This window comes from Miscanthus floridulus, chromosome 3 (assembly GCF_019320115.1).
Source record: "Miscanthus floridulus cultivar M001 chromosome 3, ASM1932011v1, whole genome shotgun sequence".
In the NCBI taxonomy this organism is placed as follows: Eukaryota; Viridiplantae; Streptophyta; class Magnoliopsida; order Poales; family Poaceae; genus Miscanthus; species Miscanthus floridulus.
The window spans coordinates 118,373,247-118,444,496 of NC_089582.1; the positions used below are offsets into that span (position 1 = coordinate 118,373,247).

A 71,250-nucleotide genomic window follows, 5' to 3' on the forward strand; every position below is an offset into this window, starting at 1 on the left:
TCTTACCTACCAGGGTTGACAGACTTACTTGGACGAACAGGATTGTATGTTCCATCTTGGGTCTGTCAGTTCTATGCTTCTCTCTGGATTGACCCACAACACAGATTCATACACTTTGCATTTAGTGGCAGAGATTATATGCCGACGAGCACCAGGGTCAGAGAGATACTCCAGCTTTAGGAGCAGCCCATCTGGCTACATGAGATTTGCTATGGACAGACAGCGCCCCTAGACGTCCTCATGGTGGGATGGTGCCCCCTACAGATCTAGTCGGCCACTGCTTCATAGAGCCATTCGACGAGGGGTCTAGCAGGAGACCTAGTGATCTCACTCCCACTGCTAGAGTGCTTGATGCCATTATGAGGACACTGCTTCTAAGGATGGGGTATCACAAGAGCTTGACTCGCATCCAGTTGTAGCTACTGAACTGTCTGATGCAGCAGACAATATTTAATATTTGAGATCTCCTTCTATTAGAGATGGAGGACATTATTGCTGAGGGGTTTAGAGGTCACCGATAGTTACCCTATGCCCACTAGATCACATTTCTTATTCATAGGGCAGTTATAGTGAGGCTGCCTGAGATGCTAGCTGAGTACAGTGGTGCTACGACAGAGTTTCCTATATATAACCTAACTCAGATGATCCGCCACAATACACCGACTGCACCTAGCTAGCCGTGTCATCGTCTAGAGGTGCCAGAGACCACAACCCAGTAGGATGATACTATCAAGGGCATAGCAGCTATAGAGGAGGAGCAGTTGGATGCTTAGCAGGAGTAGATGGTCGAGAGCGACCCTAGTGACAGCTCAGATGAGGACTACCATGAGATACCTCAGATGCCTCCTTGACGACATGATCATAAGACCGGTAGCTCTAGTTTAGCTCCATCTGCACCATAGACTAACCCCGCTCTACTTGTCATACTTGAGCGGATGAGGTAGGATTAGGCTCGCTAGGCTCAGGAGACCGCCACCATGTTTACACAGTTCTAGGCTCGACAGGATGAGTTTCAGCGGCAGCAGCAAGCCATATAGCAGTAGCAACTAGCCATGCATCAGCAGCAGCTCCTCATGCAGCAGTAGCTCCTCATGCAGTAGTAGCTCCTTAGATTTATGCAGCATGTAGTGATAGCTATTGGGGTTCCACTGCCACAGCCTTCACCCCAGCTTGGTCAGCCTGCCACCACTTCTATGACTCTAGCGTTATAGCCTAGTGGGCTTCAGAGCCAGGGATAGCCACCAGTATAGTTTGCTTCACCTACAGAGTAGGTGTCCTAGTGGTTTGCTTCGCCCGTGATAGCCCCACAGTTCACACCTCTCCAAACGGACTTTACATCGGCTTAGACTTTTTTGCTGCTAGTGTTAGAGACTACAATGTTTAGGAGCCTTGATGCATCCTTCAGTGAGTTGATAGGATAGCCTACTCCTCCATATTTGCATATCCTAGGTCCTTCTATCGTTGCACCTATTATCGGGACTATAGAGACGCTCTCTTCGTCAGTGGCATCATCAGAGCCAGCTGCTTTAGTCATACCTGCATAGTCTATAGCAGCTCCAGTTGTTGATCTGATCCAAACCCCTTCAGTGTCGCTTCTAGCTATAGAGGGTTAGACAACTCAGAGCTTGGGTTCAAATGATGATGGCACTCAGTTCCAGCTTGCTCCTCGTACCTCAACGCCTGACTCGTCCGCTACAACCCCGTCGACCGACCCTTAGGTTTTGGTGTTTGACGCCAAAGGGGGAGAGGGTTCGAGTATGCTAGACTTAGGGGGAATGACTTAGGAGGAGCTTAGTTTACTTAGACTATAGACTATCTATTATATTTGGTTTTCATGTGTGATACACTATTATGCATTCATCGTGTGTTTACTTTTATGTATTAAACTATTTATGTGATAGTGATATCTATGTGATCGTGATATATGATATGTGTGCTCTCTACTTTGAATTATTTACATGTCATATCAGTTGTGCTATGCTCATTTGCTTTGCTTCCACGTTCCACTCTGATGCAAATGAGCTTCCTTACTTGTACTCATGCTTATTTCATATTCTTTGAGTACATCATGTTGGCTTGGGTCATATAAGCTTGCCTAACACTTTTGTTCCTATTGCCAAAAGCTTACATGAACCAAGCATGTTAAAAACCTCATCTCTTTCACATACTCAAGGTGGTATTGTCATCAATCACCAAAAAGAGAGAGATTGAAAGCATCTAGGCCCCTTGTTGGGTTTTGGTGATTAATGACAATACGTGATTCCTGTGCCTAACATGTGTTTTTGTAGAGGCAATTGAGTTAGGTCATGGTAATGGGGATTGATTGAGAAATCATGGTGGTTGTGCCCCTATGATGGAAATCGTTTCAGTTTTCAAAGGATGGACGATAAGATTAAGGATAGACTAGTTCTAAGTGTCATCTAGAGTTGAAGAGACACTTAGAGTAGTTTAGGAATTTGTTTTTCCTTTGACTGTACTATTAAGGGGGGTATGGACAGGTAGCTTGACCTAGGTGAGTCTAGTGAGTTAGGTGTGGTGCATACTTGCTAAATCTAGCACTAGGTAGTTCCAAAATAGCCCTTAGATCCAATGGAGCAAACTTCATTCACGTATGATCGAGAATTGGAAGTGAATGGAGGGTCAAATACTGACCAGCCACTGGCTCAGGGTCTGGTCAGTTCATTTGATTGAGGTGTTTTCATTTGGTGCGACCGGACGCTAAGAGGTCAAGTGACCGAACGCTGAGGGCCAGCGTCCGATCGACTCTAGTAAGGTTCTAGAGAGGGAAAATCTCGACCGGATGCGTCTGGTTAGTGCTGACTGGACGCTAGCCAGCGTCTAGTCACACTGTAAACACTGGAGTTTAGGGTGAACTGATCGGCGCGTCTGGTCAACATGACCGGAGCATCTGGTCACCCCGCAGAGGTACATAACGGCTCGTTTTTTTAGCCCATGTTATAAATACTTCCTCCATTCATGTGTGGGGGTACTTTTGCTCATTCTAACAGCTAAGAAACACCATTGAGAGTGCTAAGAAGAGTAAGGTCCTAGTGAGGTGATTGAGATTTGAGAATCCCAAAGAGAGCCCTCATTAGTGAGATCAAGAGTAGCAAAGTGTGCATCCACCCTTCTCATTAGGCTTGTCGTGGTCAAGTGAGAGTTCGTGCTTGTTACTCTTGGTGATCGCCATCACCTAGATGGTTTGGTGGTGATTGGAGAGCTTGGTGATCATCCAGCAGAGATTGTGGATGACCCAACTCAAGTTGTGAGTGGTTGTGGGTGATTCACCATGATGGAGTGTCGAAGAATCAACTCGTAGAGAGCACTTGATCCTTGCATGGATCAAGGGGGAGCTACACCCTTGCGTGGGTGCTCCAATGAGGACTAGTGGGGAGTGGTAACTCTCCAATACCTTGACAAAACATCGCCGCGTTCCTCCTTCTCTCTTTACTTTGAGCATTTACTTTGAGCAATTCAATTCTTGTCATTTACATTCCTAGAATTACCATGCTAGAGTAGGATTGGAACTTAGGTTGCTAAACCTTTGTGCATTATATCAATAGAAACACTTTCTAGGCATAAGGGGTTAATTGGGCTAACCGTAGAGTTTAATTATTGCAAAGAAATTTAGAATTAGCCCAATTCACCCCCCCTCTTGGACATCTTGATCATTTCAATGAGTAACGATAGGTTACTCACGCTACCGATAGCCTAAGCATAGCAGCTACTCGACCTAAGCTAGTAGAACTCATAGGTAGGTTATCTATGCATGTGGTTTTCATAAAGTGCATGTAACATAAATACACATCGCATTCATATGTATCCAGTGATCATTTAAAATAAGGGTTATGCATCGGGGCTTGCCTTGGGTAGGCGCGGTGTTAGCTCAGTTAGTCCATGGTGGCTCTGGGACCTCCTCCTCCTACTCGACCTCAGTCACAAACTCCACCAACTCGTTCTCTATATGCATGCAATGATGATACAACACTCAATATTAAGGCAACAGTAGTTCTTAAAATAAGAATACATCTACTAAGCCACTAAGCTAGCTCTAATGTCTAAGATACTGAGCTAATCATCACTCCCATCAAACCCATAGGGTTTCACCTACAAGTGCTACTTAGCAACTAAAATATATTCTTACTCTTATTAACGATTTCCTATATACTACAACAAGGAGTACTTAGCTACCATATTTCTCAACCTATTCTAAGGCTACAAAAATGGCAGTGAGCATATAATAATATAATGAATCTACCGTAACAATTTCATGGTCAAAGCTATTACTAATTTGCCACAAAAATTCCTACAAATATTAATCTAAATAATACTAAACACTCACAAATAATTTAACAGCCGCTGGTATCAACAAATATATATATGAACTAAATACACTAATAGATAGAGCACAATTTTAGGAACCTAACAAAATTAGTTTTATAATTTTTGAATACCTACATGATTTTATATGATTTACTAAAGTTTAGCTCAGAATTAAAATAAAAAGCTATTTCTATTCTCCATGAAAAATCTAAACCGATTTCGGCCCACGCGGAGCAACGCGTGCGCTCGAGTGTGCGGTGGCCCACAGGCAAGGCGAGGCCCATGCATGGAGGCAGCCCGCGGTGAGGTCTACGCGCTGGCACATATGCAAAAACGCCACTGGACTCTGAGCAAAATAACCCACAGTCCATGTTACTATTCCTAGAGACAGCACTTATGCAAAAGAACCCTTAGACCTTTCTCCTCTTTACAACGGTGAGGCCCTCGACCATCCCCTCGACCCTTAGACCTACTCCCACCATGTGGGACCCCTGCTGACCTAGCTACAAGGCCGACGCTCACCTAGGGGTCGACATGAGATGATGGGTGGTGGTTGCGCGAGCCGAGACGCCGTAGAAGGACCTCTCCACGATGGCGGACACCCTATAGTAATGACGATGACATTTAGGTGAGCCGCAACAACAATCAAGGCAATAGGGCAGCAGGTGAGCAACGACAACTCACCGGTGACCTTACCAAGAAGCCGGCTCGGCCAGAGACGACCCAAGCGAGGTTGGCTACGTGCGCACAGTGAGGCGAATGGTGGACCGCTATGGCACAACCATGTTAGTGGTGAGGAGGCAACACAAGAGCTGTGACTAGCATGCGCATGATAAAGAGGAAGCCAAAGCAAGCTAATAATGCAAAGGAATTGGTGTGGGGTAAAGTGGTGGAGATTGGCCAAGACGCGGGCAGCGATGGGCCTTAACGACACGATGGTGGCAAGATTCCAAAATTGGAGCTTGGCGTGATGCGAGTCAAGGCAGGGTGGGGTCGAATGGAGAAGGGGCATGAAGGCGGAGGCATGAGCATGAGGAATTGATGAGAGGTGCTCGCTGTCGATGTTTAACCATCGATAGCCTACCATAGGGGTCCCCGGGGCAGTATGTTCGGACTTCAGCATATGCGGAACTCGACGGTTAATACAAAAGACAATTGATTTATCCTGGTTCGGACCCTCGATCTTTGATCGAGTAATAGCCCTACGTCCAGTCGATGTTAGCTTTTGCGTTGGATTGATCGTAAAGTGTTGTGTTGTACAATTGTTCTCTAAACTCCCGATCCAAGAAGCCCTGCCCTCCTTTATATAGTCAGGAGATCAGAGTCCTAGTTGGTTTACAATGAGAGTTCTTAGTAGGATTACAGAATAATACTACTACTAAGATTACAGGAGAAGAATCCTAGTTAGGCTAGTTCTTCTCCCTTTCTTGCGGGGTATCCCGTGGGTCCCACACCGACAAGCCCCCGAGCACTTCATGGTTGAGTTCTAGAAGCCTCGTCTTGTTCCTTTGAGTCTTGTTGAGCAGGAACAAGCGTCGTCCGAGTGCTTTCTTGAGCGAAACCGTGCAGCGCTTCGTGAGTTCTTCGCGTGGTGTGTACCTTTTTGAAGAAAAAAGTACCCCCATTTGGATATAGCCCTCGAGCCTCTTGCTGTTTGGCACAAGGAGCTTGAGGGTCTTTTCTTGAAATCTCCCTGATTCTTCGTTGAAAGGCTCCCAAGCATATACCCAGTTTCTTTGTTGAAAAGAGCTCGGATTTAGCTATGTCCAGGTTCTTTTTGTCAAAAAGAGCTCGGATATAGCTATGTCTGGGTTCTTTTTATCTTGTGGCTTTGAAGTCATCTGTCTTGAAGAAGTCTTCTAAGTGACGTGTGCTTTTTTGAAGAAAAAAGTGCACTCACTGAGTGTAGCCCCCGAGCCTCTTGCTATTTGGAACAAAAAGTTGGAGGATCTTGAATCTGAGTTGTTCAAAAGAAATGTATACCTTTCTTGTTGCAGCCCCTGAGCATATATCCGGGTTGTTTTGTTCAGGAAGAACTCGGATGTAGGGTCTTGGCGTATTCTCTGGTAGTCTACTGTTGTCAGATGTAGTTGTATGGTGGTGGTTGAGTGTAAATGCCTTTTGTTCATGGGTTGTACTATGTTGGTATATTCTCTCGAATATGCTTGTTATTGAGTACTGTTCCTTCACGTCTGAGTTCTCTTTCATTAAATTGTGTCTTTTCACTATGTCCTTTGTTAGGCTTGTTTCGTTGGTGCTCCCGGTCCATTTGCACCGCTCCTTTGGTCTATAAATACCCTCTTGGATTGTTGTTTTGATTCGTTGAGCGTTTTGTTACTTGTTCTGAAGTCTCTATAGTCATGAATATGGTAGTTTGTGAGGTAGAGCAGCCCCCGGGCGCATTTTGTAGTTCTCGTATATCTTGTCATATCTGGAGGAAGTCTTGTGATAGGGATTAGAGGTAGACTAATCCCACAGCAGCAATATACCAGGATGTACGTGGCAGTAGTTGGAGGAAGTCTTGTGATGTGGGCTTTGTTCCTTCATCTGGCAGTTCTAGGTTGATCCTCGCCGCTTGTCTTGAGACTGTCCGATGCAGATCAACACCATATCCAGCATCACATTGGACTTAGGTAGACAGATGCCTACCAGCCTTCTTTGCTCCATGTTGTCCTGCTGTTCTGCTGGCTTCCGCCTTGGGTGCACTGCGTTCGTCCTTTGAAGAAAATAGTGTAGCTGAGTGCGGTTTATTCTACCGAGTAGCGATTTGGAACACGTAGTCGTTCCAGAGCCTTGTTGTTTCTGGGTTTCTTTTTTCTACTTGCCTATCATAGTTCTGAGTTCGTTGGGTCTTATAAGATGTATAATCTTGTATCTTTCGAAGTCATTTGTAATAGAAAGAATCTTGTCTTCTGAGTTGTGATTCTTTATTCTGCTGATGTCCTGGTTGTCTATGAGATTCCCGAGTTCTTTATGTTAGAACTGGGTTGTTATGTTCCTTGTAAGGTAACCTTCCATTGCTCCATGGCAGATAAGTTCTTTTTGCAGCCATATGGTAACTCTGCCATTTTGCTGGATGGATAAGTCCAAAATCTATCCGTTGAACTATACTGTTGTGTGGATTTGTGCCTTCCATCATTTTAGCTATGTCAGTAAATGGACCATTGCGTTCTCACACCGTATTTTAATGGGCCTGGTGGGCCATGTTTTTACCAGTGTAAAATCTATTTAAAGACCTTTATCCTCCTTTTCTTTGGTACCCTACCTTTGCCTTGAAAAAAACCCTAGTCTTTGCAACTCCGTCATCGCCATTGCTGCCGCCATCTGAGTGCCGCTGTTAGAGTCTTCTCTTTTCCTAGTTCTTTTTGCTTCCATTAGTACATGTGTAGGAAGAAAGCTGCGAGCAAGTCCCAGGCAACCTTCATGGATGAGGAGTTGTCTCTTTCCGTGATCAAGAACCAGGAGTTCATGGTCATAAGGGCTGCCTAGAAAGCTTGGCTGGCTCCAACAACAACTGAAGACCAGCTTCGTGAGCTTGTCGGCGATGGTCTAATCTAGAGCAAGGGCATTGTTGAATGAAGAGTTCTAGGCGAGCATCGGGTCCCTGCTCCAGGTCCTGGTGAGATTATATTTTTGTCTTCTTTATCCGTGCTGGACTTTGCCTTCCTGCTTCCGCCTTCCTTCATCAATTTCTTGGTTATTTTGGGGTTAGTCTGAACCATCTAACTCCTAATGTCATCCTCCATCTTTTTGTTTTCGTACATCTCTGTGAAGCTTTCCTTGGAATTCCTCCTTCTCTTTCTATTTTCCGTCACTTCTTTCGTTTGAAGCCTCAACCCCGCCGTGAAGACACCAACGTTCTTGGTGGCTATGGGATTCAGTTTCACCAGGGTCTTAAAAGCAAGTTCTTTGACTATGACCTGGTTGATTCTGTGAGGGATTGGCGTGCTGATTGGTTCTATGCCACCAATTTGATTCCTTCTCTTGCCGTACATTCTGGATCTAGTCCCTCGGTTAACGACCGGTGGGAAAAAAAACTCCCTAACGCCAGATGAGCTCCAGGCGATCCAGCCATTCCTTGAGCGAATAAGCACTCTAAAGCAGCAGGGCTTGACCGGTTTTGGAATCGTCTCTAGTTTTCTTCGCCATCGTGTTCAGCCTCTGAAGGAGCGAGAGAACTTTGGCTTTGAGTACTCTAGGGTTGAGGATCCTTCACGCATGGTCCATGCCCTTGAGTTGACTGACGAAGAGGTACTCGAGCGCCTTCAGAAGATGCTGAAGGGAGCAAGCGTCGTCCCGCTTACCATCTCCGAGTACTATGCAAAGAACCCGCCTCCAGCTGTAAGTTGTTTTCTCTTTGTGTGGGTACTTTTTGTGTTTATTTTTGCTGTATCCACTTTTGCTTAATTTTCCTTGTCTTATTCTTTTTGCAGGCATTGGGGCATAACTTTGTTGACCTGATTCCCCTTCACGACCTCCCTGCCATTGTGAGGACTGGGAGTAGTCTTGCTGGGGCTTCTCTAACCAGTAAGTCGCAAACCACCGTAATGCTCCCTAGTGTTTCTTCCACATTTTCTGACATATATGAAGAGTACATTCATCGTTTAGTTCCCTGAGCTGCTCGTAGAGTCGACAAGAGAGGGCGAGTGGCTGGTTCTTCTTCTGCTGTGCCCATTGTCAAGAAAGCTCGCCAGTCAAGTACTTCTCCAGGTACTCAAGTTATAGCTAGCATGCTCTTAGGTGAGCACATTAATATGCTCTGTCCTTTCTGTTCCTTGTTTCCATCTTTAATCGAGTACTTTTGTCCTTTTTCAGCTGGTTCTATGGTGGCCTTGGTCGAGACTGAGGAAGAAGAGGATGATGATGTACCCCTTATCATGCGGTGATGAGTTGTTTTCTTATTTCCCTATACTTGAAACCTTCTTTTTGTTTTGACTTTGGTCTTGATTTTTTTGTAGTAAGCGATCGTCGGGTATGAGTTCTTCTGAGGCTCCTACACCGAGTTCTTCTATAGCTCTGGTGCTGAGTTCTTCCATAGCTCTGATACCGAGTTCTTTTGGGGCTTCGGTACCGGCTATACCACTCCTACCACCTAGTGGTGGGGACGTTTTTGCTGCCGTGGTTCCCCATGTGAGGTCTTCTTTTTGTTTTATGAAGAAGAAGATAGCTGGGTGAGTGGATTCTGGTTTCATCTCTTTGCTTCTGTTCTCCTTTTTTGTTGTTCTCATTAGCGAGTTTCTTTATCAACTTTTAGGCCTTCGTCTTCTCTCGTCCCTCCGTTGACTTCTTGCCAGCCCTCTGGTGTGCCACTGAGTACTGAGCCTCAGGACTCGCAGCGCACTATCGGTGAAGTGGTTGTGGGGGTGACAAGGCCTTCTGGTGACGATGCTGCTGCTGACTTGGTTGCCCCAGAGGTGACCGTGGCCATTGTGATGGATTCATCTAGGGAGGTAGCCGGGACTTCCCATGATGTGTCCATGATCTTGCCTTCTCTGCATTGGTCGTCTTCTCCCTCTGCTCCTCTTTCTACTGAAGATGTGGTTCATCAATTTGATGCCACTCATCGGTTGTCAGAGTTGACCGCTTCTTGGGGAGACTTCACGACCTTTGCGACTTCTTTTGGAGAAAAACTCCAAGTAAGTTTTCTGAAGTTCTTTCTTTGGATGTCCGTCTTTCTCCTATTCTTATGCCTTCTTTGTCTCTTTCTTTTTTGATCAGTCCTTCTCTCGGGACCATATCGGTTTCTTCTTCTTGTCGGAAACCAAGAAGAAGTTGTCATCTGAGTTGAGCGCCCTGAAGGCAGAGCTAGATCTCTACTAGGCCAAGATGGAGGCTGAGCATCAAACGCATTAGAAGGAGGAACAAGGTCTTCGTTCTTGGGTTGTTGAGGCTGAGAAGTAGAGGGATGCTGCTATCTAGGAGGCTTTAAAGAATTCGGAGGCCATCAAAGAACTTAGAGGCCGTGAAGAAGAAGTGCAACATTATTATGGGTTCATTTTGTTTCCTTCTGTATTCAAATTCTCCTTTCTGCTGACTTATTGTTTGGTGTCTTGTCCAGCTCTCTGAGTTGAAAAGCAGAAGCTCTCGGAGGGCATTGATGAAATGAAGACTCTTGTTCGTTCTAGTCACAATAAGGCTGAGGAGGTAATTATTCATGCTGAGGAAGAACTTGCGCTTGCTAAGTTAATTAGGCATGGAGCTGATAGAGATCTTGTGCATGCCCAAAAAACTATTGAAGACTTGTCTAGCAAGTTGGCGACGGCTACTGAAAACTGGAAAGCTTTGTGGAAATCCTTTCGTTCAGTAGCCAATGTTCTCTGAACTCCAACAGATGATGGACAATCTTGGGCTCAGTTAATTCCTCGAATTGTGACTCGTTTCCAAGAGTTCATGAAGAGGTGCCCCAACTATGTACCAAGAATGTCCTGGCCTAGGTCCGAGTTCTTGCTCCAGAGGCGCCTTTATCCAAGATAGCAGAGGAAGCCGATAGTTAAAAATACATTGATGCCATTGAGAGGATGGAGCCTAAGGTCGAAGACTTAGCCAGTAGAATTATAGATAATCTGAATATTGTTATCTCTTCTCCTGACAATGATGCTTGATGTATTTGACCTTTATGCCCGCGCCTTGTAATATGACATTATACTTCTTTTTGAATGAAGATTTTTTTGTTGATGTCTTGTTTGCCTGGATGCCTTGTTTATTCTTTGGATGAGTTGTCCAAGTGATCAGGGTTACTTGACTTGCTGAGTACTTTGTCTTGCTTTCGTCTTTGCCATGTAAACAATTCTACGCGTTATCTTGACAAACTTTCTTGATTTGTCGAGTACTTCTCTGACCTTCCTCTGTGCCATGTAAACAACTCATTATATGTAGGTCTTTGTGTTGACAACCTTTCTTGATCTATCGAGTGCTTGTCTAGCTTTTGTCTGCGCCATGTAAACAACTCGGTATAGAACATTGTCTTGACAAACTCTGGGCTCTTGTTAGTACTGAAAAGACTTAGGACCGAAGATCTCAAACATCTTCAGCTTCTCCTTTTCGGCTTTTTCGCTTAACTCTAACTATGTTTAGCATCTGTCTCTTTCCTTGAGTGTAGCCCCCGAGCCTCTTGCTTCTTGGCACAAGGAGCTGGAGGGTCTTGTCTTGAAATTGCTCTGATTTATGCTTCAGGCTTAGTTTCAGTCGCTTTGCTTTTTGGTTCTTGTGTTAGCTTGTTAGCTACCCTCATCGGCGGGCACAAGCATCTTTTCAGCTATTTTGCTCTCGACCAGGATGCTTAGGCGTATTTTTTAGCCATTTTTGCTTTTTGTTCGGGTGTTAGCTTGTTAGCTACCCTTATCGGTGGGCTCAAGCATCTTTTCAGCTATTTTGCTCTCGGCCGGGATGTTCAGGCTTATTTTTAGCCATTTTGCTTTTTGGTTCGGGTGTTAGCTTGTTAGCTACCCTCATCGGTGGGTTCAAGTGTCTTTTCAGCTATTTTGCTCTCGGCCAGGATGCTGAGGCGTACTTTCAGCCATTTTGCTTTTTGGTTCGGGTGTTAGCTTATTAGCTACCCTCATTGGCGGGCTCAAGCGTCTTTTCAGCTATTTTGCTCTTGGCCAGGATGCTCAGGTGTATTTTTAGCCATTTTGCTTTTTGGTTTGGGTGTTTAGCTTGTTAGCTACCCTCATCGGTGGGCTCAAGCGTCTTTTCAGCTATTTTGCTCTCGGTCAGGATGCTCAGGCGTATTTTCAGTCATTTTGCTTTAAAGAAACAACTCGGGAAAAGCCATAATGAGACATATGTTTGTTAAGAAAGAATCATCTTTATTGATCATGAATATTGATAGGTCACAATGGTACATATGTTTTTGGTGAGCGCTATCTTTGTTGATGATGAACGTTGATCTCTTGTGTCTTGTATACATATTTTCCCTTGAGTTGTTTTCATGCGTAGAATCTTCGTAGCTGACTGATGTGCCATGTATTGTTGACTTCTTTTTCATCTTTAGTTATAAGCTTGTATGTGCCCGGTCCGATGACTTTTGTGATGATAAAAGGACCTTCCTATGGACTGAGTAGTTTGTGGCGTCCATCGGTTTTTTTGTATTCTTCTTAGTACTAGGTCTTCGACTTGTAATGATCGTGACTGGGTATTCTTGTTGTAGTGGCGCCTTAGTCCTTGGAGGTATCTTGCTGATTGTAGGGCAGCATTTACTCTGACTTCTTCTGTACTGTCGAGTTCTAATCTTCAGGTGTGTTTTGCTTCTCCTTCATCATATTGCTCTATCCTTGGGGATGTCCAGATCAAGTCTGCGAGTAGTACGGCTTCTGATTCATACACCAGGAAGAAAGGTGAGTATCTGGTGGCTCTGCTTATTTGAGTCCGTAGACCCCATACAACCTTGGGTAATTCTTCAATCCATTTTGATCCATAGTCTACTAGTTCTTCATACAGTCTTGGTTTTAATCTAGCTAGTATGAGTCTGTTTGCCCTTTTGACCTGTCCGTTGGCCTCTGGATGTGCGACTGATGCGTAATCTATTTTGAAACTGTAGTCCTGTGCCCAACTTTGGAATTCTGTGGCCGTGAAGGGAGAACCCAAATCCGTGATGATTCGATTGGGCATGCCGAAGCGGTGCACAATGTCTTAGATGAACTCAACTGCTTTGGCTGCACTGTATTTTGTTAGTGGTTTGAATTCAATCCATTTGATGAACTTGTTAATTACCACAAAGATGTACTCGAATCCGCCTTTTGCTTTTTTGAGAGGTCCTACTTGATCCAGCCCCCAGCAGGAGAAGGGCCAAGCAGGTGGTATGCAGATGAGGTTGTGGGCTGGCACATGAGCCTGTCTTGCGAACATCTAACAACTTTTGCATCTTCTAACGAGTTCTTCTATGTCTTTCAAAGCGGTTGGCCAGTAGAAACCAGTATGAAATGCTTTACCGACTAGTGTTCTTGAAGCGGCATGATTTCCACAGCAACCTGAGTGTATTTCGTCTAGGATTTGTTTGCCTTCTTCAAATGAGATGCATTTTAGGAGTACTCCTGATGATGCGGCTCTTTTGTAGAGCTTGTCTCCTACTAGGACATAATTCTTGCTTCTGCAAACAACTCGTGTGGCTTCCTATTTTTCTACTGGCAACTTATTCTCTTTGATGTAATCAATAAAAACCTGGGTCCATGAAGTGGTGATTACCAAGATCTAGGTGCCTTTAGCTGAGATTTGAGGGGTTATCTCACCGAGTTGTTTGATAGAGGGGGCTGATAACTCCTCTATGAATACACCGGGTGAGACCTTTGCCTGTCTGATCCAAGCTTGGCAAGGACGTCTGCCACAATATTAGAATCGCGTAGGACGTGTAGAATTTCTAATCCTTGAAAATATTTTTTGAGCTTTCGTATTTCAGTACAGTAAGCGCCCATGTTTTCTTTGGTGCAGTCCCAATCTTTGTTGACTTAATTGATTACCACTGCTGAATTGCCGTAAACAAGTAACCACTTGATTCCGAGGGTAATTGCTACTCATAGTCCGTGGATGAGGGCTTCGTATTCTGCTTCATTGTTTGTAGCTTGCCATAATATCTAAAGGACGTACTTGAGTTGTTTTCCGTCTGGAGAAATTAGGAGGACGCCTGCACTGGCTCCACCTAGCTTGAGTGATCCATCAAAGTACATCTTCCAATGATCAAGGATGGTGCTTGACACGGGTTGTTGAATTTCTATCCATTCGGCAACAAAATCAGCAAGGGCTTGAGATTTAATTGCTTTCCGTGGGGTGAAATCGATGTTGAGAGCACCGAGTTCAACTGCCCACTTAGATATGTGCCCTGTTGCGTCTCTATTGTGTAAGATGTCTTCGAGTGAGAAATCTATCACCATGGTAATCTTGTGGCTTTCAAAATAGTAACAAAGCTTGCGTGAAGTGATCAGTAGTGCGTAAAGTAGTTTTTGCACATGTGGGTACCAGATTTTTGATTCTGACAGTACTTCACTGATGTAGTATACTGGGCGTTGTACTTTATACACGCGCCCTTCTTCTTCTCTTTCTACTACTATCGCCGTGCTGACTACAGTAGAAGTTGCCGCAATGTATATCATCATGTCTTCGTCTTTCTTTGGAGGTGTGAGGACTGGTGAGGAGGTGAGGTATGCCTTAAGTTTCTTGAAAGCTTCATTGGTTTCTTCTGTCCATTCGAACTTGTCTATCTTCTTTAGTAGTTTAAAGAAAGGTAACCCTTTTTTATCGAGTCTTGAAATGAAACGATTGAGTGCCGCCATGCAGCCTGTTAGTTTTTGTACATCTTTGACGCTTCAAGGAGGGCCCATCTCTATTATGGCTCGAATTTGCTTAGCGCTTGCTTCGATTCCACGATGACTGACCAAGAATTCGAGTAGTTGTCCTGAAGGAACTCCGAATACACACTTGTTTGGGTTCAATTTCCACCTCCACCTTTTCAGATTCTCGAAGGTTTGTTTTAAGTCTTCAATCAGTGCATCTGGGTTCTTTGTTTTTACAACCACATCATCCACGTATGCTTCTATGTTTTCGCTGATCTGATCACCAAGGCATGTTTGGATAGCTCTTTGGTAAGTGGCTCCAGCATTCTTGAGTCCAAATGACATGGTCTTGTAGCAGTAGGCGCCGAATGGAGTGATGAAAGATGTCTTGCTCTGGTCTTGTTCCTTTAGTGCGATCTGGTGATATCCAGAATAGCAATCAAGAAAGGATAATAGGGCAGATCCTGCTATTGAATCAACTATCTGATCAATGCGTGGTAGTCCGAATAGATCTTTTAGGCAATGTTTCTTGAGATCTGTGTAGTCAACACGCATGCGCCACTCATCCGTATTCTTTTTCTATACCAGAACTGGGTTTGCTAGCCAATCTGGATGGAGGATTTCTCTGATGAATCTGGCTGCCATTAGTTTTGTAATTTCCTTTTAATTGTTGCCTTTTTGTCAGGAGAGAATCATCGTAGTCGTTGCTTCATAGGCTTGGAGCCTTCATTGATATCAATTTTGTGCTCAGTCAACTCTCTTGGGACCCCTGGCATGTTGGTCGGCTTCCAAGTGAAGATATCCTTGTTGTCCCAAAGAAAGTTGGTGAGCGTGAGTTCCTATTTTGCTGATAGGTGGGCACTGATGGTTGCCGTTTTTGAGGGATCACCGGTGCCTAGGTCGATTTTCTTGACGTTGGCTTCTTTTGGTGGTGCTAGGATGCTTGGTCTTTTAGCCGGTATCTCGAGCTCTTCTGGGCTCATTTCTGCTGTAACAGTGGTTATTTCTTTTCTTCCACCGTTGGCCTGTGCTTTTGCTGCAATTTGGATTGCCTAAATATCACAGTCAAATGCGCGCTTCAGATCACTCTGAAGAGAGAGAACACCATTAGACCCTGGTATCTTAAGCAATAGGTATGGATAATGCGGTATTGCCATGAATTTTGCTAGTGCTGGGCGCCCGAGGATTGCGTGATATGATGAATCGAAGTCCACGACTTCAAATTTGATGAATTCTGTACGGTAGTTCGAGGGAGTCCCAAAAGTAACCGGTAGGGTGATTTGTCCAAGTGGCATTGCTGCCTTGCTGGGTACTATACCATAAAAAGGTGTGCTTGTTGGTGTGATCATCCCAACGAGTTGTAGTCCCATCTTCCTTAGAGTTTCTGAAAAAATGATGTTGAGTCCGGCTCCTCCGTCGATTAGTACTTTCATAACAGTCATACTGGCAATGGTTGGATCTAGAACCAGTGGGTAATGGCCTGCGTTTCCTATGCTAGTCCATTGGTCTTCTCTTAAAATTTGTATTGGGTACTATAACCAATTAAGATATCTTGGTGTAGCAGGTTCTACTGCCATGATGGTTCGTAACGCTAGCTTTTCTTGATGTCTGCTTCTAGAATCTGGGGCCCCAGCGAAGATCACTGCTATCGTCCCTCTGGATTTTTAGAATCCCTTGTCTTCATGGTTGTTCTTATCTTTTTTCTGATTGTCTTCTTTATTGATCCCCTTACTATCTTTTCTTGTGTATCTTTCGTTGAAGGTGTAGCAAATTCCGATGGTGTGTTTTCCATTGGGGTGCAAGGGGCAACGTATGTTCTCAATGTCATCATATCTTCTAGGTTTTGAAAACTTCTTTGAATTGTCAGCCATTGCTACTGTGTTGTCTGGACCACGCTTTCTCTTCTAATGTCTGCTGTTTTGAGGAATTTGCCTGTCTAGGTTGTCTCTGTTGTTTCTATCCGGGAATCTTTCTCTTGTTTTTTCCTCTACAGTAATCATCTTTTCCACTGGTCGTCTAAATTCTTCATTGTTTTTTGGGTTTTCTTTGCAGAAGTCTTAAAATTGCCACCTAGCCATAATTTCGTGCGAGAAAGCTTCGATTACTTCTCATTGGGTGATGTTATGTACTTAAGCTCGTAGTTCGCCAAATCATCGATAGTAATTTCTTAGACTTTTCCCTCCTTTCTGCTTGAGTCCTTTTAATTCTACGTGGGTGATTGGATGTGTAATAATTCCTGCAAAATTTTCATAGAAAGCTCTTTGCAAGTCTTCCCAATTTCTGATTGATCCTGTATTTAATTTGTCAAACCACTGAAGGGGCATAGTTTCTAGGGCCATAGGAAAGAACATGGTCTTGATGTCATCGTCTCCTTCGGCCAATTCAATCGATTGTGAGTAAATCCTGAGCCATTGCTTTGGTTCAGTCTTGCCATCGTACTTGGAGTAATTGGACGGTTTGAACTTGTGAGGTAGTCGTATTGAAGCCAGTCTGTTTGCAAAACAGGGGAATCTATCGTGTGTTCTGGCTTCTATGTATTCTGATTTAGCGCCCCCTTCTTGCTAACTGTTGTCTTGGTGAGAGTAGTTCTGCATAGCTATCCTTGTGGGTGCCTCACTTCTGGCTTTCCTTGTTTGTTTGACCTGGTCTTTTTTATTATGATTTCTTCTACTTTCTCCGTTGTGACTTCTGCTTGGTCCGAGTCTCTTGAAGGCGGACTTCCTTTGATTTTGATCTTTCTGTTCATGAGATGTTGACCTGTCTGGTAGTCTTGAGCGGGCCCTTCTGTCATGCGTCCTTAGGATTATTGATCGGAGGAAGTCCCAAAGCTGTTCTTGTTTTTCATTGGGATATGAAGTCGTCCTGAGTTTTTCTAGTGCTTCTCGGATCTTATCATAGGGTGTATTCGCTGTTCGTCCTTCTTCGACCTCTTGCTCTAATTTTCTTCTGTTGTACTCGGTTAGATCTGACTCATATTTGATCCAAGTGTCCTTTCGCTGCTTAGCACGGTGTTGACATCCTTGTTTCAATTTGTTCTTTCTTTCTCTCGCTTGCCTCTGACTCTCAGTCTCACCATCGTGCCCATGGATAAATGGTGATATGTTGGATTTGGATTCATCTGAAGACCTAACATCGGGTACTTCTAGGGGGATCAATGGTGATCGAGGATGGTGAATCATGAATACTTCTCTAGCATGAGTTGTTCTGTCATCGTCGTTGATTTCCATACTGTCAGAGCTATTGATAACTTCAGTAGAGGTTTCAAGGTCACATATCGAGTCTCCTTCTTGGTAGGGTAGAGTTGATATTGTCGTATCGTCGACTAGTTGGGTGACGTCATCCTCAGGAACGGTATCCGGCCAATGAACGATGTAGTCTTGAGATATTATAGTTAAAACGAGACCTTCCTGGGCTCCCTTCAGTGGCATTCTAAGCACGGGATAGGTGGATCCTTCGGGCCATGTCTGATAAGATGTTGCCATGTTGTGGAGTCTGAACGGAAGAGGACCCAGCCTCTTTGAAGTTCTCTGAGTGTACTCCGAGTAGTATTCTTGATAGGTTGACGTCATGTTCCGGAGCTTTGTCAGAAAAGAACTCGGTTTTTTGAAAGAACTCGGATAAGACTTCATCTCAGAAGCGGAACTTGAGTTTGAATCAGATGCGTGAAGTCATGGAATCCGAGTTGGATTGGACATTACGAGCTGCGTGAATCTTCCAGCAAGCTAATCTATCGTTGTCGCCGAAATGGAAAAGTCCTGATGATGATCTAAATCCTCAAGGAGACGGCCTTGGAGCTTGCCGTCGTCGCCTGCCTCACAGATCTATGAACTAAAGATGAAGGTTGATCCTATTGAGAAGATCATGTTGTCGAGGTCCATCGAGCTCTCGGATGTAAAGTCGTCGAAAGCCCCTACCTGGTGCGCCAGCTGTCGATGTTTGACCACCGATAGCCTGCCACGGGGGTCCTCAGGGTAGTATGTTCGGGCTTCAGCGTATGCAAAACTCGACGGTTAACGCAAAAGACAGTCGATTTATCCTAGTTCGGACCCTCGATCTTTGATCAAGTAATAGCCCTATGTCCAGTTGGCATTAGCCTTTGCGTTGGATTGATCGTAAAGTGTTGTGTTGTACAATTGTTCTCTGAACTCCCGATCCAAGGAGCCATGCCCTCCTTTATACAGTCAGGAGGTCAGAGTCCTAGTCAGTTTACAATGAGAGTTCCTAGTACGATTATAGAATAATACTACTACTAAGATTACAGGGGAAAATCCTAGTTAGGCTAGTTCTTCTCCCTTCCTTGCGGGATATCCCGTGGGTCCCGCACCGACACTCGCTCTCTGGCTTCACCGCGATGCGACACGACGATGGTGGAAAGAGAGGGAGGGAGAGATGGGCGCGGTAGTGGGTTTGGCTCGTCCACGCCTTGGTAGGATGCGAGCGGTAGGACTAGGTGGCCCACATGTCGGCACTAGTCGATGGGCGTGCGTGCCCGACCGGCGTGGCCTGCGCGACCACAGTGCCATAAATGGCAAAGAGACGGCGGCGTGCATGGCCACATGCAGACGACACCCAACTAGGCCAGGGAGGGGCAGTGTGATGCAACACGTGTACAGGAGTGACACGATGGCAGCGGTAGCATCATGACACGAGGCGATAGTGGTAGACGCGATGGCAGTGCAACGTGGGACGGGGCAGGGCAATGACGATGTGACGGCGCATGGTTGGGAGCTAGCGGTGGGGTAGTAGCGTGGCAGTGAGGTGGGGCAGCCACGTGCCAGGGCTATCGGCCATAGTGGCCAGTCGAGCGTGTGGGTAGCCGGCATGTCGACGTCATGGCTCAGGGACGCGGTGACCGCGCCTACGTGAGGAAACCAACCAAGGACGTGCCATGCACGCTTTTTAAAGCGTCCAAAACAACTAATCGGTTGGCCAAACACCCAAACCTTCTTCACCATACTTTAGAGGGTACATTCGGCTATTACAACAGGCCATGACACTACTCTACTTTTTAACTAAATTTTTCTACAAAAATTGAGGAACAAAGCAATGTCTACCCATTCCAAAGTTCAAGAAATTTTCTAAGTTCTGAGTTGAACTCTATTTCAATTTGCATTTCTAAGCTATTGGAAATCTTAGCTAGTAATATCATTTTTCGACCGCATGTATTTCATTGTCATCTACAAAGTTTGTACTTCAAACTTTATTCAAGTATCACATACATGTTCTATAGCATTTTTGCTTAATAAAAATTGGTTTTAAACCCTAAGTGATATAACATGACTATGGAATTAACTTTCATTTCACGTTTCCATTGAACGTTTTGAGTTACGGAAATTGATCTACACTCTTTATTATATGCATTAACATATAAACATGATGCTCATGACATATTTTAATAAATGATTTACAGTGTAACATTGAGAGTGTTACAAATCTACCCCCTTAAACAAAATCTCATCCTGAGATTTCATGTGCCTAGTGTGGAAAAAGAGAAGAAATAAATTCTGATTTAAACCATTATCTCGGTTAACTAAAATGAATATGGGGATAATGCTTCAAGATATAACTTTCTTGCTCCCACGTTGCTTCGTCCTTCGAGTGATTTTGCCATTGAACTTTGTAAAAATTCACCACACTGTTTCTAGTCACTCTTTCTTTTTTGTCCAAGATCTTAACAGGATGCTCAATATAAGACAAGTCGGGCTAGAGGGGAAGTCCTTCCACTTCCACCGCTTCATCAAGGACCCACAAACATTTCTTTAACTAGGAAACATGGAATACATTATGTACTGTTGACAAAATATCCGAGAGCTGGATACAGTAGGCAGCAGAACCACACTAGGCCAAAACCTTGTATGGTCCAGCATAGCGAGGGGCTAGCTTCCCACGGACACCAAATCGATGTACACCTCTCATGGGAGATACCTTGAGATACATATGATCACCAACTTCAAATTGCAAGGGCCTTCTTCGTTTGTTTGCATAAGTTTTCTGACGACTTTGAGCTGCCTTCAAATGGCTTTGAATAATACTGACTTGCTCTCGAGCTTTTTTGATAAAACCAGACCCAAAATATCCACGATCACCCACCTCAACCATGTTAAGAGGTGTTATACATTTCTTACCATACAGAGCTTCAAAAGATGTCATACGAATGCTTTCTTGATAGCTATTATTATAAGAAAACTCAGCTAGAGTCAAGCATTCGTCCCACTTTTCAGGACAAGAAATGGCACAAGCCCTCAACATATCCTCAAGTACCTGATTGACTCTATCGGGTACCTTAGAACGGGGTACCCCGAGCGAACATCAAAGGGGTCGCTAAAGTCCCATCAAAAAATAAAGCTAGAAGGTAAGCCGTGGGCCCCTCACCCGCTATGTCCAAGCCCACCAGGCCCTCCGCCTCGCCTTGAGCCTCACGCAAGAGGTCTCGGCGTCCTGATGCAATCTCCACCTCAAGCGAGGCTCTCCACGGGAGGCCTCGGCAGGGAACACGATCTCCGCCTTGCGCGAGGCCCTCCACGGAAGGCCTCGGCAGGGGGTGCATTCTCCGTATCGCGCGAGGCCTCTCGCGGAAGGCCTCGGCAAGGAGTCCGATCTCTGTCTCACGCGAGGCCTCATTCTTCATGTTATTCGAGGCCGATTCGTCCACAGCCCGTCGCCCCCTGCCTCGACCGACCCTCCCGACAGCGCATCATGTCTCATTAATACTTCAACCACTCCCGCAATCTCAGCCGGACGATGGCTCGATACCACAGAATGGCCGACGGGACCCGAGGTCGCATCAGCGCCATACCGGCTAGGACAGGGCACGGCGGGGATTATCGGCCACTGTGTTATGACGCTATGCCCACGATCAGCGCCCACACTACACTGTGTCCCACGATTCCCGCCTCAAAAACAACATCGCACAGACAACTTGGCCCGGGTCATCACCGCCTCCAAGCCGGCGCATCAGATCAGCCGCCCACTCGGGGCCTCGGCACTGTGCACCAAGGTCTTGGCTATCTCGGGGTTTGTGCCCACCGAGACCCCCCCCACTGCGGTGCAGCCTCGGCACCGACCAAGCCTTGGCCTCACATACAGTCCGTCTACAGCGGCTTGCACGTTCACCGCCGCACCCACTCCGAGGCAGCCTAGGGGCTCCCATGACGCACAGGGTCGGACGTGACCAGCACGTCGCCCCAATGCTCCAAGGACAGACCACTCCGACGACCATGCCACCACAGGAACAGGCCACAGGGCTTGGACACACCGCCCCTGTTGACACGATGCCGTATAGTCAGCACATGTACTGTCCTTGTCCTCCCTTCAACTATAAAAGGAGAGGACTTGGGCCACTTAGAGGAGGGGAAGAAGAGGAGAACACCTTGTAACACACACACACGCGCATATCCCAACCACCTGAGAGCAACGTCTCAAGCGGCCCATACGACACCTTGCCGAGACCTAGGACTAGCTCCCTCTCTCCCCTAGCTTGTAACCCCCTACTACAAGCATTTCGGTGAAAGGAATACAAGATCGATCTCTCAGACTGGACGTAGGGCATCGATTGCCTGAACCAGTATAAACCTTGTGTCTCTTTGCATCACCATCCGGGATTAGGAGCACGCAGTTCAAATTCACTGGTTGGTTGAGGACCCCTCGGTCCGAAACACCGACAGACTCTTTCTGTCTGACCATCAGTTTGTGGATGATAAGCTAAACTTCTAAGGAGACTAGTACCAGGACATTCCTGGAGTTGCTCCCAAAAAATGAGAGACAAAGACTAACCCTCTATCAGAGACGATAGTAAGAGGAACTCCATGCAGGATCACGATCCGGTCAAAATACAACTTGGCATACTTCTTGATGGAATACCTGGTATCTACCGGAATAAAATGAGCGGTCTTAGTGAGACGATCCACAATGACCCAAATAGAGTTATAGCCCTTGAACGTGCGGGGTAGATCCATAATGAAATCCATGAAAATCTCCTCCCATTTTCAAACAGGGATAGGCAAGGGCTGCAAAAATCTCGGTGTACGCATATGGTATGCCTTAACTCTTTCACAAATGTCGCACTTCGCGACGTACTTGGTGTTTACACCAAAATTTGGGAAGAAGAATGCGGGAACTCGAAGCTTCCAAGATTGTGTCAATCAAGGAATCGATTAATTGAGGATCGATATCAGCTGATTCAGATGGAGCGTTGGAATCGGCTCTCTTCGAATGACGTCAGCAGATAACGACAATGAGCTACGATTGACGTCGAGAAATACATGTCGGACTATACAAAAAGAGAAAGATTGGGGTCTAAGTTATCTTAAGTTAGGAATATTTTTCCAAAGATTGTAATGAGTTATACTTGAGTAGGATTCGTGCTTAGACTCCGGGTATAAATATTAAACCCCGGCTATTGTAAAAGGACATCCAATCAATCAATACAAGTTACTTTTTTTTGGCTTTACGCCAACCCTTAGGAGTAGGAGTAGTGTAGATCTCGGCGAGTTCTTCAACAAGCAGGGTTGCATCGGTCCGGTCGACCTCCGGCTTGTCTGTAAGTACTGTCATGGCTTATACTTTTGTTTGTACGACTGCATCGGTTATGTTCGACCTCCACTATGAACTTTAGTATAAGTTACTTATCGACTCTTATCTATTTCAAGTATGACTGCATCGGTTAAGTTCGATCTCCACTGCTTGAATTAGATTAAGGTTAAATTATCGGCTCTACTTAAGAGTGGCATCAGATCCATTAAGTTACTGATTTTGCTTATGTTCTTATTGTTAAGCTCCAGTAAAGTCTGACATAAATACTTACCGAAGAAACCGACATCAGCTGTGATCTTGCACAACTTTGATCATCTTCTCTATGCTTATTGTCTTATTTACCTACCGAGTAGAGTAGATCAATCAACGAAAAATATCTTGCACCAACAACATTTTTTTGAGGCAGCAATAGCATTTTCTGCACACCTACAGGATGACTGCGAGAGCAATGAGAAAGTGAGAAGGCGAAGCAAATCTGCTTGAACCAATCACGGCCCGCCTATACGAAGCCCAATATCGCGATACAGTTGCATCCGTTTGAAGGCGCAAACAGTGAGCGGTCATCGGCCCGAAATCAAAGAGCAGAACACAAATCTTGGCCCACTTTTCAGTCCAGTCCATAATGCCACTAGTCATCAGAAAAACTGATCTTTCCTTCGCTCCGTTCCATCTCGCGGCGCCTGTAGGCTGTAGCCTGTAGGCCTGTAGCCCACTGCTAGCCCACGCCGCCATTACAGCCGCGCCGATGCTCCCATCGCCGCCGGCGATATCGCCGGCGCGGCTGCACAAGCTGGTGACGTCGCAGCAGGATCCGCTCCTCGCGCTGGAGCTCGTCACCGTCACCTCCCCGACCACCACGCCGCACCCTGCCACGCTCCACTCCCTCCTGCTCCGCCTCGCCCGCCGCCGCGACCACCTACCCCACGCGCTCGCGCTCCTCCGCCGCCTCCCGTCCCCGCACCTCCTGCTCCCACTTCTCCTCTCGGTGCTCCACCTCCGCCGGCCGCCTCAGCTCTTTCTCTCCACCTTCAACTCCCTCTTCGTCTCGGGGCCCAGCCCTTTGCCGCTCCACCCGCAGCTCCTCCTCCGCCTCCTCGGCGCCCTATCCTCCACCCCGTCCCACTTCCCGTCTGCGCTTCACCTCCTCCGCCTCGTCTCCTCGCGGCTACCTCTCCCCGCTCCGCTCGTCCTCGCCTCCCACAACCTGCTAATCGACGCCGCGGCTCGATCCGGCCACGTCGCCGTGTCACTCTCACTCTTCCACCGCCTCCGCTCGCTCCATGTATGCCCCAATGCCGACACCTACCGCATCCTTACGCAATCACTCTGCTGCAAGGCCCAGGTCCGAACCGCGGCTACACTGCTCGACGAAATGCTGCACAGGGGCATCCCTGCCGATCCACTGGCGTACACCACCGTGCTGAACGCTCTCTGCCGCAAGAAGCAGCTCCGAGAGGCATACCGCCTGCTCTGTCTCATGCGAGGCCGTGGAGTCTCCCCTGACATTGTGCATTACAAGTTACAACACGGTCATTGTCGGGATGTGCCGCGAGGGACGGCCACTGGATGCCTGCAAGGTTGTTGGTGATATGGTGGAGAGCGGATGTACACCGAATGCAGTGACATATGCCACAGTGGTGAATGGGCTGTGCGTAAGCGGATTATACGATAAGGCGGAGGCTTACCTGGCGGACATGGTTGGTAAAGGGCTTGTTCCACATTTCTCAGTGTTTCATTCAGTTATCAAGGGTTGCTGTACAGTTGGGAAAGTAGAAGAGGCTGCACAAATTATGAGCTGGATGCTTGATCTTGGAGTGGTTCCGCATGTTGAGAGCTGGAGTTCACTGATCAGGTGTGTTTGTACTGATAAGGATTGTATTGAGGCAGAATTGTTGCAGATGGTGGGATGGCAGTGTGGTTCAAACACGATCTCTAGCAGTACCTTAAGTGATGTCACTTGACTGATGCAAAACAAACTATTGATCTTTAATATCTGTTGGATACAAAGGAACAGTTCTTCAAGAAAATAGCAGGAGATATGGCAGAAACTGGATAGCATGACCAATTTTCTTGCTAAAGCGCCTCTAGTGGAGTATTAGGAGCATTATCTGGTTTGTCTTGCTGGTTAGTTTCAGTAAGGTAAGCCATCTCCTGATAAATCATAATATGAATCATAGTAGCACAGCCAAGCCTGTTGCTAGTGTCCCTGGGTTCTAGTACATTCCTATACTTCCATCAAAGTCAATTTCTCGAACTGTTTTTTTTTTTGGCGCTTTTAATAGCTTGGTAGTTGAAACATTTAGCTGGATCTGTTCAAACATTAAATTGTGAAGATAAGATTTTGGAGCAAGCCTACCATTTTCCGTTTCTTTCTTTTACTGCAGTGTTCATGCTCTTTCGCATTAAGTGCAGCAGCATCCATATATTGTCCTAATATATCTATGCCTAATCTTCTTATACCCAGTGTGGTTTTGGCGTTAGGGACTCAGAGAAGGATCAGCATCCATGGAGCTAACATAATGACAATACATCCAGTTAGTGCTCAAGAAAGAGAACTTAGGGGCAGGACTCCAGCTGCTGTTTGATTTTCTGAAGTGAAGTCTTTTATCTTATTATGAGAAAGGAACTACATGGTTTCCATGAGAGACAAAACCTTATCAGCCGGAAATCTCTATTTGTCAACATAGCTGAACTAGGATTGCATTAACTTTTGGGACGGAGATAATACTTTTATGAGGAGGGGTGGGCATTACATGAATAATATTTTTTTTATGTCAAAATTACCGTTACTAAGCAGTCGTGAGTACTTTATAGGTTGTATATAGAGTTCAGGCTTCAGGAAAGAGATGTTGGCAAGCACCGGGGATCCTGCTCTGCGCGGACCCTGGAGGAAGCTATTGCAAGTTGCTTCCATAACGATAATTTGCTGAATCAAGCATGGTTGCTTGTGGTAAATAATAGTATGGTTATGGGGTAAATTACAGTGGCTCAAGGAGAGCAGAATGCAAATTTGTAACTTCAATTGATCTCAGTTGATGGTATCCTCTGTGTTAAACACGCTTCTATTCAATTTCCGAAATATACAGACTGTCAGTTCGCTATATAACTGAAGAATGGGTTCTCTCCACATTATTGATAGTACCCACCGGAACTACTGCAAATGATAGCTGGACTGCTGGGTGATTCTTGCATTTCATTTTTGGTTCAAATCCTGTGAATGGGAGGCGCAGTACAGATTCGCTGCTCTCCTATCAGCCCAAACGAACAGGGCGTAGCTCTTTGCAACGGGGGAATTTAACTGTTTCCTGAAGATTCCCGATTCCAGTAAAACAGGCCAATGTATGTGTGGTTCAGCGACACGGATACGGGACGTTTTCTTCACCGCGATTCTGATTTCTGAATATGCAGTGGTTTCGCAACCACATACGGACGTTTTCTTCCCCGCGACCCCACTGGCCTCTGCTGCGGCGGAGTGCGGACCAGACGACCTGCGCTTCCTGTTCTGTTGCGCGTTCCCTCCCTCCTGGTCTCTGCTGCGGACCTACGGTTGCGGCTGCGGAGCCCCACCGCTGCACTGGCCAAAGTGGCCGCCGTCCTCCGCCACAGAAAATTCACGCACGACTCCGAGCAGCCGCCCTCCGCCACAATTTCGCCATGGGCGCGCCCTAGCCCCGCCCTTCTTATCCCCGCTCTTCCCCGCCTATGGCTGCTGCTGCTGCTACCGCTGACGCCTCCGCGCAGCCCCTCCCATGGCTCTGTTCGCGCTCCGTTTCGGGCCGCTTCTCCCAGCCCCGCCCCACCGCCGTCCGATCCTGCGCAACCGATGCCAGGGCCGGATCGTCGTCTCCAATGCCGCCACCCCCGTGAGGGACGGGGGCACGGCCGCGGTGGTGTGGTTTAAGCATGACCTCCGCATCGACGACCACCCGGGCCTCGCCGCCGCCGTCTCGGAGCCGCGGCGCCCCGTTGTGCCGCTCTACGTCTTTGACCGACGCATCCTCGCCGGTATGTTGCTTGTGTTGGTGCTAGACGTCCGATCCGGTTGACTGTTGGGGTGTGGGATTTGTGAATAGTGCGCGCGGTGTGATGGGCTTTGTGTCCGTGCTGCTTCTGTACCTGTCTCTCGTGCGTCCAGCGTGGTGCCAAAGCCGAAGTTGAACACTGAGCATGCATAGTGTCCATTGCTAACTCGAAGTAATAGTCCGGGCTGTCTGCCATCACTGTGGAACTCGCTACTTCTGCTACCGTGAAGTTTAGTGGCATTAAACATGTGCTGCTTTGCATCAAAAGCTATTAGATATTGAAACCATTTCTGTCTTGGACTGCATTGTAATTGCTGCTTCTTGAGAGAAGTATTGTCACCAAAATCCCGGATCAGAAGTGCTAAGATCACAAGTTAAGACTGCATGCAATCTCAGCCTATTGTTCTAGATTTCCTGCTACACTAGGATCGTGACAATGACTTTTACCAGGTGGGGCACAGTGATTTGCTACATTTTTTTTTTCGGTGCTGTTGGATTTGGTTTTGATGGTTGGTAGTGCAATTGTCTAAGTTGCAGCATACTACAGACTGCACAGCAACTGTGTCCATCTTTTATAGGACATCTTAAACTCATTTGTTTGCTATTTTTCCTATAGTTTGTTTGGCAGAATTAGGATGGGTTTGTTAATTGTTAATGACTTGTTGGTTACCAGCCCTAGTTCCACACTGTTAAAATTAGTAGCATCACTGAACTAAGCATCTATATAATTTCCCCCCATCACTTGCAGGCTATTCAGATAAAATGCTGGAACTACTGCTATTTGCTCTGAAAGATCTTAAGATGGCGTTGAAATCTCAAGATTCTGATTTGCTCATAGGCCTGGGAAACGCTGAAGATGTCGTGCTGAAGCTTGTGAATGAGGTCACTATGCAAGGTTTATATTGAGCATTGAGCTTAAGAGTTTACATGTAGGTTCGCATCTAGCTATCTAACATAAGTATCTTCTGGTTGCAATGTTGCATGCACTGGTGGAGCATAACAGGTACAAGCAGGTCTCATTTTTACAGAAGAAGAAGTTGAATATAGAATGCGTGATGTTCTGGCGAATGTTGAATCATCTTTATCTAATGGGCCATTCTCATGGGGAAGCCCTCCCAAGATAGTGGCTTGGAGTGCCCCATTGTATGACTATAAGGTAATTTAATTACAACCTCTCCTTTTATCCTCTATTAACTTAAATATATATGACATGCTGATAGCTGAAGTACTCATTATACTAGAATTTGGCAGCAGTATCGACATCACATGACGAATTTTTAAAGAAAAAAATACCATTGGCCACACCTCTTGCTGCGGCAACTTTGCCTGCTCTAAATTTGGAGTTAGACACAGGTGCACTTTAATTCTATTCTTTCTGCATTATATGTTATTGAGTCAAATGTACCAGTGGTCACTAAACTTGTTCAAGGGTGTCATCTTTGTCCCCGAACTATTAATTTCCAGTTCCATGACTATGAACTTACTACGGCCCTGTCTGTTTGAGCTTCTGTGGCTTTGGCTTCTCAGAAGCCAGAAGATGAAACAAGTAGCCTGCTTCTGAGGAGCTTCTGGAGAAGCCACAAGCCTGCAAAATCTGGCTTTACTACTATAAAATCTGATAAGCCCAGAAGCAGGTCTGGAGGAGCTTTTCTAAGAAACCAGCTTTTGTAAAAGCTCCACCCACAGAAACTGCAAATCTTATAAGCCCAGAAGCAGGTCTGAAGGGATGTCAAGTAAGCTGATTAACACTGGTTATGAGGGTTTGGACCTTGGATGTTAGCAAGTTCAGGGATGTGAAACTGCAAATCAATAGTTCCAGGACTTACATGGCATCTCTGGACAAGTTTAAAGATGTTGATGTATTTCACTCTGCTATTTTACCCATTTCTTTGGACATTTTTGTGTCCCCACTTAGCTACTCTATAATAATTTCCTATTCAGGTCCTCTACCCACTCTGGAAGAATTAAAATGTTTCCTGAAAGACATAGCACCAGAGGATAATTGGGCTCCTCTCAAGAGCATGTCTGCAATATCTATTCTTAAAAAGACAATCAGTCAAAGGAAGATCAAAAGTAATGCTACATTAAGCACCAGCAATGGAGAAAACATAGAGGATATCACCATGGATTCTGGTTCATCAAGAAAGAGGATTATAAACTCAATGTTTGCATCAGAAAACTCACTGGAAGTTAGGGGTGGAACAGATATTACTTTGGATGCTTTGTCTGCTTACCTAAAATACCTGGAAGGCACAGGAAATGCTAGTTGGCAAGAGTATGTATCACCAACTAATTTTGTCCTTCAATTAAATTCTCACCAGGGACTTTGTCTTTCATTTTATTCATGTAATGGAGTCATTGGTATTAATGTATTATATGAATTCTTAGTGAGTTTTCATATCTGACCCGATTTAACTCTTTATCCAGGCTGCATGATAAAGTGCGCTTAGCTGAAACCAGATATGGTGCTTCATTCTACATCTTATTTGGTCCTGCAATTCAGCTTGGAGTCATATCTAGGAGGAAAGCTTACATGGAGACTATTCAATATGAAAAAGATCGCAATGCAGGTTTTCTATCACCATTTGGGTACTCAACACCTACAGTGACAGCAGCAGTTGATGCTATATGTTCGATGGAGGTATTTTTATTTTATATCTTTCCTATCTTGTTTTCAATGTCATACCTTTTCCTTCTCTATTGGGCTCATTTGTTAAGCAAACCAAGCACCACTTTCTTTTGCCTCTTAACAATCTATTTGTTACATGACAGTGGTATTGGCTCTTGGCATCAAAATCCCAAGTATGTGTCGAGGGGAAATATCCTATAAGAATTTGGAGATGGAAGGGTTATCTTGTACAGGTTGTCTTCTTACTTTCTGCGGTTATGCATTTAAAATCACTATAAACACAACTTTATTTATGCCGGTTAGTGCAAATTCCTTATTTCATTATTTCAACCATTCTTTACTGTATACATGTTGTGGATGTTTGTCTAAATTTATCTATGTACACAACTTTATTTATGTTGCTTACCACAAATTCCTAATTTCAACCCCCCTCTGCAGTACACCTTTCTTGGCAATGAAGGTCCAGCTGTTCTTCTTGTGCATGGTTTTGGAGCTTTCCTGGAGCATTTTCGTGACAATATAGACAAGATTGCTGATATGGGCCACCGAGTTTGGGCAATTACTCTTGTTGGCTTTGGTAAATCAGAGAAACCAAATGTCAACTATTCAGAACTTTTCTGGTCAGAACTACTGAGAGACTTTATTGTCGATATTGTGAGGGAGCCTGTTCATCTTCTTGGCAACTCTATTGGAGGTACATGAATTATATTTAAAATTTTCTATACAGATGATGGGAATACATTTTTTTTGCACAGCGCAACGTTAATGAAGTTATATCTGTGCTAAGTTGATGTGCAACCCTATTCAGAACACAATCTTGATGAAGTCATTCTCTTTCTCAAACATTCTCAGGTTATATCTGTGCTATTGCTGCTGGTTTATGGCCTTCTCTTGCAAAATCTCTGGTTCTTTTAAACTCAGCTGGTTCAGTTGTTCCAAGTTACTCCTTCGTCCCACTGAGTGAAGTAAGGCAACCGATCTTCTGTATCCTATTTTTAATTATGCTTTCTTATTTACATGTTTTACTGAAAGCTCAGGCATACCGTGGTTTTATTACAGAGCTAAGAATCAATGTTTTATCATAGTAATTTCCTGAGTAATAGGTTTATGCTTGTCTGTCTCAAACATTTTCATGGTTTTGTTGACTACAAATGAATTGATAATAATATGCCCTACAAATTGAACTTTTTTGGTTTGGTAATATTAATTACTTCCTCCATCCCAAAAAACTTGAAGTTTTAGTTTTATCCAAAGTCAAACTATTTAAAGTTTGACCAAATTTATAGAGAAAATTGCTAGAATTTATGACATCAAATAGGCACACTATAAAAAATATGTTCCATGATGAAACTAATGATACTAATATAAATATAAATATTGTTTTACATAAACTTGGTCAAACTTAAGATAGTTTGACTTAGGACAAAACTAAAACGTCAAGTTTTTTGGGATGGAGTTAGTATCTGTGTTGATGCACATCAACCTTACATAGCTGTTGCAACTGTCATCATATCAATTTGTGGAGCTAATAGATTTATGCATGCAGCTGTCCCATACATTTCCATGTTCCTGTTGGCATGACGATGTGACGGCGCATGGTTGGGAGCTAGCGGTGGGGTAGTAGCGTGGCAGTGAGGTGGGGCAGCCACGTGCCAGGGCTATCGGCCATAGTGGCCAGTCGAGCGTGTGGGTAGCCGGCATGTCGACGTCATGGCTCAGGGACGCGGTGACCGCGCCTACGTGAGGAAACCAACCAAGGACGTGCCATGCACGCTTTTTAAAGCGTCCAAAACAACTAATCGGTTGGCCAAACACCCAAACCTTCTTCACCATACTTTAGAGGGTACATTCGGCTATTACAACAGGCCATGACACTACTCTACTTTTTAACTAAATTTTTCTACAAAAATTGAGGAACAAAGCAATGTCTACCCATTCCAAAGTTCAAGAAATTTTCTAAGTTCTGAGTTGAACTCTATTTCAATTTGCATTTCTAAGCTATTGGAAATCTTAGCTAGTAATATCATTTTTCGACCGCATGTATTTCATTGTCATCTACAAAGTTTGTACTTCAAACTTTATTCAAGTATCACATACATGTTCTATAGCATTTTTGCTTAATAAAAATTGGTTTTAAACCCTAAGTGATATAACATGACTATGGAATTAACTTTCATTTCACGTTTCCATTGAACGTTTTGAGTTACGGAAATTGATCTACACTCTTTATTATATGCATTAACATATAAACATGATGCTCATGACATATTTTAATAAATGATTTACAGTGTAACATTGAGAGTGTTACAAATCTACCCCCTTAAACAAAATCTCATCCTGAGATTTCATGTGCCTAGTGTGGAAAAAGAGAAGAAATAAATTCTGATTTAAACCATTATCTCGGTTAACTAAAATGAATATGGGGATAATGCTTCAAGATATAACTTTCTTGCTCCCACGTTGCTTCGTCCTTCGAGTGATTTTGCCATTGAACTTTGTAAAAATTCACCACACTGTTTCTAGTCACTCTTTCTTTTTTGTCCAAGATCTTAACAGGATGCTCAATATAAGACAAGTCGGGCTAGAGGGGAAGTCCTTCCACTTCCACCGCTTCATCAAGGACCCACAAACATTTCTTTAACTAGGAAACATGGAATACATTATGTACTGTTGACAAAATATCCGAGAGCTGGATACAGTAGGCAGCAGAACCACACTAGGCCAAAACCTTGTATGGTCCAGCATAGCGAGGGGCTAGCTTCCCACGGACACCAAATCGATGTACACCTCTCATGGGAGATACCTTGAGATACATATGATCACCAACTTCAAATTGCAAGGGCCTTCTTCGTTTGTTTGCATAAGTTTTCTGACGACTTTGAGCTGCCTTCAAATGGCTTTGAATAATACTGACTTGCTCTCGAGCTTTTTTGATAAAACCAGACCCAAAATATCCACGATCACCCACCTCAACCATGTTAAGAGGTGTTATACATTTCTTACCATACAGAGCTTCAAAAGATGTCATACGAATGCTTTCTTGATAGCTATTATTATAAGAAAACTCAGCTAGAGTCAAGCATTCGTCCCACTTTTCAGGACAAGAAATGGCACAAGCCCTCAACATATCCTCAAGTACCTGATTGACTCTATCGGGTACCTTAGAACGGGGTACCCCGAGCGAACATCAAAGGGGTCGCTAAAGTCCCATCAAAAAATAAAGCTAGAAGGTAAGCCGTGGGCCCCTCACCCGCTATGTCCAAGCCCACCAGGCCCTCCGCCTCGCCTTGAGCCTCACGCAAGAGGTCTCGGCGTCCTGATGCAATCTCCACCTCAAGCGAGGCTCTCCACGGGAGGCCTCGGCAGGGAACACGATCTCCGCCTTGCGCGAGGCCCTCCACGGAAGGCCTCGGCAGGGGGTGCATTCTCCGTATCGCGCGAGGCCTCTCGCGGAAGGCCTCGGCAAGGAGTCCGATCTCTGTCTCACGCGAGGCCTCATTCTTCATGTTATTCGAGGCCGATTCGTCCACAGCCCGTCGCCCCCTGCCTCGACCGACCCTCCCGACAGCGCATCATGTCTCATTAATACTTCAACCACTCCCGCAATCTCAGCCGGACGATGGCTCGATACCACAGAATGGCCGACGGGACCCGAGGTCGCATCAGCGCCATACCGGCTAGGACAGGGCACGGCGGGGATTATCGGCCACTGTGTTATGACGCTATGCCCACGATCAGCGCCCACACTACACTGTGTCCCACGATTCCCGCCTCAAAAACAACATCGCACAGACAACTTGGCCCGGGTCATCACCGCCTCCAAGCCGGCGCATCAGATCAGCCGCCCACTCGGGGCCTCGGCACTGTGCACCAAGGTCTTGGCTATCTCGGGGTTTGTGCCCACCGAGACCCCCCCCACTGCGGTGCAGCCTCGGCACCGACCAAGCCTTGGCCTCACATACAGTCCGTCTACAGCGGCTTGCACGTTCACCGCCGCACCCACTCCGAGGCAGCCTAGGGGCTCCCATGACGCACAGGGTCGGACGTGACCAGCACGTCGCCCCAATGCTCCAAGGACAGACCACTCCGACGACCATGCCACCACAGGAACAGGCCACAGGGCTTGGACACACCGCCCCTGTTGACACGATGCCGTATAGTCAGCACATGTACTGTCCTTGTCCTCCCTTCAACTATAAAAGGAGAGGACTTGGGCCACTTAGAGGAGGGGAAGAAGAGGAGAACACCTTGTAACACACACACACGCGCATATCCCAACCACCTGAGAGCAACGTCTCAAGCGGCCCATACGACACCTTGCCGAGACCTAGGACTAGCTCCCTCTCTCCCCTAGCTTGTAACCCCCTACTACAAGCATTTCGGTGAAAGGAATACAAGATCGATCTCTCAGACTGGACGTAGGGCATCGATTGCCTGAACCAGTATAAACCTTGTGTCTCTTTGCATCACCATCCGGGATTAGGAGCACGCAGTTCAAATTCACTGGTTGGTTGAGGACCCCTCGGTCCGAAACACCGACAGACTCTTTCTGTCTGACCATCAGTTTGTGGATGATAAGCTAAACTTCTAAGGAGACTAGTACCAGGACATTCCTGGAGTTGCTCCCAAAAAATGAGAGACAAAGACTAACCCTCTATCAGAGACGATAGTAAGAGGAACTCCATGCAGGATCACGATCCGGTCAAAATACAACTTGGCATACTTCTTGATGGAATACCTGGTATCTACCGGAATAAAATGAGCGGTCTTAGTGAGACGATCCACAATGACCCAAATAGAGTTATAGCCCTTGAACGTGCGGGGTAGATCCATAATGAAATCCATGAAAATCTCCTCCCATTTTCAAACAGGGATAGGCAAGGGCTGCAAAAATCTCGGTGTACGCATATGGTATGCCTTAACTCTTTCACAAATGTCGCACTTCGCGACGTACTTGGTGTTTACACCAAAATTTGGGAAGAAGAATGCGGGAACTCGAAGCTTCCAAGATTGTGTCAATCAAGGAATCGATTAATTGAGGATCGATATCAGCTGATTCAGATGGAGCGTTGGAATCGGCTCTCTTCGAATGACGTCAGCAGATAACGACAATGAGCTACGATTGACGTCGAGAAATACATGTCGGACTATACAAAAAGAGAAAGATTGGGGTCTAAGTTATCTTAAGTTAGGAATATTTTTCCAAAGATTGTAATGAGTTATACTTGAGTAGGATTCGTGCTTAGACTCCGGGTATAAATATTAAACCCCGGCTATTGTAAAAGGACATCCAATCAATCAATACAAGTTACTTTTTTTTGGCTTTACGCCAACCCTTAGGAGTAGGAGTAGTGTAGATCTCGGCGAGTTCTTCAACAAGCAGGGTTGCATCGGTCCGGTCGACCTCCGGCTTGTCTGTAAGTACTGTCATGGCTTATACTTTTGTTTGTACGACTGCATCGGTTATGTTCGACCTCCACTATGAACTTTAGTATAAGTTACTTATCGACTCTTATCTATTTCAAGTATGACTGCATCGGTTAAGTTCGATCTCCACTGCTTGAATTAGATTAAGGTTAAATTATCGGCTCTACTTAAGAGTGGCATCAGATCCATTAAGTTACTGATTTTGCTTATGTTCTTATTGTTAAGCTCCAGTAAAGTCTGACATAAATACTTACCGAAGAAACCGACATCAGCTGTGATCTTGCACAACTTTGATCATCTTCTCTATGCTTATTGTCTTATTTACCTACCGAGTAGAGTAGATCAATCAACGAAAAATATCTTGCACCAACAACATTTTTTTGAGGCAGCAATAGCATTTTCTGCACACCTACAGGATGACTGCGAGAGCAATGAGAAAGTGAGAAGGCGAAGCAAATCTGCTTGAACCAATCACGGCCCGCCTATACGAAGCCCAATATCGCGATACAGTTGCATCCGTTTGAAGGCGCAAACAGTGAGCGGTCATCGGCCCGAAATCAAAGAGCAGAACACAAATCTTGGCCCACTTTTCAGTCCAGTCCATAATGCCACTAGTCATCAGAAAAACTGATCTTTCCTTCGCTCCGTTCCATCTCGCGGCGCCTGTAGGCTGTAGCCTGTAGGCCTGTAGCCCACTGCTAGCCCACGCCGCCATTACAGCCGCGCCGATGCTCCCATCGCCGCCGGCGATATCGCCGGCGCGGCTGCACAAGCTGGTGACGTCGCAGCAGGATCCGCTCCTCGCGCTGGAGCTCGTCACCGTCACCTCCCCGACCACCACGCCGCACCCTGCCACGCTCCACTCCCTCCTGCTCCGCCTCGCCCGCCGCCGCGACCACCTACCCCACGCGCTCGCGCTCCTCCGCCGCCTCCCGTCCCCGCACCTCCTGCTCCCACTTCTCCTCTCGGTGCTCCACCTCCGCCGGCCGCCTCAGCTCTTTCTCTCCACCTTCAACTCCCTCTTCGTCTCGGGGCCCAGCCCTTTGCCGCTCCACCCGCAGCTCCTCCTCCGCCTCCTCGGCGCCCTATCCTCCACCCCGTCCCACTTCCCGTCTGCGCTTCACCTCCTCCGCCTCGTCTCCTCGCGGCTACCTCTCCCCGCTCCGCTCGTCCTCGCCTCCCACAACCTGCTAATCGACGCCGCGGCTCGATCCGGCCACGTCGCCGTGTCACTCTCACTCTTCCACCGCCTCCGCTCGCTCCATGTATGCCCCAATGCCGACACCTACCGCATCCTTACGCAATCACTCTGCTGCAAGGCCCAGGTCCGAACCGCGGCTACACTGCTCGACGAAATGCTGCACAGGGGCATCCCTGCCGATCCACTGGCGTACACCACCGTGCTGAACGCTCTCTGCCGCAAGAAGCAGCTCCGAGAGGCATACCGCCTGCTCTGTCTCATGCGAGGCCGTGGAGTCTCCCCTGACATTGTGCATTACAAGTTACAACACGGTCATTGTCGGGATGTGCCGCGAGGGACGGCCACTGGATGCCTGCAAGGTTGTTGGTGATATGGTGGAGAGCGGATGTACACCGAATGCAGTGACATATGCCACAGTGGTGAATGGGCTGTGCGTAAGCGGATTATACGATAAGGCGGAGGCTTACCTGGCGGACATGGTTGGTAAAGGGCTTGTTCCACATTTCTCAGTGTTTCATTCAGTTATCAAGGGTTGCTGTACAGTTGGGAAAGTAGAAGAGGCTGCACAAATTATGAGCTGGATGCTTGATCTTGGAGTGGTTCCGCATGTTGAGAGCTGGAGTTCACTGATCAGGTGTGTTTGTACTGATAAGGATTGTATTGAGGCAGAATTGTTGCAGATGGTGGGATGGCAGTGTGGTTCAAACACGATCTCTAGCAGTACCTTAAGTGATGTCACTTGACTGATGCAAAACAAACTATTGATCTTTAATATCTGTTGGATACAAAGGAACAGTTCTTCAAGAAAATAGCAGGAGATATGGCAGAAACTGGATAGCATGACCAATTTTCTTGCTAAAGCGCCTCTAGTGGAGTATTAGGAGCATTATCTGGTTTGTCTTGCTGGTTAGTTTCAGTAAGGTAAGCCATCTCCTGATAAATCATAATATGAATCATAGTAGCACAGCCAAGCCTGTTGCTAGTGTCCCTGGGTTCTAGTACATTCCTATACTTCCATCAAAGTCAATTTCTCGAACTGTTTTTTTTTTTGGCGCTTTTAATAGCTTGGTAGTTGAAACATTTAGCTGGATCTGTTCAAACATTAAATTGTGAAGATAAGATTTTGGAGCAAGCCTACCATTTTCCGTTTCTTTCTTTTACTGCAGTGTTCATGCTCTTTCGCATTAAGTGCAGCAGCATCCATATATTGTCCTAATATATCTATGCCTAATCTTCTTATACCCAGTGTGGTTTTGGCGTTAGGGACTCAGAGAAGGATCAGCATCCATGGAGCTAACATAATGACAATACATCCAGTTAGTGCTCAAGAAAGAGAACTTAGGGGCAGGACTCCAGCTGCTGTTTGATTTTCTGAAGTGAAGTCTTTTATCTTATTATGAGAAAGGAACTACATGGTTTCCATGAGAGACAAAACCTTATCAGCCGGAAATCTCTATTTGTCAACATAGCTGAACTAGGATTGCATTAACTTTTGGGACGGAGATAATACTTTTATGAGGAGGGGTGGGCATTACATGAATAATATTTTTTTTATGTCAAAATTACCGTTACTAAGCAGTCGTGAGTACTTTATAGGTTGTATATAGAGTTCAGGCTTCAGGAAAGAGATGTTGGCAAGCACCGGGGATCCTGCTCTGCGCGGACCCTGGAGGAAGCTATTGCAAGTTGCTTCCATAACGATAATTTGCTGAATCAAGCATGGTTGCTTGTGGTAAATAATAGTATGGTTATGGGGTAAATTACAGTGGCTCAAGGAGAGCAGAATGCAAATTTGTAACTTCAATTGATCTCAGTTGATGGTATCCTCTGTGTTAAACACGCTTCTATTCAATTTCCGAAATATACAGACTGTCAGTTCGCTATATAACTGAAGAATGGGTTCTCTCCACATTATTGATAGTACCCACCGGAACTACTGCAAATGATAGCTGGACTGCTGGGTGATTCTTGCATTTCATTTTTGGTTCAAATCCTGTGAATGGGAGGCGCAGTACAGATTCGCTGCTCTCCTATCAGCCCAAACGAACAGGGCGTAGCTCTTTGCAACGGGGGAATTTAACTGTTTCCTGAAGATTCCCGATTCCAGTAAAACAGGCCAATGTATGTGTGGTTCAGCGACACGGATACGGGACGTTTTCTTCACCGCGATTCTGATTTCTGAATATGCAGTGGTTTCGCAACCACATACGGACGTTTTCTTCCCCGCGACCCCACTGGCCTCTGCTGCGGCGGAGTGCGGACCAGACGACCTGCGCTTCCTGTTCTGTTGCGCGTTCCCTCCCTCCTGGTCTCTGCTGCGGACCTACGGTTGCGGCTGCGGAGCCCCACCGCTGCACTGGCCAAAGTGGCCGCCGTCCTCCGCCACAGAAAATTCACGCACGACTCCGAGCAGCCGCCCTCCGCCACAATTTCGCCATGGGCGCGCCCTAGCCCCGCCCTTCTTATCCCCGCTCTTCCCCGCCTATGGCTGCTGCTGCTGCTACCGCTGACGCCTCCGCGCAGCCCCTCCCATGGCTCTGTTCGCGCTCCGTTTCGGGCCGCTTCTCCCAGCCCCGCCCCACCGCCGTCCGATCCTGCGCAACCGATGCCAGGGCCGGATCGTCGTCTCCAATGCCGCCACCCCCGTGAGGGACGGGGGCACGGCCGCGGTGGTGTGGTTTAAGCATGACCTCCGCATCGACGACCACCCGGGCCTCGCCGCCGCCGTCTCGGAGCCGCGGCGCCCCGTTGTGCCGCTCTACGTCTTTGACCGACGCATCCTCGCCGGTATGTTGCTTGTGTTGGTGCTAGACGTCCGATCCGGTTGACTGTTGGGGTGTGGGATTTGTGAATAGTGCGCGCGGTGTGATGGGCTTTGTGTCCGTGCTGCTTCTGTACCTGTCTCTCGTGCGTCCAGCGTGGTGCCAAAGCCGAAGTTGAACACTGAGCATGCATAGTGTCCATTGCTAACTCGAAGTAATAGTCCGGGCTGTCTGCCATCACTGTGGAACTCGCTACTTCTGCTACCGTGAAGTTTAGTGGCATTAAACATGTGCTGCTTTGCATCAAAAGCTATTAGATATTGAAACCATTTCTGTCTTGGACTGCATTGTAATTGCTGCTTCTTGAGAGAAGTATTGTCACCAAAATCCCGGATCAGAAGTGCTAAGATCACAAGTTAAGACTGCATGCAATCTCAGCCTATTGTTCTAGATTTCCTGCTACACTAGGATCGTGACAATGACTTTTACCAGGTGGGGCACAGTGATTTGCTACATTTTTTTTTTCGGTGCTGTTGGATTTGGTTTTGATGGTTGGTAGTGCAATTGTCTAAGTTGCAGCATACTACAGACTGCACAGCAACTGTGTCCATCTTTTATAGGACATCTTAAACTCATTTGTTTGCTATTTTTCCTATAGTTTGTTTGGCAGAATTAGGATGGGTTTGTTAATTGTTAATGACTTGTTGGTTACCAGCCCTAGTTCCACACTGTTAAAATTAGTAGCATCACTGAACTAAGCATCTATATAATTTCCCCCCATCACTTGCAGGCTATTCAGATAAAATGCTGGAACTACTGCTATTTGCTCTGAAAGATCTTAAGATGGCGTTGAAATCTCAAGATTCTGATTTGCTCATAGGCCTGGGAAACGCTGAAGATGTCGTGCTGAAGCTTGTGAATGAGGTCACTATGCAAGGTTTATATTGAGCATTGAGCTTAAGAGTTTACATGTAGGTTCGCATCTAGCTATCTAACATAAGTATCTTCTGGTTGCAATGTTGCATGCACTGGTGGAGCATAACAGGTACAAGCAGGTCTCATTTTTACAGAAGAAGAAGTTGAATATAGAATGCGTGATGTTCTGGCGAATGTTGAATCATCTTTATCTAATGGGCCATTCTCATGGGGAAGCCCTCCCAAGATAGTGGCTTGGAGTGCCCCATTGTATGACTATAAGGTAATTTAATTACAACCTCTCCTTTTATCCTCTATTAACTTAAATATATATGACATGCTGATAGCTGAAGTACTCATTATACTAGAATTTGGCAGCAGTATCGACATCACATGACGAATTTTTAAAGAAAAAAATACCATTGGCCACACCTCTTGCTGCGGCAACTTTGCCTGCTCTAAATTTGGAGTTAGACACAGGTGCACTTTAATTCTATTCTTTCTGCATTATATGTTATTGAGTCAAATGTACCAGTGGTCACTAAACTTGTTCAAGGGTGTCATCTTTGTCCCCTGAACTATTAATTTCCAGTTCCATGACTATGAACTTACTACGGCCCTGTCTGTTTGAGCTTCTGTGGCTTTGGCTTCTCAGAAGCCAGAAGATGAAACAAGTAGCCTGCTTCTGAGGAGCTTCTGGAGAAGCCACAAGCCTGCAAAATCTGGCTTTACTACTATAAAATCTGATAAGCCCAGAAGCAGGTCTGGAGGAGCTTTTCTAAGAAACCAGCTTTTGTAAAAGCTCCACCCACAGAAACTGCAAATCTTATAAGCCCAGAAGCAGGTCTGAAGGGATGTCAAGTAAGCTGATTAACACTGGTTATGAGGGTTTGGACCTTGGATGTTAGCAAGTTCAGGGATGTGAAACTGCAAATCAATAGTTCCAGGACTTACATGGCATCTCTGGACAAGTTTAAAGATGTTGATGTATTTCACTCTGCTATTTTACCCATTTCTTTGGACATTTTTGTGTCCCCACTTAGCTACTCTATAATAATTTCCTATTCAGGTCCTCTACCCACTCTGGAAGAATTAAAATGTTTCCTGAAAGACATAGCACCAGAGGATAATTGGGCTCCTCTCAAGAGCATGTCTGCAATATCTATTCTTAAAAAGACAATCAGTCAAAGGAAGATCAAAAGTAATGCTACATTAAGCACCAGCAATGGAGAAAACATAGAGGATATCACCATGGATTCTGGTTCATCAAGAAAGAGGATTATAAACTCAATGTTTGCATCAGAAAACTCACTGGAAGTTAGGGGTGGAACAGATATTACTTTGGATGCTTTGTCTGCTTACCTAAAATACCTGGAAGGCACAGGAAATGCTAGTTGGCAAGAGTATGTATCACCAACTAATTTTGTCCTTCAATTAAATTCTCACCAGGGACTTTGTCTTTCATTTTATTCATGTAATGGAGTCATTGGTATTAATGTATTATATGAATTCTTAGTGAGTTTTCATATCTGACCCGATTTAACTCTTTATCCAGGCTGCATGATAAAGTGCGCTTAGCTGAAACCAGATATGGTGCTTCATTCTACATCTTATTTGGTCCTGCAATTCAGCTTGGAGTCATATCTAGGAGGAAAGCTTACATGGAGACTATTCAATATGAAAAAGATCGCAATGCAGGTTTTCTATCACCATTTGGGTACTCAACACCTACAGTGACAGCAGCAGTTGATGCTATATGTTCGATGGAGGTATTTTTATTTTATATCTTTCCTATCTTGTTTTCAATGTCATACCTTTTCCTTCTCTATTGGGCTCATTTGTTAAGCAAACCAAGCACCACTTTCTTTTGCCTCTTAACAATCTATTTGTTACATGACAGTGGTATTGGCTCTTGGCATCAAAATCCCAAGTATGTGTCGAGGGGAAATATCCTATAAGAATTTGGAGATGGAAGGGTTATCTTGTACAGGTTGTCTTCTTACTTTCTGCGGTTATGCATTTAAAATCACTATAAACACAACTTTATTTATGCCGGTTAGTGCAAATTCCTTATTTCATTATTTCAACCATTCTTTACTGTATACATGTTGTGGATGTTTGTCTAAATTTATCTATGTACACAACTTTATTTATGTTGCTTACCACAAATTCCTAATTTCAACCCCCCTCTGCAGTACACCTTTCTTGGCAATGAAGGTCCAGCTGTTCTTCTTGTGCATGGTTTTGGAGCTTTCCTGGAGCATTTTCGTGACAATATAGACAAGATTGCTGATATGGGCCACCGAGTTTGGGCAATTACTCTTGTTGGCTTTGGTAAATCAGAGAAACCAAATGTCAACTATTCAGAACTTTTCTGGTCAGAACTACTGAGAGACTTTATTGTCGATATTGTGAGGGAGCCTGTTCATCTTCTTGGCAACTCTATTGGAGGTACATGAATTATATTTAAAATTTTCTATACAGATGATGGGAATACATTTTTTTTGCACAGCGCAACGTTAATGAAGTTATATCTGTGCTAAGTTGATGTGCAACCCTATTCAGAACACAATCTTGATGAAGTCATTCTCTTTCTCAAACATTCTCAGGTTATATCTGTGCTATTGCTGCTGGTTTATGGCCTTCTCTTGCAAAATCTCTGGTTCTTTTAAACTCAGCTGGTTCAGTTGTTCCAAGTTACTCCTTCGTCCCACTGAGTGAAGTAAGGCAACCGATCTTCTGTATCCTATTTTTAATTATGCTTTCTTATTTACATGTTTTACTGAAAGCTCAGGCATACCGTGGTTTTATTACAGAGCTAAGAATCAATGTTTTATCATAGTAATTTCCTGAGTAATAGGTTTATGCTTGTCTGTCTCAAACATTTTCATGGTTTTGTTGACTACAAATGAATTGATAATAATATGCCCTACAAATTGAACTTTTTTGGTTTGGTAATATTAATTACTTCCTCCATCCCAAAAAACTTGAAGTTTTAGTTTTATCCAAAGTCAAACTATTTAAAGTTTGACCAAATTTATAGAGAAAATTGCTAGAATTTATGACATCAAATAGGCACACTATAAAAAATATGTTCCATGATGAAACTAATGATACTAATATAAATATAAATATTGTTTTACATAAACTTGGTCAAACTTAAGATAGTTTGACTTAGGACAAAACTAAAACGTCAAGTTTTTTGGGATGGAGTTAGTATCTGTGTTGATGCACATCAACCTTACATAGCTGTTGCAACTGTCATCATATCAATTTGTGGAGCTAATAGATTTATGCATGCAGCTGTCCCATACATTTCCATGTTCCTGTTGGCTACAACTTATATTGAAAAAAAAGTGTGCCCTACAAATTGAATTTGTTGGTTAGTAATATTAATTACCCCTGTTGGCGTGCTTTTATGGAGCGCATCTACCTTACATAGCTCTGGAAATCCTTATTGTGAAAATTGTTCTTGATATCCGAACTGTAAGATCATTTGTAACACTGAAGTGTGATATCTAGGTGAGGCTTACATTTTCGTAGTCAAGATACATATATATGGTGCTTGCATTAAAAGAATACTTCTCAGTAATGGTCATTGGAAGTAGTAGAAAACGCAAAATCTCCGACATTGAACTCTTGTCTCCAAAATGTATTGTTGTTGCAAATTGAATTAAATGCTAGTTAGTGCAAACATCAGCAGGAAAGACGAACATCATCATGGCTTTCCAGCTTGCAGGCACAGCTTCTTTTGCTCTTCTTGAGGGCAAGAGCAGAAGGCATTCTTAAAGAATATTATCCTACAGTATGTATATTATGAAGTCACTTCTATATTTTCTTTCAATTCAATAGTTCCTTCCATCCATATGTAACACTTTTACATGTTTAGAGAACCGAACGGGTGGACAAGCCACTTCTGGACCAGATTGTAAGAGCTGTATCCTTGTACTGTGCAGTATATTTGCCATACATTTAACTGCAACATAGTCTGCTGAAGGTTTCCTTGACAAATAGATTCAGTCATATGATCCTGGTGCTGCAACAGTCCTTGAGAGTGTATTCAACTTCAATCTTTCAATTCCTCTTAACTTTTTATTTGATTCTTTTGGAGGAAAGATATTGGTTATCCAGGTATGTACCTAATACCATCGACAAGCCTCACTTGTCAATACAAAATCATACACTGGCATATCTACTACTCTTGCCAAATTTTGGTGGATGCTAATGTGTGGGAGGTTAATTTTATTTGTTTGCTTTATTTGAAACAAAGGGTATGAAAGATCCCCTTACAAAATCTGAGGCGTTTGTTACCATGCTCCGAGAGCATTGCAGCAAGGTTCAAATCAGAGAGTTGAATGCAGGTGCGCCCCTCCTCTTATCACCGGACACCCATCAATCTTAACCTTTTTACTGTTTTACTTAAAAAGAGTTTTTATATTATTATAACAGGGCATGCTCCACATGATGAAGTTCCAGATGAAGTAAATACCATACTATGTAAATGGGTGGAACAGATTGAAGTTAAGCCAGCCCTAGAGAAGACCAAGGCAATATAACCATACATAGGTAAAATTTAGAATTATGGACACCCTATCCATTAGTTGATTGTTTAACTTGATCTTCAGGACCACGAGCACTTTGGTAACATGTTTTCAGCGTCCTACCAAAAAAAAAGCATTGTGAATTGTAAGCCCTATACAAAATTGTGTATGTATACTGCTTTTGAATTCTGAGCTTCGTACCATTTTCTGGTAGCAGATGTTGAGATGAAACATACATGAGATCAAAAAGGTTAAAGGGAAAAAGGACTAGCATTTGGGCATGTTTCTTGGTAACTTTGCAGGCCTACAGTTGCAGATAACATGTATGGTTCTTACTTCTTAGGGTTTCTTAGGGCTTGTTTAGATAGACAGGGACTAGAGCTGATCCCTGTTTATTGGGATGAAAAGATTGGGTCAGATCCCTGCGAATTCAGACAAGCCCTTAATGTTGCTTTTGATTAAAGGATGAATCTGACCGGAAATAAACCTTGGACCCTACAACACATGATGTAATCTAAAACCACAATAGTTGTGCTTTTGATCCCATTGTGCAAGTAATGTTTAATCATGCTACTTCTGTACTTGCATTCATTGTACTCCACTTCCACTTGTTTTATTGAGACAGCATAGCGTCACACAATTAATTACGATCTTATGCCAGTTGGTGCTTTATGTGCAATTTTATCAGAGAAGCCAATTGTAGCCACCTCGTTGAACTATTCTCCCGCAAGGCAATGGGCTGGAACTTTTATTGAAGGATTTGAACTGGGTCAGTTAGTACTCTTTTGTTATAAGTGCTGAATAAGACGAAAGCTGTAACTCTCTAGAGCTTGATCTGAGTGCTGAGTTGAAATGTAGGATCAAAGCAGACCCGGATGCCTGGTTTCACATAGGACTTGAGCAGGGCGTCTGCATCGGCACATGCCATATAATATAACATGACGAAGAGGTGGTCGTTTACGCTGATATTTTTGAGCTATCAGTTCTCACAATCCAAGTTAGGTGGTGTTAATCAGAAGACACTGGATTATTATACATATAGAGAAATCAAGTTCTGTGTCGAAGTTTGTCAATTCTCACCTTTCTGCTTGGGTATGGTATCCTTGTTTGGTATGGAACATATTTGTCGACATTCGACACTGGAGCAGGGTTTCATCATCCTGCGTTTGCATTACATCAGTCCTGCAATTCCAGCACCATTCCACGCAATCTACCAATCACTGGTGCTTCCATCCTTTCGCAGTGTCATGAAACAGCACTGTCATGTCACTTTGGTCACCTTCCCCCAGCAAAAAGAACTCGAGCATTACCTCTAGCGGACGGCGACCACCCAGAGTGAATATCACCTCATAAGCATGACAGCATGCATCCATCACACATGCTGCCGGCTGCCCAAATATTCAGTGCCTTTTTTCTCCCAGAGGCCAGAGCAAAGGAGCAGTGCCTCCACCAGTGATGACTGATGAGCCCTGGTGGCCGCTTCATTTCGCAAATACTTTATTTGGGTGACCATCTGAGAAATCTTTGGGCGCGCAGAGACCCCCATCAGTGAGGCCATAAAACAAAGCGTTGATTGGGATCACCCAACCAACGCACCTTATCTATTCAACAAGCTTTCCCCCGGGCCCTGTCCTGGTTTCACCAAATCTGACGGTGACGCGCCCAGTCCATGGCCATGGCCTCCAAAAGATGTCAAGTTGCAGGTGACCATTTCACCCTGACAAGCCACTGACCAATGATACACTTGCACTTGTCCAATGTCCACGGCCACTACTTGAAGGCCAGCATTCCTACTACTTGTGCCTAGTTTAGTTCCAAAATTTTTGGCAAAATAGGCACTATAGTATTTTCGTTGTTATTTAACAAATAGTGTCCAATCATAGTCTAATTAGGTTTAAAAGATTCGTCTCGTGGATTTCGTCTAAACTGTGTAATTAGTTTTATTTTTTATTTATATTTAATGCTTTATATATGCGTCCAAAGATTCGATGTGATGGGGAATGTGAAAAATTTTGCAAATTTTTTTGCAAACTAAACTGGACCTTGCTCGCTCACGCTCTAGCTACAAGCCTCCTCGGAATTGTTAACGATTCAGTTGCTTTCGCGCGCTCGTGTCCCGTTGGTCCAGTCACTCGGGATGTTACAAGCTATTGCTCGTGGGCCACCAGCTGCTGCACTCTTGCTGTCTACTTCAAGCCAAGTGCGGCCTCCTGCTCTCTCCCCTCCTCCCTTTCGCTGGATTTCTTGGCGAGTTCTTACGCTAGTGCCTACGCGGATCGACGTGTGTTGGCGAAGATCGGGCGACAGAATCCGAGTCCGGGGCCGGGCAAATGCGCTGCCGCGGGTTGTGAAACTTCTGGAGCTTTTCGGCAACTCAGTAGGACCTCTTTTTTGAAATAAAAAAAACACACACTAACAAGATACGTTTTAGAATTCAAGCAGGAAATATATAGGGGCTCTTTTGGCTTGTACTAAAGCAATGACTGTTGCAGCAAATTTTACTCTAGGTGTACTCAGCTGAGTTAGGATTTAGATACAGAGAGGGCCGGCCTACCAGGTGCCAACCTACCGAGTATCAATAAAAATCTGGAATAGTAAAATATATATGAAATAAAGGTATATATAATCATACATACGCGCATATATATATATATATATATATATATATATATATATATATATATATATATATATATATATATATATATATATATATATATATATATATATTGATTTATTCATAGTACGCATAGCAAAAATGATGTAGCATATATTTGTAATATAAAAAGAAAGGCATTTTAGTTACATCTCCACTAACTTGAATTTAATTAACTCGATGAGTACTGACTAGATCATAAGATTTAATAATATCGTTGGAAATAATCTTGGCTACTAGTCTACCATTATATAAATAGATTTTCACTAGCCCCTTTACTAGATCAATAGATGATATTAATATACTTAGCTGCTCCCTCCATCTAGAATAAACACACATGCTTCACGAGGATGGAGGGAGTAAATTTTTATGTAGCTATAGTGATTTGGAGTGCATGTAATAAACACCCTATACACTAGGAGGAGGGGGCGCCGCCACTACCGGAGACGGCTTCTTTGTCGAGTGTCTCAGACTTTGCCGAGTGCTTTTTATTGGGCACTCGGCAAACCACCTCTTTGCCGAGTGCCAGAGATAAAGCACTCGGCAAACAACTGGCACTCAGCAAAGAGGTGGTTTGTCGAGTGTCGAGCTCTCGGCAAACAATAACACTCGGCAAAGACTAGGTTTGCCGAGTGTCAAACAATAACACTCGGCAAAAGGCCGCCGCCGTTAACCCTTTGCCGAGTGTCTTCTCCTGGCACTCGATAAAGAGCTGATTTACCGAGTGTCATTTTTTGACACTCGGCAAACCGTATTTTTTTTACTTTTGACCTCCAAACTTTTTCTGCAGTCCTCATACAATACCTGGTACTCCATGTTCCAATGTGGCACATTTCTCGGACTTTTTCTATATTTCTTTAATTTATTTCATTTAATTGATTTTTCTTGGATAATTCAAATTATAATTGTTAGTCATTCGAATAATGAAAAAAATGAATGGAAAAATGATATTCATGTTATTTAGTATAATGTGAGACCGTATCCAGGAACAGACCACCAATTTCGAACATCTTGTTCACGAAACATGACCACGAACTTGCGGTCGAGTTGTTTTTAAATTTTATAAAAAGCAAACGAAGTCCGAAAATCATGAGACTTGTCAAGATGTCATGATATCATATGTGGAGGCTGTGATAAAAATTTAAGAAGGTTTCACACAAGTTGTCACGTACGATGCTTACCACCTTGTCGGCCTCTTCACGAAATCATGAAACTTCCTCGGAGATTCTTCGGTTTGCAAGCATCAGCCGACTTATAAGCCATAAAAAATATGTAACAGTTATTAAAGGGAAACAGAGTAATATAAATGAAACTTACCACAATTGCAAAGTGAACATCAATGATTCTGTGGTATATATAATATGTAACAGTTATTAAAGGGAAACAGAGTAATATTTTTATGTGAAACCCACTTTTAACTTGAGTTAGCAATGGACTTCTCAACTATATATAATAATATAATAACTATGTTCAAACATTCCCCATTCTAATACTGTTTCGAATATATACACCATGTTCTCAACTATCATGATACAGTGTTTTTCTCTCATAATAAAACAACATCAACCGACTTATAAGCCACAGAAAAGATGATGGGCGGTGGGAGGAGGAGAAGGAGCAGCCGCAGGAGGGAGCCATCGCCTGCCGCCCCATCGCGTGAGAAGGAGGAGGAGGAGCAGGTGCCCTAGGAAGACGCCGAGGAGGCGCGGGAGGAGGCGACAGCAGGGGGTTCCGCTTCCTCTAGTTCGTCGAGCGTCTACTTGCGAGGTCCCGCGAGCCTCCCTCAGCGACCGATACCTCGTGAGAGATGCCCGCTGATTCGACCCGAGGGGGGAAAGTAAGTAACTTTAGATGTTATCACTACTTTATATGATATGTTAAAAATCAAAATAGAAACTAATAATTTTTCTTAATCGCTTGGACAGGAACTGGACGATTGTGGCAAATGGAGGTGGTCACACACGCCAAGTCAATGGCATCCTCGGTCTTCTGTGCAAGGAGCACTTCCCTGGCCTAGTTGAGTACGCCGGAGTGACGGGGCCGGCCTACTCGTTTGACCACTACGCCGCCGCCCCCTATGCTGCGGATTAGGTCCGCAGGGTATTCAACAACAAGGTGAAGCGGGTGAAGCAAGAGCTGTGGGTAAGTCTTTCTCACACTACATTGCTCAATACATCGCATTCATTGGATATTCTTGAAATAATGAATGGATACATCGTGTTTGTATGCAGGATTTCTTTAGATGCCAGGACAGACATGAGGCCAGGGCGGATGCGGTGGCTACCAAATGCTGCAAAAAACTTGTCGTGGACATGCATTACGAGGCGCGCATCCAGGCCGTTGTAACTTACCACGGGACCATCCTTGGAACGAAGGTCACCAAAAGGGACGCAAGGACCATGACGCTGACCCAGGACCAGTACTTGCAGGTAAATACAGAACATTAATACTGATTCCTTTTGAGATTAAGTAGGCTTAATTTTATCTTCTGATATATCATGTACTTGATGGCCTGTAGATGATTCCTTATTGGTGCGCCGCGTATTCCCAGTGCTGGGAATAGATGGTGGACAAGTGGTGCTCACGCGAGTAGGAGGAGATGCACAACTTGTGCCGGGAGTGGCGTTTGATGATGCCAGGTGTAGCACACCATCAAGGCAGCCGCAACCTCAGCGGATACGCAGAAACATGGATACGCAAATTCATTTATTTATTCTAACGCTCATTTCTGCATGATTTCTAATCATCTTGCTGTTTTCTCGCAGTCGGCGTTACATGGTGGCTAGCCTTGCTCCATCTTCAAGGCATTTGCTATGGCCCACAAGGGCAAGGCGACGTCCGACATTGACTACAACCCGGAGGACGGGGCCGAGGCGTACAGCAATGCGACCATCCACAACCGCCTCAGTGAGTACACATCGATGGCAAGGGAGGTCCATGGGCCAGAGTACGATCCGAGCACCGAGGACCTTGATGGAGAAGTCGTCATGAGGGTGGGAGGAGGCAAGAAGCATGTGCGGTACTGGATTGGCGACGACGCAATTGACTCGGCCGCTACTCCCAGTCTATCCCAGATTTGAGCAAGCAGCACGAGCAGGAGCCCGGCCATATGACCTCGGCAGGACACTTCACACCACCGGGTGGAGGCACCCGAGGTTATTCCTAGTTTATTCGTCGTTCATTAGTTTTTTCATACCTTTCCTTTGTATTATTGTAACATTGGGGTGAATATATTGTAGGCCCAGCTGGAACAAGAGAGGAGGATACGGGAGCAGATGCAGGCGAAGATGGAGAGGGTGGAGGCTGAGCAGCAGAGGATGGCAGAGATTCTTCAGTACATGCAAAGTCTTGGCGCCGCTACGGGTGTAGTTCCGCCACCTTCGCTATTCGCTCCACCTCCAACTCCACCTCCTCACTATTCTACTCCTGTGAGTATAAATGTTTTAGTTTGTATATTTATGTTTACGGTCAAACCTAGTGGAGTATGAAAGTTTTATTCATGTATGGTATATATTTATCTTGTCTCACACATGCAATCTCTTCTCCTTTGTGCAGAATCAATCGACGGCATCGAACGATCCTCATGCTTCAGCGAATTCTTCACCAAATTAGTCTCATTGGCCATCTTGGTGATGATACTTGTGGTTGTTAATGGTACTTCTATTTGTAATTGTGGTCGTAGATGATAGAGCACTTGGATTACTTGTGAACTTATTTGTGATATATTGTGAGACATGTGACGTTTTTGATATATATGTGATGTTTGTGATATATATGTGGTGTTGATGATATATATGTGATGTTGATGATATATATATATATGATGTTGGTGATGTTTGTTATATATATCTTCTGTTTGTTTGGATGGAATGTAAAAAAAACAAATAAAAAGGCCGTTTTCAGTCACTTTGACGAGTACAATGGCCATGACACTCGGCAAAGTGATGACTTGAGAACATGCCTGAGAATATGTTTTGCCGAGTGCAAAGGCCATTGCACTCGGCAAACATCACAGATTTGTCGAGTGCCACGGGCCAGGCACTCGGCAAAGGTCGCCTGTTTGCCGAGTGTCTGAGTCAACGGCGCTCGGCAAAGAGACGACCTTTGCCGAGTATTTGACCTTAACACTCGGCAAAGCCGCCGTCACGGTGACGCTCACCGTCACGATGACTTTTCTTTGCCGAGTGTCAGATTAGCACTCGGCAAAGTCTTTACCGAGTGCCCGATAAAGTGCACTCGGTAAAGAGGTCTTTACCGATAAATTGTTTACCGAGCGCCCTTTGCCGAGTGTAACACTCGGCAAAGGCTTTACCGAGTGTATATCGGTCTTTGCCGAGTGCCTGAGGCACTCGGCAAAGAAGCTGAATCCGGTAGTGCGCCCTGCGCCCCCCTCCGCCCATGACTCACATAAAGTATTGTGTGCAGCTCCAGTGCAACCATTTTGGCTTATTCAAACACTCCCACACTCCATGCGTCCTAAAAAAGAGTGCACTTTTTATCTAATCCAAATCAAACTATTTTAATTTTAACTAATTTTTAAAAACAGTATCAGTAGTTATGATTCTATATAGGAATATTGTGAATATTTATTTCATGATGAATTCAATAGTACTTATTTGATATCATAAATATATATATATATATATTTTTATAAAAAGATGGTCAAAATGAAGACCTACTATTTGAGCTAGAAGTAAAATCTTTTTGGGACCGAGAAAATATACACTAATACAGTAATACTGTGAAGGCTCTGATTTCAACATTGGAACTGTTTCTTAAACTCAGCCGGGATCAAACCATTTCATGTGAAACTCTTAAATTCCAAATAGTCCCTAGCTAGACGCTATGGTATGAGTACGCATAGCTATGTTGGCTTTGCAAAAGATACGACAGGTAGGTAGGTAGGTCGAAGATTGTTACTATTACATAGTCATGTTGTGTTTGATTGCTGGTACTTATTATAAGAGGTCAAAAGGAGCGTCGCTTGCGAAGTTGGTACACTAGAGACTGTTGTTGTTTGTCCTTTGATGATGAGATCGAAGAATGATGCATGCATCCTAGCTAGCTTTGTCATCTCTGTCACGGAAGGGAAATTAATGCACCAAAGCCTAGTAGACTATACGACCGCTGAATGTTCAGCAGATGAAAGTGGCATTTGGTTAGAAAATTGACTAGACGTGTGTACAATTATTGGGTGTGTACAAATAGATGAAGATGCTTGCTATATATTCCTCTTCTATCTAGTATTAATATGTAAGGAAAATGCAAATTGAACCCAGTTTGTTAATTCCACAATAACGCGTCAGTATATATATATCTGTGAGATTTCATCTATATATTCCACTGTTCATTAGCAAGAGCTCTTGATTCAGAGAAAAAAGAGACGCGGATTTATATGGTGAAGTTTTTTACTCTAGTAGTTGCTACTGTCGCAGTAGTGTAGAATAAACTTTTTTTTTGTGAATTGATTGTAACATGACCATATACACTTCATTCATATTATAACAAATTACGCATGGTAGGGAAAATTTGTTGCTTGAAGTCACAATACTCAAGAAAGACACTGACTAATTAAGATTCTTTCTCTAGAACCATCTTACAAGTAATTGCTTTCACTGTCTACTGAAAAGAATGGATGTGTGCCTGGGACGGTTAAATATATACTTGCTTGTACATCGAAAATGTTATCATCCTTTTCATTGGACATATAAAGCTGGCTACGAGTAGCAGAAACGAAATTTGCATCGTTTGCACACGTCTGTTACTTGCCATGAATGGAAATCCACGTATCATGCATCGTGAGACAAAGAAGAACTGGATCAGAGCAAGCTATCCTATCTATCTAGATGACCACTGCACTGAGCACGCAGCATGCACGCATTTTCCTTACATGCAAAGGCCTGCCAAAACTTCAGTTAGCTAGACAGCTCACTCAGTTTCAGATAACACGTTGGGAAATGGGCTATAGTCTCGGTTGGGAAGTGGCTTTAGTCCCGGTTTCCCAACCGGGACTACGAATCCGGGACTAAAGGTCCTGACCTTTAGTCCCGGGTCACATAGCTGGGACTAAAGGTCCATCCTCAGGAGAAAAATAAACGAAATTGTAGGGAGACCTCTCTTGCGATGTGTGAGATTCGAACCCATGACCTCTTTCCTCGCGCATAAACTCCTTACCAATTCAGCTGTACACCACATGTGACAGGGTTCTGGACACTCCTTTTGAATTGACCTGTGGAGTACCTTCAGTCCCGGGTGGGAGACCTTTAATCCAGGTTGGTGACACCAACCGGGACTAAAAGGTCACCCTTTAGTCCCGGTTGATATTACTAGCCGGGACTAAAGATTGAAGGACCTTTAGTCCGGGTTAAAGGTCGACCTTTAGTCCGGGTTGGTAACACCAACTGAGGCTAAAGGTGGCCTGCTGCGAAAGCATGCCAGGATAGGGACCTTTAGTCCCTGTTGGTAGCTCCAACCGGGACTAATTCTTCCTTTACTCCCGGACGCAAAAAATGCTGAGACTAAAGCCTAAAATCAAAATGGATGAAAGATCATTTGTCTACTAGCACGTCGATTTGCTGCATATGCACGTATTGGCGCCAACGCCATATACACGCGGACAACATTAATTTGAAGCATAAAATTATATAAATATATATGTTTGTTTCGTTTATCTGAATGTTCATTGAATAGAAGGCTAATTAAGGCATCGATTGGATGGGATCATTTGAACCGAGTGTTTAGCTTGCATTGGGGTTCATGTTCATTTGGTGGTTGCTTAGCAGCATCATAGCTGGTAATGAAACAGTGGACCAAGCTGACAATAAAATCTGCGTCAGTTGGTGTAACTATCCATCACTGTTTCCGTCATACTAGTACGAATATCTGGCCATGCAGCCACTGCTCATTGACGAATGCTGCTACCGTGTACTGGCATGTTCATGATCACTTCAGCAGTTTTCTGGAGTTGGTCATCACTGGAGTCTGCCACTACAAAGACCTTTTTATTAGTACGTAGTGCATCCTGCAACTTTGCTTAATCCACAATCGAGGTGAAGCTTAGGCGCGGCAGTATACGGCTTATCCCATATTTGGCTTGTTCAGCTTCTTTTTTCAGCCGAAACAGTATTTTTTATCACAACAATTCAGCCGGAACAATGTTTTTCAACCAAGTTTCAGACCAGCGAACGGGGTCGTATACACAAATATAATGGGTCTAGTCGTAGAGAGGCCCATCTCATTGTCATGAATGACTCATGGGTCTCCTCTCCTATCTTTTCGGTTCTTTTTTACATACCCAGCAGTAAAAAGTCTCGCATCTCCGAGGCTTTTTTACATTTCATGGCAAATCTTTTTCGCTTTCTGTTCTTTGCCAATTCAGTTTCTTCCCTTTTCGTACGTTTACCCACCTTCCCTTTTTTTTTTGCCGTCCTTCAAATTATCATAAGTTTTTTTTAGTAAAAAAACACGTCTTCATCAACTAGCGCAATGTATACAAGCAACTTTATTAATTATCTCATCATCACAAACCCAACTGCAGCGTTGAACTTGTGAGTCACCTACTCCAACCGTTGACACTTCAACACAAGAAAACATACTATTAGAACCTCAACAACTGTACACAAAAATAAATCACATGTGAGAACCGAGCAGAGCTCGGGTGGCTTGCTCTGCCGGTGGGCAGGCAGCCGGCGCGAGTTCGATTCTCAGGAATCGCATTCGTGTCTCTCACCGGGGTTTGTCCCCAAATAAATTTTGTTGCCTCTCGCGTGGAGTTACAAAGGGAATGCGACGCGTCTCGTCGTCTATAGGTCTATGGACCCGGTGATCTCAAGAAGGACACGATCAAGTGATCTGAGTATAGTTGTAGGTTTGCTGGTGTACGTGTGGTGTGTGTGGTGTGCGTGTGTAGGGTTGGTGTGTGTCTGTACATGAGCAGATACTACAATTGTACCCAGATAAGAGGCACAAAAAAAAATCACATGTGCCTTGGAATCTCTGATCACTAATATTTAAGTAAAACACCACATGTGCATGCAATTTGCACATAAGAATATAATGGCTTACATCTACAAGGTGCAACTTTTTTTTAAAACATGATACATAGTCATACGCTTGTATATACTCACTCACAGCCTTACACGTACTTATCCTTATAAACATATCCAAGAGACTAAATTGACATATCTTGAAATTGATGAAGTCATCACAAACTTCTTGTTGTGTCAAAGGACATTTTGTCTACCATAGAAAAAGATAATTAGCTACACATGTAAGTTAAAAGGTGCAACTAAACAATACATACACCAATGTATAAAGCAAATGCACACTACCTACTCACATTTTATGTACGTACTACTTCATCTATCCTCAATATTTAAACATGACACTATAGTTTTGTCCTAACTCAAAGTATAGAGAATATTATCAACATTTCTCTATAAAAATATATTTTATGGTGAATCTAGTAATACTTATTTGATAATACAAATGTTGGTGTTTTTATAAACATAATTAAATTTAGGATAGTTTGATTTAAGACAAAACTAGAATGTCATGTTTTTTACATGCGTGGGAGTACTAAATGTATCAAAATCCTCCACAACATAACCTAAACAAACAATTTCAACCGACCTTCTTCGAGCACACATCTTTGCTCACTAATTAGTGACTCATGCAATTTGCAAACAAAATGCCTAACAAGGTGCAATTTAGCAATATATATACACCAAAGTATAACTTCGCCTACTCACGCATCAATTTTGTATTGCAAGCTTGTATACAACAGCAATAACTTCTACAACCTCTCTTTGTGAAGAAACACATCATTCAAAATCTTCAAGCACCAAAGTTTATCCCTTTGAGGTTCATGGGCCCGTGCTCCTCCCCCTCCCTCCTCTCAAATGCACCCCAGCCGCCGTCAGTTGCTTGGGTCGAGATCCAGGAGTGCATGCAAGGACTCTTGATATGATCACCCTACGATCTGGTCATCCACCTTTGACAACCTCGATACGAATGTTTTTATTACTTACTTATCTACATACACTGGCAGTGGCAGCAACACAAGCAGATGAGATGTCATCTTGGGTTAGCTAGCTAGAACTTTGCTCCGTTTGAGCTGTTGTTGACCATGTAGCCATCGACCAAGGTCGCCGAGTCCCCCAATCCAAAATCTTGGTAGTCGAGCAGCCAGTCGGTCGCGCCATCCCACGGCAACAACTCCAGACCGGCGGCAATGCTGCTGAACTCATCCACATCGACACTGCCAGTGAAGTTGAGCCACGGCTCGTCGCCGGTGGGAGGCTCCTCTTCCAAGAGCCACTTCACCAGCGGGTCTTGGTCATGGCCCCTGCCACTGCTGCTGCTGCTGCTGCTTCCGCCGGTGCTCACAGTGTTCATGCTCGATTCCGTAGGGCTGCAACCATAGGGCGGAACGTCCCTCATCGCGACGACGTCGTCGTTCTGCGGGCTCTGCTGCTTGGTCGCCTCGTCGAACTTGGTTGACTGCGAGGTTGTAGCCGGGCTGCTGCTGGTTGTCTTCCGGTCGAGGGGCTCGTGCGTGGCTGGATCGATGCCCATCTTGATCAACTTCTTCTTGATGTGCGTGTTCCAGTGGTTCTTGATCTCGTTGTCAGTCCTACCCGGTAGCTTGGCAGCAATCTTCGACCATCTGCACGAAATCATGCATATAGGAAAGAAAAGTATTACTACTAACTATATGAAATTAAATAACACAGCTAATCGTCTAATCGCCAAGACATGAGTGAGGAGCAGTGCATGTCCGAGTAATAATGAGAGAATCAACAGTTCGAGTATGCTAAATTGCTAATGTGTTGCTAAAACGATAAATAACTTATGTATGCATATTCAAATAGAAATACTATACAACACACATGTATTTTAGTAAAAAAAAAACACACGAATTTTTTCTCTCTGTCCCTCCGTTCTGCTGCTCCGATCCCCCTGCTCCGCAACGCACGCACGCGTCTGCTTGCCCGCACCGTGCCGCTGGCTGGACGAAGCACGCACGCGTCTGCTGGCTGGACGAAGCACGCACGCGTCTGCTATCTGGACAGGTCTCTCCTCCTCCTCCTCTGCCATCTGTGATTTGTCCTTCTATAGAAAAAAATTGTTTCTTGTGATATGTGGATCTGTGATCTTGTGATTTGTGATTGTCTGGAGATGAAAGAAGGCTGGATGTTGGAGGTAGAAGAAGAGTGGAGGCTGTTGGATCTTAATTCTATTGTGCAAAAAAATTCATTCGTTGAAACTGTATAAAACACATGGTTATTGGGTAGTCAGACTCTATTCAAACTAATTAAAGATCATCTAGCTAGTGGCAGATTTGATTGACTATACATTGGCGCTTTTGTTTTTGAAAACATTCACTAGTAAAGAAATGGGTTGTAGTCCTGGTTGGGAACTGGCTTTAGTGCCGGTTTCCCATTGGGAAATCGGCACTACGAATTCGGGACTAAAGGCTAGTAATCGGGACTAAAGGTCCATCCTCAGGAGAAAAATAAATGAAATTGTAGGGAGACCTCTCTTGCGATGTGTGAGATTCGAACCCAGGACCTCTTTCCTCGCGCATAAACTTCTTACCAATTCAGCTGTACACCACATGTGACAGGGTCCTGGACACTCTCCTTTTGAATTGACCTGTGGGGTACCTTTAGTCCTAGGTGGGAGACCTTTAATCCGAGTTGATGACACCAACCGAGACTAAAAGGTTACCCTTTAGTCCCGGTTGGTCTTACCAACCGGGACTAAAGGTTGAAGGATCTTTAGTCCGGGTTGGTAACACCAACCGGGACTAAAGGTCAACCTTTAGTCCGGATTGGTAACACCAACCGAGGCTAAAGGTGGCCTGCTGCGAAAGCGTGCCAGGACAGGGGCCTTTAGTCTCTGTTGGTAGCTCTAACCGGGACTAATTCTTTCTTTACTTCCGGACGTAAAAAATACTGAGACTAAAGCCCAAAATCAAAGCGGATGAAAGGTCATTTCTCCGCTAGTGATATTTAGAAAACAGCGAGTGCCCAATATATTTGCCGATCGTTTTCACAAGCAGCACACTCAATCTATCATGTCAGGGATATTGAAAGTTGAGACTGACCTGTCTCCCCGTGATTTTCTACCCAATATTACCTACCCTCCGTACCAAAATATAATGGATTTAAGTTGTCCTAAGTCAAATATCCTAACAAGTTTATAGAAAAGAACAATAATATTTACATTTATGATATCAAACGTTAGATATATTACGAAATATACTTTCATAATTTATCTTTTTGAAGTTGTAAATGTTAATACTTTTCTCTGCAAACCTGACCAAACTTAGAGTAGTTTGACTTAGCACAAATTCAGATCCATTGTAGTTCAATGAGACGTGTGTGCATGTATTACACTGCTGTGGAAACTACAGTGACTAGTTATACACAGATTCTTTTGCTTATTTATTTATTTATTTTCTTTACAGAAACTTATTCTCTGGCTTCAAGTGCAATATAAAAGGTCACGATCGAGCTTTCAACCTCATCGGTTTCTTAAAGCTATGTTAATGTGTGAGGTAGCAGCCTTTATATATATAGGGTGACAAAACAACATAAGTGGTTGGTAGACAGTGACCTTTACAAGAAAGAAAATTCTAGCTCCTTCCATTTTCCAACGAGGCAAGTGGAACCAAGTGGGATGCTCTGCGATTTCCGAATCCAATGTGTAGGGTTTCTTAGCCACACAAATCAAGGTAGTGGCCAGTGCTCTAGGTTACACATCAAGAAAGTGATATAGGAAATCTATAATGGTTTGGTGACTTGCTATGACTATGGCAGAGCCATACCTATAGAAAAGCTATGAAATCGTTGAAATGATGCACCCTTACAAATCTTGAGCTACAAATTAAAGGGTACCAACTATATGTCCAGGAACTTATGGCAAATAAATTAAAATAATATCTTTAAACTGAAGTATGCACCATCACGAACTGGAAATCTTGAGCTACTATTTCCAAAATTCTAATGTGCAAATTAAATATGACAATTTATTCTAATTGTTATAAGACTCAAGTTATTTTAAGAAAAATGTCTAGCCTAGAACAACCTACTTTATAGGGGTAATATTCTAGATTTTGAACATGAAGTTTTCTCTGTATTACATGCACCACCCATATCCATTTATGCGTCTACAACTTTTTCAAGATATATCTACATCTCAGTTGATATATGGTAGTGATTGAGGACATTATTACCTTTTGCTAAGGTAAGAAACCTACATACTTCATGCATGACCATACCAAGGACCACAAAGAAACATACTCATACTTCGTAATCTCTATATGAAGCTAATGCCATGTGATGTCTTATGTTTCCTCGTACGATGGCAATAGGTCACCCGCATGTTATGCTTCTAAGAAGAGCTTCTATTTTTTTTCAAGATATAAAATCATGCAACCTTTTAGAGCACCATATATAATTTGGCAAGTACTGCAATTAACTTAACAATTTCTAGGCCTGCTAGAAAAATGATCATGTCCTTAATTACAACCATAGATGATGAAACACTCACATGTGTGTGTGTATTCCCTTATATATATATATATATATATATATATATATATATATATATATATATATATATATATATATATATAGGGAGAGGCTATTCAGTAGCCGGCTACAAAATAAGTTATTCTGTAGCCACCTCCATTTACCATAATTTTATACACTAATTTACGATAATGTTAATACATATTTACGATAGTTGGGTTACTATAACACATGAAGATATTTACCGTAACGTTATAATAAACCACTTAGTAAATTAACATAGTAATTATCGTAACTCAAAAGTGGCTACATAATAAGTTATTTTGTAGCCAGCTACAGGATAGTAGTTCTATATATATATATATATATATATATATATATATATATATATATATATATATATATATATATATATATATATATATATATATATATATATTCCCTTCACAAGGGGGATACAAGTGTTATTTATAAAAATAATAAAGGAGAGATATACACTCGCACAAACATATGCAAAAAACAAAAGTTTATAAAGAGCTAAGGAGTACGAGGGAAAGGTACATTAAAGTTGTGCTGCACAAATCACAACTCCAAAAGTATAGTTAATCATTATTTTGCATTTTTCAAAATTAAAAGGCCGGCCTAAAGTATTATTGTCAGTTCTGTACTTAAAGAGAATTCAAAGCATGTTTGCCAGTAGGGTGACAGTATTTACATGGTCATACGTACTCTTCTGTATACTGTCTGAGAACGTGCACGTGGTGCAGTGGTAGGGAAAGCAGAAGTGCAACCTATAGGTTGGGAGGTTTAAAGAGTTAAATGCACCAGGGTCCACGAACTTACCGTGGTGTACCACTTAGGTCCATGAACTAGAAAATGTATTTACGGGTCTCTAACTATTATATGGTGCACTGTAGGTCCATATTGCTTCGTCAGCGTTTTTCTGCTTATGTGACACGCCATCATGGCATGTTTTTTCATCTAACCCTTTACACCTAGGAACAGAACGCGCACCGTCACAACATGACCGGCATGTGCACGACCGCGAGGAAAACATGCTTCACCACCGCACACACATCTCCTGCGCTCCTACTGCTCCTGCCGCCGCCGCTCACGCTCATACCACGCCTGCAGCCGCCACCGCCCAACTCCTACCGCAGCCGCCGCTCCTTCCACACGCTGATGCGCACAACGGATGCGGCGGCCGGCAGAAGAGGCGAGGAGGAAGAGGCCAAGGAGACCGAGGACGTCGTGGCCGCATTGTCGTCCTCTCGCTTTGCGAGGGCAGGGACAGGGCCTGCGCGCGGCCAGCAAGCCAGGACGGTGAAGGCGAGCGCGCGGCGTGCGTTCCGCGAGGACAGGGGTGTCGGCAAGCACAGGGGTGGCCCGCAGCCTGCAAGCGCACTGGCGGCATGCGACCGACAGGCGTATGGGCGGTGCTAGCCACTGGTTGCTGCCGCTGCGCAGCCATGGTGGTGCACCCTCCTCAACCTTGGCAGGGGATGCTGGCGCTCGTACCGTGGGTGCAGAGCGAGTATGGCGGACGGGTGAAGCAGCTGAAATCGGACATCGCGTTCCATATCGGGAAGCAGGAGGCGGAGCTCACCCTGCGGGTCAACAGCGCCGCCTTCTACGGTCACCTGCACCAGCTGAAAAGCCTGATCCTAAAAACACCGACTACGATGGCCGCTTCCCTCTGGTACGAGCAAAATGGCTCTTGTCAATTCAATCTGTCATCGGCAGGCAGTAAACTGAGATCAGCTCAAACTCAAGTTTAAATCCCCGTTCTCACCCCAAAAAAAAACTCTACTCCTTGTGCTATTTTCAGTAAAAAAAAAACGTGGTCTTCACCTTCACGTGCTCGCATCCATCCCGAGCTAGGAAGCATCATCTCAAGTTGGAAAACCTTGTTTTTTCGTACTACTTGTGACTATGCATGCTTTGTATCGTCAAAGAGCAACCAAACGATTCCAGTCCTGTCCGGCTGTGTTTCACGCTTTGACAATGATACCACGTGCATGCATGGGCCCTACTCCTCTGAATTTGAAACTTGGTGATAGATACATTTGGAGAAATTCTTATGATGGCTTTACCAATCAGTACGTGGACAGTATAGTTCCTTTGGTTATCGTGTGTTGACAAGCAACTAACGCACGTTCAAGAGTCCACCAGGGTTTTGGTTATTTCTTCACAATGATAAGGGGCATGCGTACGATTCTGGTCACAGCTGGTCAATACAATATATCGATCTAGTTTTTTTTTTTTTTACTTTGTTTATTTACGTGCGGAGGACGACAGATCTGCTGTACGTAGTTGTCGTCGTACGTGGACACGTGGTGGAAAAAAGGAGGCTGCCGCGTTTTACTACCTACGCGTACGTATGCCTTACGTATGATCCTGTCATGCGCATGTAGTATTTTGCAAGCTTATATATATTCTGCTCACGTAAGCTGCCAGTTCGTTGTCAAGTTATTTGGAGTGGTTGCATGTAATATTTGCTAGCTTATATATATTCTGCTCACGTAAGCTGCCAGTTCGTTGTCAAGTTATTTGGAGTGGTTGCATGTAATATTTGCTAGCTTATATATATTCTGCTCACGTAAGCTGCCAGTTCGTTGTCAAGTTATTTGGAGTGGTTTGCGCGCGACCAAACACAAAAACAATACATGCAAATGAAGTGAAGTACTACCTAGACAGATACTGTACGTGTTTCTTGTACCTAGCTTGATTGATTGTCATATATGTAGTACATAATAAAATATAATACGGTGCACGGCTAAATAATTCTGTATGAGAACTGTTCTCCGTAGCAATGGAACCATATGCACTAGCTACGCCGCATATACTATAGACGAATGCAGGCATATGCATGGCGTGGACAGAATGAAGGATGGACGGATGCGCATGCATCGATATGATCACGACGTACCTGTTGCCGAGCTTCGCGTGGACGTCGATGACGACCTGCTCCTCGGCGTCCGTGAGGAGCCCGCGCTTGAGGTCCGGGCGGAGGTAGTTGGTCCAGCGCAGGCGGCAGCTCTTGCCGCAGCGCAGCAGGCCCGCGAGCTTGGGCACCGCGCGCCAGCAGCAATGGCCGTTGGTCAGGATGAAGTTGATGAGCTTGCGGTCCTCCTCCGCCGTCCACGGCCCCCGCTTCACCCCCAGCTTGTCGCAGCACGGCTGCCGACCCATCCCAACCTGTATGTATATATACTCGGCCGCGCGCGGAGCTGGGCTTCGCTCGCGTGACCACCGCCGACCGAGCACGTCCGGCAAGAGACCGAGCGAGCAGCAGCCCACGGGCGACCTGTTAAAAAGGTCTCAGCCTCTCAGGTGGCAGGCAGACGGGCTACCAATCTCTCTCGAGGTCGCGGCTAATAAGGTCTCAGCCTCTCAGGTGGCAGGCAGACGGGCTAACCAAGCCTCGTCAAGGAAAAGGGCCGGAGTGACAAGCGCCTGGCAACTGCTGCGGGGAGTGAGCGTGCGGGGGCGGCTTTTTATACTGGTCCTCGTAGCCTTTTCCTTTCATTATCTGCGGCGACGGCGACGGAGCACAGCGGCACAAGGGAAAAAGGGGGGCAGGCCGTGCCCACACACGGCCGGGGTTAGTACGTACTTGCTCGGTCTCTCTCTCGCTACCTCCTACGGTCCTACCTGCCCTTGCAATGCACTAGACAGGTAATACTAACAAACTTTGCCCTTGGATGATAACTTAGCCTTTAGATCAAGCATTAAAAGACGCTACCAACGTTTTCCAAACACGTCATGAATTGTTCTGCGACTTTTAAATCCAGCCTTATAGCTTGCTTGTGTTGTGTGCGCGCATGGAGAATCCTTGAACACACCAGTTATAGGGCCTGCTAGTGCTATGCAGGAACGAACTCCCAAGCAAGCTGATGGTTCACAAGAAACAGTCCGATTCACACAAATGGGTTGACGTTTTTTTTTTAAAAAAAAAAGTATCTGCAATCTGAATGAAGGCTCAGATTTCAATCTCTACGTGCAACTGCTATATATGACCTGTATGGATACCCCCACAGAATCCTACGGGAACCGATGAACTATTCCTTTGTGAAAAAGTTCAGTAAAATTGACGGGTTCCAACCAAACGCTTTAGCTTTTTGTTTGCCCTGTTCTGCAGGGTAACTGAAGTTGTGGCACAAGTTTCTGCAGGTGCAGCAGGGGGGTAGCATCAGGTACGCGCCCCACCATGCACGATCAAAAGCTACAGTTTGGTGTGCCAGAGGGCTTTGCCACTTCCCCGTTTCCCACGGGGACGGGACGGGGGCTACTTCAGTTGCGTCCTTACGCAAGGATTGCATCAACCATTCCGTCAGCCGGCCGCAAAACCACCTCGCGCCGGACACACGGCACGATGAGTCCCTGTCCCCGTCCCCGTCCCCGGCAGTGTGGGGGGCGCCATGCGCCCGTGCAGGTGCGCACACGCCTGCAGCCGGCCCCAGACGCCACCATGCCTTTGAGCACAAGGTGCTTAACCCATCCCGGCCCCGGCCCCCCTCTCAGCTTCCCATACGCTCACCCATCGTCTGCCGTAAAGAGAAATCTATCGGACGAGAGCACCGGCGGCGACTCCGTCAGTGCATGGCGGGGCTCACTCATGACTCACCTTCGATCGGTCGCCTGCCGACGACCGGTGAACCTTTGGCCCGATCGACGTCGGCACGAGCTCTGCCGCCTGCTTTCCTCCTCCCTAGGCGTAAGCCTAACTTTATTTGCCCGATCGACGTGACGACTGACAAGGGAAGGAACGAAGAAACATGAGTTAGACAGGGCCTCATGTCAGCCATACCGTCGGTCGCCTTGCACCCATCTGTAGTTACTAATTGACTTGCTGTAACCGGCAAGCCAGCCAACCAAGCTTGGACACCCGTTGTTCCTGTGTCAAGTCAATATGTCCAGAATCAACATAAGATTGGACGGAATGGTGGTTAAAACTTAATTATACGATCAGATATGGGAGACTGTAGGGAACTATTCAGTTTCACTGTCAGCTATGATGCTCCATTGACGCATGAACAAGATTATGACTCACAGCACCAGAGCTAGCTTGAGAAATACCGGTGCTCCTAGACCGTCAAAACTAATTAACAGAGCCACAGCTAGTACCACCGCCTAGTTACAAATGTGCAGGGATCCAGCTTGTTGTTATAATCATGCTCAATGAGGAACTAAGAAATGAAACTCCTTGTATAGTTGTATCAAAAGAGTCTAGGACCACCGTTTTTGTATCAATGTTCAATGCATAGAAACAGAGAAGCAGTTAGAACCCACTCCTGGATAGACTAATGGGCTTGTCATGTCAACTAGGATTGGGAATGGGCTAAAATAGTGGTAGGTCGGCAATTCTACTTTGTGCCTATGTTGTACTAGCTTCTATATATAAGCTGGAAGCTGTGAGGAAACATAAAAAGAACAGGGTCACATATCAGCCACACTGTCGATTACCTTCCTCAGACCTGTAGTTACTATAATTGACATCCTGTAATCCTTGAGCCAACCACACTACCACAGGCCAGCTGGCCATGCCTCTGCTTATCTGCCAAGAAGATGGTGAAAGGTTCAGGAGGTAGTAGCAGGAAGATTGTATTGAACAATATAAGTACCTTTTCAGACAAGCTATTCCACCAAGTCAAGGACATCAGTCTAAGGAAAGGTCTGTGATGAATTCAAGAGACCATTCATTGTAATGCAACTCACGATTTGTTAGCATGCAGGTTCATGAACTTCAAAAGCATTTATCAACAATTTCCCACTGAAAGAAACTCCTACTTAATGGCCCAACATAAATTTTAGGAGGGAAGGTGGGGAAAATCTAACTGATGACCAGAAACACAGTCAGCAACGATATAGATGTCTGCAGATATATGACTCATTCTTCTAAGTTCTAACAAGGGGATGAATTGATCGTGTTCTGTAACAAAAGAAAAAAAAAAACTCAATCAGTGTTATGTGCTTTGGAAAATTTAGATGAGAAGGCACTCAAGACATCCTTGGCATGAAACGTGTTGATTTTTTATTGATGTGATTCAAGCTCTGGACGAATCTGCAGCTATATCTTGGTGAATTACATAAGTTAGAAATCTTGAGCAAGCTGCAAGAAAAATGTAATACAGTACACTAGATGCAGAGCTAATTGATTGCATGAGCACCATATCCTTGTTAGTGGTTCTGCCCATCCTTACCAACACTATCTAATGCAGTAGAGATGCATTTCAAGTGCAGACAGATCTACCAATAGATATAGTATGAGCCAAAGCCTAACAAGGTTTATATTGCTTATTCATTCATTTGTCTATCTACCAGAGGACTTTCTAAAATCATGACATCCTTTTATAAGTTATGGACTTTCAGAACATACAAATGATGGTAAGTCAATGGGCATTTGCCATCTGTATGAAATGGAGTAATCATCCTCAAGATCATTGTTGAAGTTATATAACAGGGCCAGGACGAATGTTGAAAACCTGCATTCCCATTGATAAAAAGGCTTGCTTGCTATTTGCATAGACTGCCATTTCAGAGATTTTTGGTTGATACTTCATAGAACTAATCATCGCACCAGAACATTAAATAGTCTTATTGTGCCATTTCTTATGGGGGCTTGGTCCTGCGAGCAGCATGGATGGTGTCATTCATTCCATCATACTAGTTCATTCCTGAAAATGTATACTATTGGCCTTTTACATAGGGTAAACTTGGATATGTCAAATAGTTAAGATCAATGAATAATGCTTAAAAACATCCATGTCAAATAGAGAGATTCTTAAACATTATTTCCAGTACTCAGGGATAGCTGCTAAAGTCATGATAGCATAGCTATACCATCTTTAAATGGTAACATAAGCAAACTGCGAGTCGCAAAGCGATCGAGGTACCCTTTTAAATATCTTATGGCATAACTACAACATCACAATGCAAACTAGCAAAGGTCCATGAGCACACAATATGATCAGCCAGTACATGAAAATCAGAAGGTGGAAATCTGATTACGTTTTCCGCTTTGTGTGTGTGATTGGACCAGAAAATAAATACACCAGCTTAACAAAAACAAAATGAAAAGGGTAACTTAATTTTTCAGTACTGATGGCACTAAAAATGAGATTATTCTAGGTGGTAGGTCGATTCCATCCTGTCTGACTTGTACTACAAGATTCAAAGACCAAGACAAGAAATGTATGTTTACTGTTTGATTCCTTGAAGCCCCACATCTATGTCAATTGCATATAATAATGCCAATAAGCAACCAATAATGTTATCTTATTTCATTGGTCACACCACAAGAATTGTACTAGATCACACAGGTGTCATCATGTAACCAATGTTGCAAGATACTCCCTCTATTGCAAAATGTAGACCGTTTTAGTTTTGTCATGCTTATAGAAAAATGCACCAATATCTACGATACAAAATTAGTTTGGTTAAATCCAGATGGAATATGTATTGATAATGCATTTATTTGGTATTGTAGATGTTAATGTATTTTTCTATAAACCTGGTCAAAGCTAGAGAAGTTTGACTTAGAACAAAATTACATTTTGGAACGACAGGAGCATAAACTCATATAAGCTACCGACTAGAAAGTTCTGGGACCCTCATATGTAAATGGTATTGTGGAGCTCGAAAATGATAGGAAACATCTCATAATGCCTATCACTATCTATTGTTTCCGCTCTTACCGACAAGCGTAACAAGATTACAGTGAGAGGTTTATAGCTATGCCACGACTTTTTCAAAAGTTTGAAGTTAACATCGAACCTAATGGTTCCAGCCCATTCTGTGGAGATGACTACCTTTTGAAAAGACCACCAGATTAGAAATTTTGGACGAATGTAATTGTCCAGCGTATCCATCGTCAAATTCTATCAGCTAAATTCAATGAAGAACAACCTGGATTACCAACCTTCCAGCTAGAAACCATATAGCCCAATGCGATTAGATAACGAGAATATGAGAGCATATTTGATTATGTAGGATAAGTAAACCAATATTGATTCCCTTTCAGTAGCTTATGTGCATCTTCCTCAGTAAGGCACCCCCAAACTTAATCACAGTACTTGACTAGATTGACAGAAAATGTCGATTAGTAAAACAATATGTGATAAACACGTTAAACTTACGGGATCATTAGATGTAGATCTCGGGGTGCTGACTTGACTAGAATAGGATAAACATGTCCTAGAACATGGACTACGAGATCCAAGAGGGAGAGGAGAGCAGAGGTACCGACCATCGGAAGGCTTGGTGGAGCTGGAACCGTCCATCGCGTCGGTAGAGAGGACGGTGAAGAGGTGGCGCTCCAGTGGTGGTGTAGCTGTGAAGTGGTCCAACAGCGACGGCGTCCCAGTGATGGTGCTTCCCGTCGCTGGTTGTGCCCCTCACTAGATCAGGTTAGGTTTTGTCGGTGGGTGTGGCGGCTCACGGTGAATCTGAAAGTGCAATCAAGTCCTAATTATGGGTTTTGGTGATAATGACCACACAATTAGAGAACTAATGAGATTTATCGAGATGACAAGTAGGGAATTTATATTCGAGGATGCTACACGAAACGGAGGAGCCCCCAATTACAAATGTTGATGGCTTCAAACTCAAATGAGGTTTAAATTCTTTTATATTTTGAATTTGATTATAGGAAAAGCCGTACTATAAAGGGGGACACAATGCTTAAGCTAACATGTGCTACCAAGTGCTCAAACATACACATGCATCCTCAGATTCATAGCCAAGACAGCCTAAACTTCACTCTTACCCTTGATGTCTTGACTGGTGCGGCACTGCCGCACTTGAAGAGAGGCACTGCCGCAGTGCGGCACTGCCGTGACTTAAGTGACCGTTGGGGCTAAGGGGGTATTTATATCCATCCTCTTCCTCCCCAACGACAATCTTCTTCCTTCTGCCCATTCCAGCTCGTCTAAAACAGAAAAGGAGCTCTCTCTCTCCCTCCATTTGTGACCTTGAGCCCTCAAGCAAATCCATTGAGTTTCCAATCAATCCTTGAAAGAAAAGGGTCCAAAACTCGATTAGAGAGTAGCTCCATTGATTCCTCAACTCAAAATAGCACTTGGTTCACGTTTTGGCTGACGACTATGTTTGTTACTCTTGGAGCTTGTCTCCTAGCCGGCTAGAGCGTCGTCCATGGAGCTTGCCAACTTGTGTGGCAGCCCTGAAAGGTTTGTAACCATCTCTTGAAGCTAGTAAATTCACCCATCATCTCAAGAGTTAAGTCTCTTGACTTGAGAACAAAGAAGGATTGGAAAGCCCTAAGCCTTAGTGGCTAACCTCAACAACATGGAGATAGGTAAGCTTTGGTGGCGAGCCGAACCACGGGATAAATCATTGTGTCACTTGTGTTTGATTTACATTACTTGCATTTCATATTGTTGGTTGAGGTGATTTCTAGGGTTTCTAGTCGATCTACTTGTGTGTGGTGTTCCTACAACTTCTATCTCTTGATCTGTGACTATTATATCTACAGTAGGCTGATAAATTTCTTCAATCTAAGTTTTCGTTCACTGATTTTGAACTGTAACTCGAAGTTGTCTGCAGGTGTGGCAGTGCCGCTGTTCTGGTCCGACAGTGCCGCCCTCTAGAGCGGCAGTGCCGCAGGATGAATTTGATAAAAGTTTGAGTGTTTGTTTTGATAGGCCTATTCACCCCCCTCTAGGCCAACCAGAGATTCTACAAGTGGTATCAGATAAGGTTACCTCATATACGCTTTACCGCGTGAGGTATAGAGCCCGGAGGAGGAACTAGCAGCGAGCGCATCGACAGCAAGCAACACCACACTACCACATCTTGAGGCTACCGATGCCGAAAGAGCTCTCAATGAAAATGAGAGAAGAAGGAAGAAGGCAAGAAAGCTAAAAAAGAGAAGCAAGAGAGAAGAAGGAGGAACAGCGGTTAGAGGACAAAAAACAAAGAAAAAAAGAAAGAAGGTTCAAGCGAGAAGCAAGAAGAGAAGCTAGGAAGAAGAAGGAAGAAGAAAAGAAGGCAACAAGTACATTATCAAGCATATCAAGTAGTTTCGAAGATGGAGATGATGATGAGTCATACCAAGTGTCGAAGGGGAATAAGAAGGAGAAGAAAGAAAAGGGCAAGGACGACAACAACAAATATGCCGCCGTATCCTTTAACTATTCTTCTATTCCTATGACTAACCATGATCGAAGGTCTTTCATCAATGTGTCCGCGGGCAAGTTACCTCATTTCAATGGGACTAACTTTGCCAAGTGGAAGCACTTGATGAGAGCCTATCTTATAGGTCTTCACCCCGGCATTTGTGAGATTGTTTGCAATAGATTTGAGCCACCGGTTGATCCCAAGAACCTAACACTAGAAGAGATGAGAATCATTCACCTCAATGGTCAAGCCACAAGTGTGTTGCTTAGTGCCTTGGATGGTGATGAGTACAATAGAGTAATTGGAGTTAATGTTGCCAAGCAAATATGGGACACTTTGCATCTAACACATGAAGGGGTTGACAAAGTGAGAAAGACAAGAATTGACTTGTTAATGTCAAAGCTCAACTGGTTTGTAATGACAATGATGGCAAGATTAGAGGCTATGCTTGTGATGAGATAGATGATCACAAAGTTGTCAAGATTATGTTGGAAGCTTATTAACCTAGAAATAAGACCATAGTCACTCTAATCAGAGACAAAAAGAAGTTTGAGTACTTCACACCAAAAAATGTACTTGGAAGGATCTTGACCTTTGACATGCAAAGAGAAGAAGTAAATGAGAGTAAGAAACTTGGAGAATTGCAAGTAAAGTTAGAGGACATCAAAATCAAAGATGTAGCTCTCAAGGCCAACAAAGCAAGCAAGCAAGGCTCTACAAGCAAGTACAAGATCAACCAACAAGCTTCAACTAGCAAGCTCAAAGCAATCAAGCAAGTTCAAGAAAGAGTAGAGACTACATCATCTTTAAGTGAAAGTGAAAATGATGATGATAAATATGAAAAGGTTGATGATGTTGCTCTTTTTATGAAGATGTTTCACAAGGGGCTAAAGAAGCAAGGTTACAAGGTAGTGAAGAGAAACTTTCCAAACAAGAAAAAGAGGGCATGCTACAATTGTGGTAGCACCGATCACTTCATTGCCAAGTGTCCATATGAGATCACGGACAACAAATACAAGAAGGACAAGAAAGAGTAGAAGGCCGACCATAGAAAGAGCAAGAAGTACATGGGAGAGGCTCATATTGGACATAAATGGGACTCAACTAGAGAGAGCACAAATAAGGAGGATGAGAAGGTTGCAACTATTGCTATTCACAAGTCATCCCCTACACCAAGGCTCTTCAACGACATGTCTGACGATGACTACTACTCTCCTCACATTTGTCTCATGGCAAAGGGTGAGAAGGTAAAATCCAAATCATAGGCCAAATCTCCTCCACCTCCTAGTGATATCTCTAGT

General features: G+C 44.3%; 3 protein-coding genes and 2 pseudogenes across 12 annotated transcripts; 4 read left to right on the top strand and 1 right to left on the bottom strand.

Annotated features, from left to right (window-relative positions):
* The first annotated feature begins 23,800 nt into the window (after positions 1-23,800).
* Positions 23,801-26,427, top strand: LOC136542187 (pentatricopeptide repeat-containing protein At4g01400, mitochondrial-like; annotated as a pseudogene).
* A 308-nt stretch (positions 26,428-26,735) lies between these two features.
* On the top strand, positions 26,736-31,343 carry LOC136542186 (uncharacterized). Of its 2 annotated transcripts, XM_066534505.1 has the most exons (9): positions 26,736-27,125; positions 27,891-28,024; positions 28,146-28,298; positions 28,384-28,495; positions 29,084-29,417; positions 29,570-29,783; positions 29,915-30,004; positions 30,210-30,465; positions 30,624-31,343. In XM_066534505.1, exons 1-9 carry the CDS (start codon positions 26,870-26,872, stop codon positions 30,854-30,856), a joined length of 1,782 nt encoding a protein of 593 aa, XP_066390602.1. In that variant the 5' UTR covers positions 26,736-26,869; the 3' UTR covers positions 30,857-31,343. The 2 variants fall into 2 exon arrangements, with proteins under 2 accessions (XP_066390602.1, XP_066390603.1); XM_066534506.1 differs by lacking the exon at positions 26,736-27,125 and having other exon boundaries at positions 27,893-28,037.
* A 4,518-nt stretch (positions 31,344-35,861) lies between these two features.
* Positions 35,862-38,488, top strand: LOC136542189 (pentatricopeptide repeat-containing protein At4g01400, mitochondrial-like; annotated as a pseudogene).
* Positions 38,489-38,796: 308 nt separating this feature from the next.
* On the top strand, positions 38,797-45,658 carry LOC136542188 (uncharacterized). Of its 9 annotated transcripts, XR_010780615.1 has the most exons (16): positions 38,797-39,186; positions 39,952-40,085; positions 40,207-40,359; positions 40,445-40,556; positions 41,146-41,479; positions 41,632-41,845; positions 41,977-42,066; positions 42,272-42,527; positions 42,686-42,798; positions 43,765-43,881; positions 43,966-44,013; positions 44,097-44,207; positions 44,347-44,437; positions 44,526-44,642; positions 45,306-45,386; positions 45,476-45,658. XR_010780615.1 is itself a non-coding variant. In XM_066534510.1 (15 exons), exons 1-14 carry the CDS (start codon positions 38,931-38,933, stop codon positions 44,630-44,632), a joined length of 2,136 nt encoding a protein of 711 aa, XP_066390607.1. In that variant the 5' UTR covers positions 38,797-38,930; the 3' UTR covers positions 44,633-44,642; positions 45,306-45,441. The 9 variants fall into 9 exon arrangements, 6 of the variants coding, with proteins under 6 accessions (XP_066390607.1, XP_066390606.1, XP_066390605.1 ...); XM_066534510.1 differs by lacking the exon at positions 45,476-45,658 and having other exon boundaries at positions 45,306-45,441; XM_066534509.1 differs by lacking the exons at positions 45,306-45,386; positions 45,476-45,658 and adding an exon at positions 44,835-45,158.
* A 10,608-nt stretch (positions 45,659-56,266) lies between these two features.
* Positions 56,267-63,273, bottom strand: LOC136542191 (MYB-like transcription factor ODO1). Its single transcript, XM_066534514.1, has 2 exons — positions 62,742-63,273; positions 56,267-56,940 (listed from the first exon to the last, which is right to left on the bottom strand). The coding sequence occupies exons 1-2, from the start codon at positions 63,002-63,004 to the stop codon at positions 56,367-56,369; spliced, it is 837 nt and encodes a 278-aa protein (XP_066390611.1). The 5' UTR covers positions 63,005-63,273; the 3' UTR covers positions 56,267-56,366.
* Positions 63,274-71,250: the final 7,977 nt, after the last annotated feature.

Coding starts and splice junctions, on each gene's coding strand:
- LOC136542186 (XM_066534505.1), top strand. CDS start 26,870: ATGGCTCTGTTCGCGCTCCGTTTCGGGCCGCTTCTCCCAGCCCCGCCC. Junction 27,126..27,890: donor TGACCGACGCATCCTCGCCG/GTATGTTGCTTG, acceptor CATCACTTGCAG/GCTATTCAGATAAAATGCTG. Junction 28,299..28,383: donor CCCCATTGTATGACTATAAG/GTAATTTAATTA, acceptor TCATTATACTAG/AATTTGGCAGCAGTATCGAC.
- LOC136542188 (XM_066534510.1), top strand. CDS start 38,931: ATGGCTCTGTTCGCGCTCCGTTTCGGGCCGCTTCTCCCAGCCCCGCCC. Junction 39,187..39,951: donor TGACCGACGCATCCTCGCCG/GTATGTTGCTTG, acceptor CATCACTTGCAG/GCTATTCAGATAAAATGCTG. Junction 40,086..40,206: donor TGCTGAAGCTTGTGAATGAG/GTCACTATGCAA, acceptor GGAGCATAACAG/GTACAAGCAGGTCTCATTTT.
- LOC136542191 (XM_066534514.1), bottom strand. CDS start 63,004: ATGGGTCGGCAGCCGTGCTGCGACAAGCTGGGGGTGAAGCGGGGGCCG. Junction 56,941..62,741: donor CACGCGAAGCTCGGCAACAG/GTACGTCGTGAT, acceptor GATTTCGTGCAG/ATGGTCGAAGATTGCTGCCA.